We start from the raw sequence: 72,089 nt of genomic DNA, 5'->3' as shown, positions 1-72,089 counted from the left end.
AAATTAGTTTAGGCAACTGAGAATTTGGTTCAGAGAATGGGGTTTAGTGTTTTAGCAATTGTGAAAAACTGTAATAATTCATGCCATCTTGTAAATTCAGAATCACATGAAGGTAGACCTCTTCAAAAAAATTGCAATTCTGAGAGTTACCATGTTAAAAGAAACTTTATACACTTTGTTAACCGCTATCTGCAACAACTTATTTGTTCAGAAAGTTTTTAAAATGTTTTTATTTTTATTTGGTTTAATAATTGGCCTAAAAAGGGGAGGGCCACCTTATATTTGCAAGTACAACTGCACTCTTGCACTTTGCTGGCTTGTGAATTTGCAGATCTTGAACCCAGCCACCGCAAAGCTGTTTATGAGCTTTCAGAGATTCCTAAATCTTTAACTTATGCAAAGTCTATCCACTCAGTCCAAAAAGAAAGAAAGAAAGAAAGAAAGAAAGAAAGAAAGAAAGAAAGAAAGAAAGACAATTAACAATGTCCAGGTACCTGAGCAGGGGTAGTACACTGGGGTCTGATAACCGGTCTTGTGCAGCCAAGTCAGATAGATCAGTTAGGACCCATTGAAATTTTTAAAAATATTTTTTAGTGAGAAAATATTTTCTCACAAATATTTTTGTCTGTACTTGTGAGACAACATAGCAGCATAATTTAATTAAAGTCAGCTATGGAGTTCCGCAGGGTTCTGTGCTTGGACCAATTCTATTCACCTTATATATGCTTCCTTTAGGTAAGATTATCAGGAAGCACTCAATAAATTTTCATTGCTATGCAGATGATACCCAGCTATATTTATCAATGAAACCGGAAGAAACCAGTCAGTTAACTAGACTACAAGCATGTCTTCATGACATAAAGACCTGGATGACCTGCAATTTTCTGATGCTAAACTCGGACAAAACTGAAGTTATAGTAGTAGGCCCTAAACATCTTAGAAAGTCACTTTCTGATGACATAGCAGCTATGGATGGCATTGCGCTGGCCTCCAGCACCACTGTAAAGAATCTGGGAGTCATCTTTGACCAAGACATGTCCTTTCACTCCCATGTAAAACAAATTTCAAGGACTGCCTTTTTTCACCTACGTAATATTGCAAAAATCAGGCATATTTTGTCTCAAAATGATGCAGAAAAACTAGTCCATGCATTCGTAACTTCCAGGCTGGATTATTGCAATTCTTTACTATCAGGCTGCCCAAATTCGTTGCTGAATATTCTCCAGTTGCTCCAGAACGCTGCAGCACGTGTTCTGACAAAAACCAGGAAGCGAGATCATATTTCTCCAATACTCGCCACTTTGCACTGGCTCCCTGTAAAGTTTAGAATAGAGTTTAAAATTCTCCTCCTTACTTACACCTTACAAAGCCATAAAAGGCCAGGCACCTTCTTATCTTAAAGAGCTCATAGTACCTTATTGCCCTACTCGAACACTGCGTTCCCAGAATGCAGGTCTACTTATGGTTCCTAAAGTCTCAAAAAGCAGAACAGGAGTCAGAGCATTTAGCTATCAAGCTCCTCTCCTGTGGAACCATCTTCCAGTCTTTGTCCGGGAGGCAGACACTGTCTCTACATTTAAGAGTAGGCTTAAAACTTTCCTTTTTGATAAAGCTTATAGTTAGGGCTGGCTCAGGCTTGTCTTGGACCAGCCCCTAGTTATGCTGCTATAGGATTAGACTGTCGGGGGACATCCAAAGATACACCGAGCTCCTCTGTCCTTCTGTCCCTCTCCATCTGCACGCTATCATGTCCTACCACGGCGTGTTACTAACTTAACTCCTTCCCCGGAGTCTCTGTGCTTTGTCGTCTTGCAGGTTCCCATGGACAGTGGCTGAATCTGGATTGTGGATTTCAGCTGCATCTCCTGCCTTGGCCCTGCCTGACATCCACTGCAACTGCTACTGCTGTTATTACATCCACTGTCACTGTTACTGTGACTGCATGTCTGTCTCTCTGTCTCTGTCTCTGTCTCTGTCTCTCTCTCTCTCTCTCTCTCTCTCTGACTGTCTGTCTGTCTGTCTGTCTGTCTGTCTGTCTGTCTTGCTCTTCCTCTCTCACCCAACCGGTCGAGGCAGATGGCCGCCCACCCAGAGTCTGGTTCTGCTCGAGGTTTCTGCCTGTTAAAAGGAAGTTTTTCCTCGCCACTGTCGCCAAGTGCTTGCTCATGGGGGAATTGTTGGTTTCTTTGTAGATAAAAGAGCTTGGTCTGTACCAGCTCTATATGGAAAGTGTCCTGAGACAACTTCTGTTGTGATTTGGCGCTATACAAATAAATTGAATTGAATTGAACTGAGTGCCACTACATTTAGTCAAAAGACTAGCTAACCTGGCCTAAAGCTGCAGCATGCTAGGAGCCTGAGACTTGCTGCTTGGAGAAAAGGAGTGAGAGCTCAACCAAAGAAACTGATGAAGAATCGTCTCCTGAAGCAACTTCAACAGAAGGTATTGCAAAATCCTCACCTTTATCCACATGAATAAGGAGAAGAAATAAAAAAAAAATCTTGAAGCATGAGCCAGACTCACAGTGGATTGAAAAGTGAAATGCTAGTTGTGGACTTTTCTATGGAAGCTTATGTGTTGTGCCTCAAGTTAAGTGATGTGGAGGAAAACATTTGAGAAGTTGTTTGCATTCGTTTTATGAAGAAAAGTGACTTTGAGAGCAAAGTGCTTTAAGCTTTTGCATTCAACTGAAGCATTTACTCTGCAAATAAGATGGCTAATGTAAAGGAGCTAGGAGATCTTGAGGATACAATGGAGCGGAAAAGGTCACGTAAGCTGACAGAGAAAAGAAGAGAGGAGAAGCTGCAAAGGTGCATATCACTGAGACAAAACAAAATGAGAGCTCTTACACGTAAAGTCAAAGATGTGCAGGCAATGATGACAGAGGCTCAGAATTTGAGGCATGTGGAAGAGCTGATGGAAAATGATTTTGGACCTTCTTTAAACGAGTTTGCATATCTCAATGACGAAGTTGCCTGAAGATGAAAAAATATTTGATCAGGAGCTGTGGTTTGACTCCAAAATGGCATCCATATTAGGTTTCATGAAAGAAACTAAAAAATGGATTGCAGAAGTTCATGAGTCTGCACTGCAAAAAGAAAATGAGGATGAAATTGACCTGCAAGATGCTGTTAAAATAAGTGACAGTGTTTCACAGATTGGGGTCGGCAGTGCTCAGCGCATCCATACAAATGGATCTCAAGTTAGTTCAGCCGTATCGCGAGTCTCATCGGTACGCGTTAAACAAGAAGCTGAACATGCAGCCCTGCTTGAACGTGCGGCTGCACAGAAGAAAAGACAGGAGCTTGAAATTGAAATGGCCAGACTTAAGGTCGCAAAGGATGACCTTGAACTGAAAACTGCATTAGCGGAGAGCAGTGCAAAACTAAAGGTGCTCAAAGAATATGAGAAATCAGAACATGGTTCAAACAGCCACAGATCAGGCAATGAGCTACGTCATGAGAGGCAAGATGGATCCATTGTTTCACTTCTTCAACAAGACAACACAAACTCTCACACGCCACCACAAATGATGCAATCGGTGGCGCCGCATGATGATAATGCACAAACCAACAGAAATGACAAAATACTAAAAGTCATGCAAAATCAGAATGTAATCACAGAGCTCCTTGTAAAACAGCACCAGCAATCCCAATTACCTATGAAGGATGTCCCTGTCTTCAAGGGAGATGCATTGCAGTACAAGACCTTCATCAGAATGTTTGAGCATTCAATAGAACAAAAGACGGACAATGAGCAAGACAAATTGTACTTTCTGGAACAATTTACAGCCGGTGAACCCCAAGAGTTAGTTCGCAGCTGTGCTCAGATGCCACCGAGCAAAGGCTACTATGAGGCAAAGCAACTGCTTCATAAGCACTATGGGGACGAACTACATATTGTACTAAAAAGTACTAAGGTGGCCACAGATCAAGTCCGATGATGGGAATGCATTGAACACCTACGCAATGTTCTTGGTTGGATGTCGTAACACTATGGAAGACATAGACTTCCTAGAAGAAATGGACAACCCTACCAACCTACGGTCGGTGGTGTCAAAACTACCCTACAAAATGAAAGAATGTTGGCGTGCTGAAGCATATGACATCAAAGAGCGAAATGGCAGAAGGGCAAAGTTTGCAGATTTGGTGAGCTACATAGACCGCCAAGCTAAAATAATGATAGACCCTCTCTTTGGTAACATACCAGACACCCGCCCAAGCACAACTGTGAGAACTGATTACAAAGAAAGGCCTGGAAAGAGAGAGATTCGTGGAAGCAGTTTTGCAACCAATGTTTCAACTGAAAGACAACAGTCTACAGGAACATGTACCAAGTCAGCAAACCCAAGCAAAATTGGAACGGCCTTTGAGAAGCCATGTTTGTACTGCCAACAGTTTCATACCCTCGCTACATGCAACAAAATAAAAACACAGCCACATAAGGAACGCATGGAGTTCTTGAAGTCAAAAGGCTTATGTTTTGGGTGCTTAAACTACGGCCATCTCAGCAAGTTCTGTAAAAGGAGACTTGAGTGCAGAGAGTGTGCGTTAAAGCATCCAGACATTCTACACACAGTAAAAAAGGACATTTCTGTCTCTCCTGAGAAAAATGATGGAGCGCAACGAAACAAAGACGTTTCTGTCTCATCTGAGAAGGATTGTGGAGCTCACAGAGACCAAGTGTCATGTGCTCAGGTTTCTATCACGCAAGAGTCTTGTAGCCTTACGGGGGCCGGAGAACCTGAATGTGTGCTGTCAATTGTGCCGGTGACGATTAAGTCAAAAAAGAGAGACAAACTTGTGGAAACATTCGCTTTTATTGACCAGGGAAGTACAGCAACATTTTGCACCGGAGATCTGCAAGAGAAATTGAACGTTAAAGGGAAACCAACAAAATTGCTTCTCAGCACGATGGGTCAAAATGAACCAGGAGAACAGAGAGTTATTAACAGTTATGTGATATCGGATCTGGAAGTGTGTGGATTGGAAGACACTGAGTATATTGACTTACCCAAGGTGTATACTCACAGCAGCATACCTGTTCATACCAACAACATACCAAAACAATTAGATATTGAGGAGTGGCCTTACCTCAAACAGGTACGCTTGCCAGAGTTGAAAGCGGAAGTAGGCCTGCTCATCAGGGCAAACTGTCCAAAGGCCATAGAACCGTGGCACATCATTAACAGCAGAGATGGAGGTCCTTATGCGGTGAAGACTGCCATCGGCTGGATTGTCAGTGGGCCCACAAGAAAGGAATTGGTTGACAGAGAGAACAAATCACATCAGTGTTCAGTCAACAGGATCTCTGTGATGGAAATTGAAAAGATGTTGGTTCAACAATACAATACTGACTTCTCGGAGTGCAACTACAATGAAAAGGAAGAGTTGTCACAAGAAGACAAACTGTTCATGCAGTTTGTGCAGAACACAACAACTTTGGAGAACGGACATTACAGCATTGGATTGCCACTCAGAAACAAGAAGCTCCAAATGCCCAATAACCGTTGTGTGGCGGAACAGCGCATAGCCAGTTTGCACAGAAAAGTCAAGAAGAATCCTGTGTTTTTTGAAGAGTACAAGGTCTTCATGGATAACATCATTGGCAAAGGCTATGCTGTCCGAGTTCCAGCACATCAACTTAACCGTGACGACAAAAAGGTGTTCTACATACTGCACCACGGGGTGTATCACCCAAAGAAAAGAAAGTTAAGAGTGGTGTTTGACTGCACGGCGTCCTTTCAAGGCCGGTCACTGAACGGAGAGTTACTTCAGGGACCTGATCTGACCAACACGCTGGTTGGTGTCCTCTTAAGATTTCGGGAAGAGCCAATAGCCATGATGGCGGACATCGAGTCGATGTTCTACCAAGTCAATGTCCCAGAGGAAGATGCGGATCTTCTCCGCTTTCTTTGGTGGCCTAATGGCAAATTGGATGAGCCCTTGGAGGAATTTAGAATGACAGTGTTAGCTTTGAAGCTCGGTTCTTTGTTGGAAGCCCAAGAACAGTCTGGAGAAATCTTCAGTTCACAGTCAAAGTATTTATTTCAGGTCACAGGTAAAGTAATGCAGCGCTGGTCTCAGAGTGTCAGAGTTCCCTCAGGATCTCAGCCAGAATGAGTGCCGTTCACAGACAATCGTTCACATTTAAGGAGTTGGGATTGACCAGCCCAGTACATTAATCAGTTCAGGACATTCTAGACATCTTCAAGTTCTAACCGCTAAACATGTGATAAGTAAAACATATGTGTGTATGTGTGTTGTGTCCGGCGTGAGGATAATATTGCAGACATCGTAAATAAGGAGTAGAGGTGCCATGGACATCTTGTTTGCCACTACTGATTGTCTCTGGGGATATGATATTTATGACTCAGGGCTAAGAGTCAGGCCTTCTATCACAGTGACAAGATGTTTTCGTATGCCAGAGTACAAAACAAGATGTTAGAGTGTTCAAACAAGATGTTATCCGCAACAACAGTGCACCTCTTCGGTGCCACCTCGTCACCAAGTGTCGCATCATATGTGTTGCGCTGAGGACCACAAAGACACTGTATCACCAGAAGCTGTGCAGACAGTCTTACGCTGCTTTTACGTAGATGACTGCCTGACAAGCCTAGCTACAGAAAACGATGCAGTGACCTTTGCACTTTGTGTGCTAAAGGAGGTTTCACTTTAACGAAATGGATGAGTCACAGCAGGAAGGTGTTAATGTCCATCCCAGAAGCACTGCATGAAAAGTCACATTTCCGTCAATTTCCGTCACTGTAAATTGCCGTGGAAGTTCTCCCTCAGCCACTGTGACCATGAGGTGTTAAAATGCAAATGTAAATGCTGCAAAGCTATACAAATGCAAATTGGGATTTTGTGTTTGTGTGTGTGTGTGTGTGTGTGTGTGTGTGTGTGTGTGTGTGTGTGTGTGTGTGTGTTCTGTGCCTACAGAATACAAAGATTTTTTTTTTCATGAGGATTTAAAAGTGTGTTTAAATAATTTTATAGGTTACATACAGGATAAGTGTCCTGACTCTCAAAGGTCTTTAATTTTCCACTTAAATTGCTAAATTAAAATTGTGAAAATTAAAGCATCTACAGTTCTTGGACACTGGTCACAATTTTTCGCATTTTGCCACCACAACACCAGATGAACAATGCTTGTGTGATTAGCTTGCAAAATTCCAGCAGAGCAAGTCCACTGATGATTCTTTGAATAAAAAAGGGAATACACCAAAGTAACTTTTCTTTTTTTTTTTTATTTTTGATGATGTCACTTTAGAAAATCAATTTAGAAAATCAAAGTACCTAACAAAATCACAGCATGTTTTTCATTTACGCAACAAAAATGGTCTCGCGAGACACTCCGAGAACGCGACCTCGCATATGATTGGACGCCTCCTCTGACGCAATGACGTCGGCAGAAAACGACCTTGCCGCGTCTGTGAACGCGAATCGAGCTTGGATTAGAACAGTTACGTTTCGCGTCCTGCTAAACTTTAACTCTGTTCATACAATGGCCGGACATCATCTTCAGTTCATCCCAGAAGGCACTCCTCTGCGACGAGTGGACGGCCTGGCTGCGGAGCGAGTCCAAGCAAGTCCAAACAATTTAGAGAAGAAACTGCTCAGCGCCTTCAGTGGATTGTCTCGGCTGCTAATGCAGCTAATCGAGCAGTTGGCGAGGAGAATGACCGTGATAAAAGCCAGACTGCTCGCTCTGGAGGAGCAGCCCCGACCGAACTGCAGCTGCGGAGACGAAGTTGACGAATTTTATTTATTATCTGCATTGTTTTTGACAAACATGCTCACATATGTTATCATGTGTTATTGTTTCTTAGCAGTACTAATATTATATTAACACCTGTATTTACAGCTGCTGGAAGCAAGAAGGAGTGTCCTAGCTCTCCAAACTCTGCCAGACACTGCAAGATCGGCTGGAGAGCGACCCAAAGTATGTGGCGACACACCGCAAGAGGCTTCGCATCGAGTCCCCTTCAAAGCGACAGGCGCCAACTCAGTATGACCCAGAGGCAGCAAAGAAGCATTTCCAGAGGCCTTAGACTCTTTTTCATGCACCATGGACCAGCGGCATGGCCCAACCCAGAGACTCTTATCAGTGAACCCCTCTGCACATTTCCTTGCTTTTTTTCCCCCAGTAGTCACTGAATATCCTTGGTTGATCCTTGTTAATGTGTGTGTCACAATTTCATTAAAGACTTTTTTCAAAATGTTTCTGTCAACTGTGTTCTTTGTGTTCTACTGTGTGGTAGTGTAGAAGGTGGATCGCCAAATAAATCAATGAATCATCAATCAAATAAAATATATATGTCATTTATATTTTACATATACATAAATATAACAATATAATAACTATTTTAATATATTAATTTATTATATAATATATGAATTTAATATGGATTTATTATTATTATTATTATTTGTGGCGAACAGATGACCAATAGCAGCAGAGTTGTCATCCAATCACATGATCACTCACTCATGTGATTGGAGTTGCTATCCAATCACATGATGGTTTCCTTTTAAAATGCCTGTGGAATCATCCAATGGTTGTTTGTGAAGTCCGCAGGCCAGCCTGAGTAGATCAACGTCGGTAGCATTCATGTGCTAATTAGAGCTATTCGCACCTTCGCGAAGGCGCGATTAACCATGCCCTCCGCCGACAGATGGTTCGTTTCTGATGATTTTCGGAGCCCACGAAGTTCCCCGTAAACTTGCCGTAAATCGCCGAAAATCAACGAACTTCGCTGGGATTTACGGGTCGAAAACGTGGTTTTTCATGCAGTGAAGGCCACCGTGCTAGTGAAGCAAAAGACCTGGATCTAAGCCATGATGCTCTACCAGTCGAGAGAGCCCTTGGCATACAATGGGACACCGAAAAAGACACTTTCACCTACAGTATTAAAGTACAAGACAGACCAATGACAAGAAGGGGTATTTTATCCATTGTCTACTCCATCTACGACCCTCTTGGGTTCCTAGCCCCGGTCGTCTTGCCTGCTAAACTCTTGCTGAAAGAACTCTGTTAAGAACAACATGGTTGGGATGACAGCATTGATGAAAAACATGCTGAGGTTTGGGGAAAATGGAAAGAAGATGTTACCCACCTTTCCAACTTCCATGTAAACAGGTGTTTGAAACCTTCAGACTTCGGACGCACTGTCACAGCCCGTTTGCATCATTTCTCAGATGCCTCAGAGCATGCGTATGGCACTGTGTCCTATCTACTGCTGGAAAATGAACAAGGCAAGAAACATTGTTCTTTCCTGATGGGGAAAGCAAGGGTGACTCCACTCAAGCAGGTCACAATCCCCCGACTTGAGTTGACGGCAGCAGTTACTGCAGTGAAGATAGACAAGATGTTATGTCAAGAACTTCAAGTTCCACTGCAACCGTCTGTCTTCTGGACCGACAGCACAACCGTGCTTGGGTACATTGATAATGACACAACTCGATTCAAAACCTTTGTTGCGAATAGAGTCACACTGATCCGAGAAGCCAGTAAGCCTTCTCAGTGGAGTTATGTTGGAACAGAAGAAAATCCTGCAGATCAAGCTAGCAGGGGCCTGAAGGCCAAGAACTTGATAGAAGGAGGAACGTGGATTAACGGACCAGACTTCTTAACGAACGATGAACGTGATTGGCCGAAACAACCTGTGGAGAGGAAAGAAACTCTTCAAAACGATCCAGAGGTCAAAAACATGGTAACAGTCAACGCTATCAAAGTTGAGGATCACACCGAACCAATGAACAAGTTGCTCAACTACTACTCGGATTGGCACAAACTAAAAAGGTCCATTGCTTGGATTTTAAAGGCGAAGAAAACCTTGAGTCAACTGAGGGATGAAAGAAAGGAGTTCTCAAGAGCGATCAGTCAAACGTAAAAGGACCCAGAAAGGCAAAGGTTAAAGGTAGACCAGCACATGAAAAAATACAAAATGACAACAGAACGGAAATCACTTACTTTGGACGATCTGGACGTTGCAGAGTCAGAGATAATTCAGTTCAGCCAAAGACAACAGTTTCAAGAAGAAATCAAAGCTCTACGAAAGGGTGGACAAATCAGTTGCAACAATCAGCTATTCAAACTAGACCCGATTCTACAAGATGGCACCTTGAGAGTTGGTGGAAGACTCACCATGTCGGCCATGCCAGAAAGTATCAAACACCCGGTGATACTATCTAAGGATAGCAGAGTTGCCACGCTAATCCTAAGAGACATATACAAAAGAACAGGACACTCCGGACGGAGTTATGTCTTGGCACACCTGAGAAGCAGGTATTGGATCCCCCAAGCCAATTCCGCCATTCGAAAGCTAATCAGCAAATGCACAGTGTGCCACAGGGCAAGTGGAAGGGTTGGTGAACAAAAGATGGCAAACTTGCCTGAAGATCGCCTTGTGCCCGACAAACCTCCCTTTACACACACTGGCGTTGATTACTTTGGGCCGTTTGACGTTAAGAGGGGCCGGAGTACAATCAAGAGTACATCAAATATCTTGCAGACTTATTTTGGACCAGATGGACACGTGAGTATCTCCCAAATCTTCAAGAACGCCAGAAATGGTTGAGGCCTAGAAGGAACTTTGTGGTCGGAGATGTTGTTTTACTGGTGGACAGCTCTTCCCCCCGCAATTCCTGGCTCATGGGAAGAGTGGTTGAAACGCTGCCGGACTCCAGCGGGATGGTGCGAAGAGTGAGGATAAAGACCAAGACCAACATATTGGAAAGGCCTGTTAACAAACTATGTTTGTTGGAAGAAGCAGTGTCAGGAGAGAAGATTTAAGAAAAGGAAGAATCAAAGGACGCCAGTTTCAAGTTTGGGCAGTTCATGGACATTTTAAGTCTTCAATGTTTAATGTTTAAGTTTGTAATTGCTTAGTCCTCCTGCCTAACCAATTAGGGGCCGGGTAATGTAAGGGCCAAATAAGTTAATAATTTAATGTTAATAATTTCATTGAAAAACTGTTAAATTGATAATGATAATTTCATTGTAATTCATAAAAGGTTTAAAAGGTTTTACTCTGAAAAGTATAAGTTAATAATGTGTAGAAGATAAATGTGTTCTGTCTCTTTAAATTTTCTGCTATGATGTGATCAGGCAGTTGTAGCTGTTGCTAGTTTGAGTCAGATAATGGTGGAAGCAACACAGTCTTTTGAGCGTGCGTCAGACATTGTATTTTATTTTCAAGTTTTCAAGTAAAGACTATAAAATCAGAGGAAAGTCGTCATGTCTCATCGCTTGCGTGACAAAATGGTGTTTGTGGACTGACTCAACAAGTGGCACAACAAAGAGAAGCGGAACTGAGTGCCACTACACCAAAGCAACAACAAAAAACACAGGCCCTGACATTAACTATTAATTTTTATAATTACCTATTTTTCCCCTGTAGTTCAAATTTGAAAGACTTTTCGTATTGGAAATTAAACAGTTCTCTTCTAAGTCACAACTGTGTATGATCAGAATTAACGAAGCTGATTACATTTTATTGGAACAAGGCGTAAAAAGGCACAGGTGTTTTTGGTGCGAACTGGGAGCTCCTTAAATTTGAAATTGGGAAATATATGAGAAGGTATGGTAGCAAGCTGGCTGAATCAAGCTGAAACGTAACTGACTGAGAGAAATTAAAATTAACTGTGCTACAAAACAATCTAGATGACATGTATAGATTAAAGGCAGAAGGAGCCTTTGTAAGATCTAGACAGAAGTGGCTTGAACAAGGTGAACAGATGTCCTTTTAAATTACAAAAATCACAAGCCAGATACAACTCTGTATTCCAATTAAATATTGATGAAACAGTTACAGACAACAAGAAGAATATCTCTGCTTTTTGTCATAACTATTACTCTCTGTACGAATCTAAATTTGATAAACATGCCATGTTTGATATTTTTTTGTTGTTGTATTGATTCTGTTAATTCCATTAGTCAGGAAGAAAGGCTGTGATTTTTCAGTTATGCTGCAGGAGGTAGTAGATGCTGTAAATCACCCAAAAAACAAATAAGTCTCCCGGGAACGATGGAATCACCTCTGAGTTTTACAAGCATTTCTCTCAGTTATTGGCCCCTTTTCTCCTGAACTCATTTGCAGAGAGCATTGCTAAATCGCTGCCCACAAGCATGACCCAAAGTCTAATTTGTCTAATACCTAAACCAAAGAAAGATTTGCTGATGATTGACAATTGGAGGCCCATTAGTTTACTCAATAGTGATTATAAATTGTTTGCAGGTGTCTTTGCAATGAGGTTTAAACATGTTTTAAACTCAATTATCAATGAAAATCAGACTGGTTTTATGAGTAAGTGACAGTGGTGTGGGGGGGGGGGGGGGGGGTTGGATTTCTATAAAGCCTTTGACACGGTTGAACATCCCTTTATTTTTTATAACCTTGAAAAATTTGGCTTTGGAACCTACCTTTGTAATGCCATGAAAACTCTCTATGCAAATGGAAATAGTTCAGTTAAATGACAGTTTTTCCCCATTGCTTGAACACTTTTTGCAAAACTTGGCTCAGTGTGTCAAAACTCTACACGCAAGCAAACAAAGACGCAACACTGGGAAATAAAGTATTCACACCTGGCATTCACACCTCACATGTCAAACTGAAACTCTGTAATCAAAACCTAACAATCCTTTGTCAAAATGTCACTTCCATCATACGAATACACTTTCAGATTAGCAGCAGCACACTAGTATACTTTCTATAAAACACTGCAGTCGTTCATTTTCACTGTTTTTATTCAGTTTCTCAGAGCATTCTGTGAAGCTCAATGCAACATTGTTACACAGTTTTTGTTATGTTTTTTTTTCCAACAAAGGTTTTCACAACAACCAAAAATGAAAACTACTGTTATACAGTTACTGTAAGGTTACAAATTACATCAACTCAATACTGTCCATTACAGTACCATACTTTACAGTACAGTACATGCAGTACTGAGTATCAGTGCAGTGTCTGAGTATTTCCAATTACCCAATGTGTTTTGTATTTTGAATGGATGTGTTTTCCCAATGGTACCCTGAGATTTGATTTATGAACGAAATGTCTTATGTATGAAATAGTGTGCAGTGTGTTGCATAAAGGAGCAAGTGTCTTGCAACTAAAGTGCAAAGCAGCACTTTTATTTAGGGCATTGTTACACTGTGTTTAAGGTAAAGTAACAAAAACTTCTAGTTTTGTTACTTTGGTCTAAGCATGTGTCAATAGTGTTCAAGCAGTGGGCAAAAACTGTAAGCAATGGTACCACACAAAGATTTCGTTTAGAAAGAGGCATAAGACAAGGTTGTCCAGTATCTGTTTATTTGTTTCTTGTTGCTGTACAAATGTTCTGTCACTATATAAAGGCAAGTGAGTCAACTAGCAGATGACACTTGTAGTCCAGATGGGGAAAAGACAGATTAGATGAGACCAGTGATAAAAGAAGAAAGAGAATACTTATTTTCTTCATTTTATTTGTTTACATCAGCAAAGTGTTAAATGTCCCATTGCAGTTGAATGCACCGCTCACTTCACCCCATGTGGGGGGTGCCTAGCCTCAGCAGCCAATCAGAGTCTACGCAGGTCATGCTCAGCCTGTCGGCTCGGAGGTGTGCAGGCGCGTTTTTCTGATCTCAGCCACGGGAGAGAAGGTAGCTGCTGCTAAGAGAACAAAAACACAGAGAGAGGACGAGAAAAGAGAAGCCAGCACACTTACTTATTGGAGGTCCGGAGCCGAGTGACTGAACGGAGGAGAGGAGTAACGTCGGTAAGACGAGTCATTTATTGGACGGAAAAGAGTTTGCTGACGGTTACCGTCGTCATCCATGCTAACGCTAGATCGGTCGCTCACAGGCTAACCACTTACCTTCCATCCGGAGAGCCGCTACAGCTCCGACATCGGTGTGTTCGGCTTAGATACTCATATGTTAAAGGGGAAGTTGTTTTGTTTCCTGTTGCCAATTTAAAGATGGATAATTTGATAAATCGTATGATGAGTCAAATAATATTTTACTTTGTAAAATGCACATTGTTGAAGGAACTTAATTCATTTCAACATTGAGTTTGATGTAAACTAGAGGGTAATTTTTGGTGCAGTCTCTCTCTCATGAATAGGCCTATAGTGTAAGAACAGATTAAGCACACTTCTTTGATACCTCTAAAACAAACTCAGTATTTACTGCTGTTTTAGTTGCACATGGTTTTGATATGGTTATATGTGATATTTTGAATGTTAACGGTTACTTACCATGAGTATTATTGAGTTACTGTTAAGAACAGAGAAATAAGTGAGCACTTGAATGTTTAGTTCTCATATTGGATGCACTTGAAAATTGAATGTTGTGCAACTAAAAACTGAAGATTTGAGATTTGATAAGATTAATATTTGAGGCTTGAAGTCTTTTTTTTTTGACATTTAAACCTTGAGGGATGCATCTGAGAGTAGAGAGTAAATTATATGACCTTGTTTATAGGTCAGGTTTTTGAGAGGATGGGAAAATCCGAGGACCAGGACGAGATTCCGGTCGTGACAGATGGCGAGCCAACCACTTTGAGGAAGAATCACCACAAAGGAGTTACCCACGTACACGCTCACACACATACATTCACACCACACTTCCCTGGACCTTTAAAATCAGGTGCACCTACAGCAACAACTCTTAGTTTTAAAGGGCCCCAACGGACACTTTTATTTGTGTTTATTAGTGTGCACACTACTTATTTTCATTTCTGGTAATTTGGGTCATTATTTTATATTTTTTTATACAAGTTGGATATTTTCTTTATCTACTGTAACAATACAAGAGTGGCTACTCAACAGTTATTCCTGTGTTTCATTCATTATTGCTGCTCAACACTTTGGCTCCTTATGAATTTGGTGTCTTCTGATTCTGGCCAGGGTTTTATTACAAGTCCAATCTGTTATTACATTGTAATTCACTTTTATATCACTAAAATTGGTTACACACTGCATTATTTTTAAGAAATGCTCTGCAAGTAAAACCTGCAATCAATGCTATTGAAGTATTTTCTAAAGCTTCAGGTCTCTGTCTGAACTTAAACAAGGGTTAGGGTTAGTTAGAGTTATTTGCCTTAAAAAAAACTGCGATAACGTCCATCGATGACATACCTTTAATCTATGGTTACAGAGAGATCTGTCATTAAAGGGGTGGGTTCTTTTATTGAAAGCTGAGGGGATATCGAGGCTCATTTATACTGCATCCTGTCCATCTCTTTAGAGTAAAGCTTTTTCAACTTTTAGCCTTTATTCAACTGGAGAAATGGATTACATTATATTAGAAAATCTGTTGCAGTTAATTCTGGTAAAAATGGGGGCCTTGATTTTTTGGATATTTCCTCTTTGAACTATGTATTTAAAATTAACTGGTTAAAGCGTTTGGGGGACTACCTTTCCTGCTGGTTTGTAATTATAAAATAGATAAGTTAACACTGATATTAGCTGACTTTCATAAACAGGTGTTATTGGCTTGGAACTTACTTTACAAACACAACTTCTCACCACAATGGTATTATATGGAATAATGGTGATATTTTATGTAAGAATAAGAGTCTTTTTCTAAAGAATTGGTTTGACAACAAATATTTTTGTTCTTTTAATTTTTAATTTTATATAATTAAGTCAGCTGCTAACTCCTGAAGGTCACTCAATGTGTCATGAGGAATTCTGTCATAAATGTAACTTTCCTGTGTCACTTAAAGAATTTATTCAGGTTGTACGATCTGTTCCAGATGGCTGTTTGTTTGTGTAGAGGTGTTTCTGCTCATGACTGTTACAAACCCTGTTAACACCCCTTGTGGGAAAATTTGCTTCTCATCCTCTAGTAAGAATAATAATTTTACCATTTGTTTATTGTTTCAGAGCGAGTTTACGAAGCCATATGTTATTACTAGTGCTGTCAAAAATATTGCGTTATTAAGGCATTAACACAAATCAATTTTAACGGCGTCATTTTTTTTTTTCGCACGATTAATGTTCTTTGTGACCTAGTGAACTTGTAGTTTTTTTTGTAGAACTTGTAGGAGCATTATTGTCTGACTGCTTGTATGTTCAGAGAATACTTAAGAAAGGAAAGTTTAAGCCATGGTTTAACTGCACTATAGCCTGAGTCCTAGTTTACAATGATGTGCACTTTGTAACTTCATCTTGGATCACCCTGTTTTGATCCCTTAGAAAGGGTTGTTATTTTTTGTCATCTGTTTATTGACAGTGTTAAATTGTGTGAAATTTGATTCATTCAAATGTGAATGACTGCTCAAAGTGAGAATGTTAGTGTGAAATATAACACTACACGTTGTTTTCAATAAAAAACATTTGCACAAAGCAAGCCTACCCACTTTTCCATGTTGATAAGAGTATTAAAATGATAATTAACGGGACATTTAGAATAGATAAAAATGTGCGATTAATTTGCGATTAATCACGAGTTAACTATGACTATGCGATTAATCGCGATTAAATATTTTAATCGATTGACAGCACTAGTTATTACTTATTGGAATTCTCTCCACAAAAATACACCTTTTTGTTTGGTTATTAAGTATTTGATTACCAACAAAATTAAAGAGATGTCCTTTAAAATTCTACACAAAATTTATCCTACACAGTATTTGTTGAAAAAGTTTAGAGCTGATCTTGATACCAATTGTTCGTTTTGTTCAGCTCACCCTGAAACTGTGCCACATCTTTTCTGGCACTGTGATTTCACTATACGAAACTATGGAAGGATGTAGCAAGATTTATCTGTGACAAACTTTATGCAAAATTGTATTGTTTTATGAGCATGTTATTTTTGGTCTTTTTGTAAAAAAAAGAAAGATGACAATCCATGTTATAAATCTTCTAATTGTTTTAGCTAAGTTTTTCATTCCTAATGTAGTTTATGGATCAAAAACCTCTTTTTTCAGTCTTTTACAAGGATTTTGAATAATACCTACAATCAATCAGTGCCTGTAAAAATAAGAAGGCCACAAAGACTTTGAATGCATGTGTGAATTGTAACTTAAACCTAGACATGTAGAATGTAGCATGTTTGTTTTTCTTCTCTGGTCTATTATTTCTTTCCTTGTCCTAACACTATGTCTCCAAGCAACTCTGTTCGTGTTCTTATTTTGCACTACTGAAACACCGCTCATTCTGTCAAATGTGCAATATGTTTAATAAAGCTTATTAAAAAAAAAAGGGCACGTTCTTCACAAGATGGCGGCCACGTCCAAAACATGCCCACACGACGCGTGTCACTGATTGTCGCATTGCATTCTGGTACTTGTAGTCTGCTTCTGCTCCGCCACTATTGTTGCTGCTCGACTACTCCGCCACTGTGATGTCTGCGAACAACACAGTCTCACAGGCAGCTGAAAATGGAAACGGAGGTTTGTTTAGTTGCAAACATTGCAGACGGATACCATATGTGCTCAACGACACTAAGTTAGCCATGTGACTAAACTAACCAGTGAGCTAAATTATCTAGCACGCCAACCAGCTCGAGTTCCGTCGTTGTTAATGACGTTATTTTCATCATTGCTGTCACATAACAAAATAGTTCAATACAATGCATTTAATAAAATCTTGTTCGTTCATTTTTAGGAAACAAGAGGATAACTTGTCCATTGCACGGCTGTAAACGGGTGTACACAGAGGTGAACGCTCTGGAAAGCCACGTCAAGGACCATGAGATCTCATCTCAGTCTCTTCCTGGTGAGCTCCCCAGTCTGGAAGTGGGTCGCCACAATAGAAATTTCACCAGATATTGGCCAGTTGTAATGTAGCGTTAACTATACTGCCTAAGATACGGATCCTTTGTATTGAGAAAAGAAAGAGCCATGTCTACACAAGATAGGTTTACAAATCCATGTGCTTGGATTCATAACCGTAGGCTACAAGGGATTTGCATTTTGTTTGACTGATTTCCATTGGGTCGACGTCAGTACCGACTCATGTCTGGCCAGGGGTGGGCCATATGACGGTTTTTTTTAACGGTGATGGTATTATAGGTTTTTGCAGAAATAAAAGGGATACTCCAAATAAATAAAATGGATGTATTTATTGGGTCCAAATAGGAATGAAAATGAGGTATAGGCCTTACGTTACATGTGTTTGGAAGGAATAGCTGGCCCTATAATGTAGGTTAATTAGTAAATATAATATAAATTGTCAGAGTTAGAAAAGGAGTAGGATTAGGCATCTCAACAGCATGTCAATGTCTCTCAAGTACATTATAAACAGCAGCAACAGATCAGCGCAGCACAGGGGGCTTTCCTGTAACAACAAAACCAACTGAGCTTGCATTGCAGTTAGGGATGTCAGTGGGTAAGCACTGATGATATTGTTTGATGCACTGTTGATGGTCTGAGGCCATCACCCAGTCATTGTGCTGTGTGATTGAGACCCATATGCTGTCAGTCAATGTGGTATATGAAGAGGGATTCAAAGCTTGAGTATGTTATCTAATCAAGAGCTGCTGTAGCTAAATGCATTGAAAAACACTTTGAGGAGAGGAAGGATGAGCCAAAAGTCAAGATAGCCAGAGCAGACAAGCCCTGACCACCAATTGCTGGATAGCTCTCACAAATTAAAGCTACTTCACAACAACCTGTTACTTCAACAGTGCTGACAGGGATCAGGGTTTCCGTTTTCTGGTAATTACTTGCGCACTGCTAACTGTTTGTTAGCAAGGAAATCTGTTAAAGTGTGGTATATTAAAATGTCTCTAGTCATAATGTCTGGTGAAAATAATTCCTGGCTTCTGGCTTTACATACTGTTTTCCCCAGACTGCCTCTCTGATGTCTGCCCTCTCTCTTCCCTCTCAATTCTGTGAATTAAGGGTTTATTTCAACCATACCAGATTTTGTGGTTGTTGGGACAGTGTAAGGATAAACTAAGAAGGTTTTGCTTAATTTGATTTTGTTATTTTGAATGTGAGTTTGACAGTGATAAAATGATTGTTTCTGTAAGTGGAGTGTGGTGGCGAAAGTATAGTAGCAGCTGTTTCTGTTTTCACAAAAAGAATCGCACTCTTTAACAAAACGGCTATCTCTGTAGGAACCTTTCCATAATGTTGTCAGAAACTTAGAATAACAATCTGAGTTTCTCATTGGCAAAAACAAATACTCATAGTGGGTATACTTTGATGTGTGTGGTGGGTGTGCAATTGTCCGGAGGGATTCGATGACAGCCCATTTTGTGGCTGCAGCACTCTCACTCAGTACAGGATTTCAAAAATTGTTGTCACCATTAATTACTTGGACACAAAAACATGGGAATATAGGGTACATAAACACAGCTAATATTTGACCAGAATTTCTCCCATTTGTGTGGGACATTGAAATATTCCAGGACACCACTGACAGGGAGATGCAGTCCAGTGGGCACCTTAGCAAAAAATTAACTGTTTAGTCACCGATTAAAAGCTGTCCGGCTATTGAAAGCAAAATGAGCCGAAAGCAGTCCAGTGTGCACCTTAGCAAAAAAGTTACCACTTAGTCACCGATTAAAAGCTGTCGAGCTATTGAAAGCAAAATGAGCCGAAACCATCATCTCCAATTGCAGTATGAACCTTTGGAGATAATGTTAGGTCTCGTGACCTAAAAGCTAAGTGAAAAAACTGTTTTCCCATATTCACTTACTAATCTGCTTGTTCAGTTGGCTTCAAATGAGGTTTAAAGTTCACACAGTTTAACTTGACTGTCCATCAATATTAAATACACTAACATTGCTCCAGCGTGTGGGTCTACAATAGATGCCATTAGACAAATTAGCCGTGGAAAAATCTGATGCCAAATTCAACACACTAACCCATAAAGTCAACAGAAAGCAACATAAAAAGGGTCAAATGTACATATTCTAAATTTGCAGTCGGTATCAGTCCATCCTTGAGATTCAGTTTTGATGCAAATCCTGCTTTGTATTGTCCCTGAAAGGAGTCTGAAGTAAAATGATTAGCACACAGGTAGTACGTGATGTAGCCAGGACAGCAAATCTACATATCCACATATTAGGATATGTTATATTGGACACATATTAGGGATGCACCGAAATGAAAATGTTATATAATAAATATAACAGAAATATTAATATTGCTGTTATTGCCGATAACCAATATTTACTGATATCGACTAAACTTAAAAAAAGTTTCTGAGATGATAACATTTTGTACAGACGGAAAATCATGCAAACTTTTCTATGTCTTCCTTATTTTCAAAACATGCAGGGCTACCATAAAACACAAGTAACCAACAGTGTTACTTTTAGGAAGCTTTACCACTTGCAGCAAGTGTTATTGTAAATTTAAGTACAGTTTAACTCCTTCAACTTATAAAACTCCTGTAAGAAAGTTTGGATCATAAATTACAATAAGGATCATAAATAAAAATAATATCCTAACAAAGTTACCTTATCAAACTCGCTAGTATTCATGGCAACCAGGCATTTATTAAATTGCAAAACATGTTTTAAGCCCATGTCCAGTCCATTTAAACTCAAATCTGTGAAAAAGGTAAAGCAAAAATATCAAAAACATGTCCTGACTGTCAGTGCACATTTTTCCAAATTGCACTGTAATTTTCAAGAAAATGTCCCAACACTGAAACAATGTTTCCACCAAGCAAACATAAAAAACACTACACAAGTGCAAATCAGTGCAAGTCAATTTCAAGTCCCATCTATAAAAATGGTAAATCAAAATATTAGAACTGACATAACTGTAACTCAAAAGACATGGTAGTCTTTGTACATTTTCCAACTTAAAGCAGCCACAATGTACTCAATGTCCCAAACACTAAAACAATTGCATGGCGTGTACAGTTTCCTCCTCAACTATGCATGTTGTGTGTAATTGATGAATAAAGGAATTCTTAACTTAAAATAGTGTTTCCACCTGACACTGTAGGTTATATTCTTGGCCTAGTTCATCAGCAAAGGTAGGTTTTTTTTGTTTGTTTGTTTTACAAAGAGAAGCATTCCTGCTTTCTCGCACTGGTTCCTGTTTCTCTTTCCATCAACAATGTGCGATGCAGCAGAGAAGAGACGCTCACTGTCCACTCTTGTACATGGAGCTGAAAGGTACTTGCATGCTGCTTTGGCCAGGGCAGGAAAGTGAGACATGTTGCTTTTCCAATACTGCAGTGGGCTCTCATTTCTGGGGATGGGGGGCTCACTCAGATAGCCATGCACCTACAGGAATAGACAAGTGTATTACTATGTATGTCTGATAAATTACCAGCCATCTGGACATTACAACATTGCCCCCCCCTCCACCTAAGAGCTTTGTTGAACTTTGCCCTGAGTAGATGGCCAGTGCTAAAGGTCAACCTCAATAGGACAGAGAAGCATTACTAGATAAGGTTTTTTATAACAATTAGTTTTTTCATTTAAGTATATCTATTATTTTATTAACTCAATAGAATGTACAGCACATCAATAAAAAAAATAAAAATCATTGCACAAAGGATTTTAACAGGCTTTCTTATTTTGATAAAAAAAATAGGGTCTGATAATACTATACCTGCAAACTTGTGTGGCTTGTCAGGCCTGCCTGCTGTTCCATGATCGAATTTTCCTCCAGAATTTCATCATGCATGTCAAGCAGTGTCTTTCCACCCATGTCGCTTGTTCTTATCTTCTTCTCTTGCGGTTCTTCTGTGTCTGGTGTCTCTGTGTCTTTGTACCTAGGGCCAAGGATTGTTGCCAAGTAGTAAAGCGGCTCAGAGAACGTGCTTCCAAACTGCTTGTTCACAGCTTCCAGTAGAGTGTTTTTAGCTGTGCGGACCCCCCTGTCTGTGTCGGCTGCCTTGCTCAGCAAACGTTTCAGTGCCACAACAAAGGGAATCACGTCTGCAGTAGTAGCCAAATGTGAGCTGATCTCCCTCGTTAATTGTTCAAATGGAGTGAGAAGCGTGGTCATGTTTTCAACAAGGCCCCACTGAAACTAGCAGGCAGCTCATGATCTGCTCCATACACACCAAGTGCATGTTTCTGGTCCAGTAGACCTTTCATCATATAAAAAGTACTATTCCATCTGGTTGTGACATCTTGAGTTGAGAGTGGCGAAAATGTCCTACTATTTTCCTTCCAATACCCACACAGTCAGAGATGCTTCACTGGCTTAACACTCCATCATGCACTGCTAACTGCAGCGTATGAGCCATGCAGCCCAGGCTTTTGATGTTGCACTCATCCATTGCCTTCTGCATATTCCGTGTATTTTCACGAAGCACAACATGCACATTGTCTTTTTTAATTTTCCACTGAGCTAACATGCAGTCAAATGCGCTAGCAGTAGCAGCCCCCGTATGCGATCCTGCAAACTCTTGTGCATGCAGAACAGCTCTCTTCATTTCAAAGTTGTCATCAATCCACTGAGCAGTAAGGCTCAGCATACTCATTTGACTTGCGTCCGAACTCCATATCTGTAGTGAAGCTGTCAGTCACATTGTCCAACAATTTGTGGATATACGTGGCCACGACTTTGTGCAAAGCAGGGAGGGAGACGTCGGAAAAGTAGCGCCAACTTGGCAGGCTATAGTGGGGTTCAATATGCTCTATCAACCGCCCAAATCCTTGGTCTTCCACTATGGAAAATGGCTCATCAAGAGCAATCATTTCCATTAGCTTGTTCGTTATTGACCTGGCTTTTGCGCTGTCCTTGGCAAATTTCTTGGTTTGGTCGAGTACTACAGCTGGGAGTACTGTATTGGGCTCCCAGCTGCGACTGCTGCTGCTTTCGTTTTTGCCTGCTGGCTAACGTTAACAGCGTTAGCTTCCCGCCATTGTTTGTGAACTTCTGGATGCCGGTTTTTCAAATGACATATTACATTTGTGGTGTTGAATAACTTGACGCGGCATCCTCCTCGCAATACCTCAACTTTGCAGGTGTTGCATACTGCTTTTCGAATATCTTCTTGTGACACCATGAAAAACAACCACACCGCTGACATTTTTTCTCCTCTTCAGTTTAACACCCCACAATCCACTGACACTGTCACGTGCCCAAACAAATAGCGCATGGCCAAATCCCCCTCCCCCTCCCCCTCTCCCGACACACATACACAAACAGCAATTACACGGATATAAACATCGGTTGTCAATATCGGCCCATTTTTACTGATTGGACCGATGCCGATATATTAAAAAATCACGAATATCGGCCGATACTGATATTAATGCCGATATATTGTACATCCCTAGCACATATTATGAGTCTGAGAGCATGGTTTTATAAGCAGAGAGTACAGATTTACACATGGATCTTCTTTTTTCTCATGTGAAACCAGGGAGGTTCCGTAGCAAACTGTTGGAACACCGACCATCATGTTCCCCAGACAGTAAGAAAAATTGGTCTGATTTCGTGATTTATCAAAGACAACAGAAGCCAGAACATCCTGATAATTTTTAGGGCAGGTTTGGATTTTTTTCAAATTACTAATAGAGGTCAGGGTTACAACAATCGTTTCTCTGGTCCATACTGATGCTCTGGAATCACTGCACTTTTTTTTTTTTTGTTGTACACAGAGCGGCACTGAATAACAGGCAGGCTATAAACTTTGAAAGAAAATAGATTTTCTCTACAAAACTAACTGTGGTGGAAACAGAGAGTGGTGGGAGAAACTGGGTGCCATGTGAAGCAGTGCAGTATGACTACATGCTGTTCACTGCTCCAACACTCATGTGCTGAATGTAGTCAAGTGTCCAAACTACTTTTGAGACGCAGTGTGTCCTCCCCTTAGGAAAGGTCTTGCTTTGCTCTACCGTTGGCTGCAGTGGTTCCTTCCCCAACATGCAGAAACTGATGGAACATATGAGGCATCATCACAAACCCAACATATTCTTCCTGTGAGTTGCTCTTTTTTTACTGTTCCTGCACTCTTAGCTGAGATACTGTGTATTCATTAGTAAAAATGTTTTGACTACTGTAATGTTGCCTCTTTTTCTGAAGGTGTGAGAGCTGTCGCACAAAGTTGCGATCCTACCGTGGTCTCCTGACACACCTGCACACCTGTTCTAAAGTGCCACGGGGCAAGACAAAATTGACTGAACCTATTCCCCCTCCACCTGCTGCTGTGACCAACCCAAACATGACCCCCATGGACACTGACCAGGAACCCCCACAGCTGGACTCGGTGTCTACATCCCAGGAACTACCCTTTCAAATACAAAACCCAGACCTTTCCTTCCCAGCTGTTGTGCCTCAGCCAGACTCTGCTGCCCCCCCTCTCCTCGCCCCGCACTTCTTGACTAAACCTGAGACCTCCTCTGTCCAGCTTGCCCCTCAGCAGCTTGCAGAGACCACTCCCCAGTCTCAGCTCAGGAACAAAGCTTGTGATCTGCCGCAATCTCTGAATCTGGTCAGTTCAATAGCAGCTCCTGACCCCCCTGATTCCCAAGCTCAGCAACAGACACAGGTCAGGTCTCCTGGATCAGTTCCTCACTCTCCTCCTGGGTCCTCAGCTGTCTGGAAGAAAAATCAAGGTAATGGTCTCCTCACCCCAAAGCACACAGCTGTAACCTGCCAGATGTGGGTACATGTTTATTTCCATGTCCCATTATGAAATCATTCAAGGTGGTAAATTGATCATCTAAACTACATAAAGCTGGAGACTCAAACAACCCATATCCGTTCACATTCTTCAGCAGCAGATAGAGTTTGTTCTCTCCATTCACTGATGAAAGGAGAGCGGGTTCCATGATATGTTGGTGGCTGATATACTGGAAAATGTAATTATTGTTCTAATAATGGAATATCAGTTGATGATTATGTCCGATAATGCAGATCCTTGAGGACACCACTCTACAGAAGTTGTCTTAGGACACTTTTCATATCAAGCTGGTACAGACTATACTCTTAGTCTTTATCTACAGAGACCCAACAGTTCCCTCATGAGCAAACACTTGGCGACAGTGGCGGGGAAAAACTTCCTTTTAACAGGCAGAAATCTCAGGCAGAACCAGGCTCTGGGTGGACGGCTTTGACTGGTAGAGAGAGGGAGAGAGAGAGAACCATTAACCATTTAACTACGAAGCCTACTTACCCATGGTGGAAGCACACTAATCAAGGGAAAATGACCAAATAAACACGGTCTGAGCAAGTTAACAAAGCAGACATGCAAAACACTCTGCTTCTGAAATGCAACTGGTGGCAATCAGAGACACATGGAGGACGGAGCAAGGATATGCATCTGTTGCGTTATCTCACGTTATGTCACAGAATTGAGTAATAAAACTGATACATCGCTCAAAACATGACGCTCACATTTCACTCTATTGGCATTATAAAGGAATATAGCTTAAGAAACAATGATTTAACAAAAATGATTCCAGGACACAGACTAGGACCGATTGGAAACTGCACACTCCACTGTCTTTGATTGAAAAGTTAATGTATGTCAAGCTGAAATGGGCGAATAATTCAATACAGGTCATTATTTTGTTTCTTCAGTAATGTGTGGTTATGTACAGTACCAGTTAAAAATTTGGACACACCTTCCCATTCAATGGTTTTTCTCTATTTTTTCAATTTTCTTCATTAAACCTGAAGACATCCAAACTTTTCCAACAGTCTTGAAGGAGTTCCCAGAGGTGCTGAGCACTTCTTGGCTGCTTTGCTTCACTCTGTGGTCCAACTCATTCCAAACCCTCTCAGTTGGGTTGAGGTTAAGTGATTGTGGAGGCCAAGTCATCTGACGCAGTACTCCATCTCTCTCTTTCTTGGTCAAATAGCCCTTACATAGCCTGGAGGTGTGTTTGGGGTCATTGTCCTGTTGAAAAACAAATGATGTCTCCACTAAGTGCAAACTAGATGGGATGGCATGTCACCGTAGAATGCTGTGGTATCCATGCTGGTTCAAGTGTGCATTGTATTTTGAATAAATCACCAACAGTGTCACCAGCAAGGCACCCCCACACAAGCACACCTCCTACTGTACCTGCTTCACGGCGGGAACCATACATGTAGAAACCACCTGCTCACCTTTTCTGTGTCTCACAAAGGCATAGCAGGTGGAGCCAAAAATCTCAAATTACGACTCAACAGACCAAAGGACAGTTTTCCACTGGTGTAATGTCTAATCCTTGTGTTTCTTGGCCTAAGCTTCTGTTGTTCTTCCTCAGAAGTGGCTTCTTTGCAGCAATTCGACCATGAAGGCCTGATTCACCCAGTCTCCTCTCAATAGTTGATGTTGAGATGTGTCTGCTGCTTGAACTCTGTGTAGCAATTATGTGGGCTCTAATATGTGGTGCTGTTAATTTTCAGTTTCCGAGGCTGGTGATTCTGCAGCAGAGGTAATTCTTGGTCGTCTTTTTCTGTGGCAGTCCTCATGAGAGCCAGTTTCATCATAGAGTTTGATGGTCTTTGCGACTGCACTTTAGGATACATTTAGAGTTCTTGAAATTTTCCGATTGACTGACCCTCATGTCATAAAGCAGGGGTGCTCAATACGTCGATCGTGATCTACCGGTCGATCGCAAAGGTAGTGTGGGTAGATCGCATGGCATTAAAAAAATAGACGTCAGCCTATCATCCATCCTCACAGTGAAATTTGTCACTAGATTGACATACTGGGCAGCCAGTCTGACATCTGACCTTTTCTGGCACATGGGTCACTGCACATGTGCATGCAACGGTGCTAACGGTGCTGCAAAACTCTAGCAAGATAGCGAGTTGCCAAGTTAGCCTCCAATTTATTTCTTCTAAACTTAAGAAAGGGTATAAAAAATTCCATACAGATTAGGAGGAGGACTTTTCACTGTCATTTTCGAAGTGCGTTTGCCTCATCTGCCATCCTACCATCGCTATACTGAAGAAGGGAAAAGTGGTTACTGTCCGTCAGTTATTGTCCGGACTATGCATCTCTGGCTGATTCCATTCAGTGCAAGTCATCAGAGTAAGGTAATGACAACAAACGTCCAGAGTTTTATAATGCAGTATGGGTTTGTGCAGTTATGCAAGGTACACCAGCATATATTGTACATATGAAGAATTCTTAATATATTTATAAATAAATGCATGTTTTGCATTTTTATAGTTGGTAGATCACTTTGACTTGGTCATTTTCTAAGTAGCTCGCATGCTGAAAAAGTGTGTGCACCCCTGTCATAAAGTAATGATGGATTGTCGTTTCTCTTTACTTAGTTTAGAGGTTCTTGCCATAATAGTATTCACTGTATAGACCTTTGAACCAACCCTACCTTTGTACAAAACAACTGATGGTCTCAAACACATTAAGAAGGCAAGAAATTGCAGACATTAACTCTTGACAAGGCCCACATGTTAATTTAAAACCTGATGAAGATGATTGAAAGAATGCCAAGAGTGTGCAAAGCTGTCATCAAAGCAAATGGTGGCTACTTTGAAGAATCTAAAATTTAAAACATATTCTGGTTTGTTTACTAAATAATTCCATATGTGTTCTTTCATAGTTTGGATGTCTTAGGATTTTCATCTTAAAAACTGCTTCCAGGACACTCTACACTTCTTGTTTGTGTATTTCCACTGCACTTCCACTGGACCTCCAGCTGGCAGCCAGAATAGAATAGTTAGTTAGTCCTTTGCGCTCTAATACAAAAGAATCAAGTCACATTTTTCCAGCTAAATTCTCTCCAGAGGGGGGAGCTTGTCATTAACCATTGCTGTGTGTAGTTTGTATCCCATTCTTCCAGTGTTTTGTGAAATAACCCTCAGTTTTTCATCTTGCATTAATCTACAGAGCATGGTCTCTTTTTAACTTTTGAAGAGCAGAATATAATTTAAATATTACTTTTTGATGAAGTGTTTTTACAAGATTTTTGAAAAATATCAACCATGTTCTTTTCCATTGTCGTCATTTCTTTCCAACATAATCTGATTTGTAAATACCAAATTCCTGGTAGAGCCGAGAGCTACCTTGACTGAAGAGTGTACATCATAACAGCATTTCCAATCCAGCTTCTAAACCTTCTGGCCATGAAATCCGGGTCATAGGCAAACCATTTAAGGAATTCCGTCCTACCTTTCAGTTGGTGCCTATTAATTATTTCATTCCATATCTCTAGGGAGCTAGTTATCCAAGGATTATTGGTGTCAGAAAGATGATTAGTTAATGGTAATTGGCACAATAATCTTAACATTGTGCAGTGTGTGATGTGCAGTGATTTTCAAATCTTGCAGTGTGTGCATGTTGAGATTAGAGAACAGAACATCTGTACTGTTTCATTATGTGTGCCACATGGAACCAGATTTCAAAACTGGTTTTAAAACACAAGGCACAGGGTTGTTGTATAGACCTGCACCTTTTCTAAAGAGAGAAGTCCAGGGGTGTTCAGTAAACATGAATCACTCCAGCTGTGTGTTAAGTTATTCTAATGGTTTTTGTAGCCAATACATACCAGTCAATAAGAAAACATGGCATGATATTAATTTAAGGTTCATTTTCATTGTCATTCTATGCAACACAAGAAAACCTTTTTTTTAATGGTGGAGTGCAGAAGATGACTTGAGGAGTCTCACTGCCTGAAGAACGAAGCTACTCTGTGGTCTGGTGGTACGGCAGTGGATACTGCTGTATTGCTTGCCAGACAGCAGCAGGGTGGACAGTATTTAAAGTATTCAAGCATTAAGAATTGACCTTAAAGTTGTTTTGGAATGTGATGTCTATAGCCAAGGGTGTTGGGGTGATGTGAATCTTTGCTGGCAGTGTTTTGATTATGAGTCATTTTGGTCAGTGAGAAACAATATTTAGAATTTGAACATATGTAGTTCCTTTGCTCAAACATTACTTTGTCTGTTCATCTATTAGGTATGGCCTGCAACAGACGCATCCTCTGGGAGCATACTAAAGGGCGCTACACATGTGTGCAGTGTGGCCACTCTGTAACCAACCGTAAGGAAATGACTCAACACATCAACAGTCAACACAGCAGTAACAAACCTGCAGAAGACACAGGAAGCTCTGCCACTAACAGATAGTGTGGAAGCAGCAGGACTCATCTACTGTATCAGATATGTTTTGGAAGCAAATGTTACCTATTGTGTTAATTATACAAACGGAAAAAGATGTATGGCATAAAAGATCAGTTCCATGTATTTACTCATTTTAAGTCTTCTTAACTATCAAACTCAAATTCTCAATAAATTAATATTAAAGAACTCACTTGTATGTGTACTTAACGAACATAAGGAAACAGGTGTGGTTTCTCCCGTAGGATCTTTTGTCTCTCGAGAGCACTGATTCAGAGGCAATTCACCTGTGTCACGCTGACTCAGTCATTGCGCCTCCCAGTGCTTAACAGGGTCATAGTAGACACGGAAGATGAATGTCACTGCATTGCATTTTTCTTGAAAATAGCTATCACACAATAGTGTGAGGTTCTTAGTTGTTTTGTTTTATTTTTTTTTCTTACCAGCAAAAAGAAGGTAATTCCACTGTTAAAGAAACTGGAACACAGCTGCACAGATTAACTCAAGAGCAGTGGAGACGCGTTGTCTGGAATGACGAATTGCGCTTTACCATCTGGCGATCTGATGGATGGAGTCTGGGTGTTGCGGTTGCCTGCATTGTGCCAAGTATTAAGTTTGGTGGAGGGGGGATTAAGGTGTAGGGTTGTTTTTCAGGAGCTGGGCTTTGCCCCTTAATTCCAGTGAAAGGAACTCTGAATGCGTCAAGATCGAAGACATTTTGGACAATTCCATGCTCCCAACTTTGTGAAAACAGTTTGGGGATGGCCCCTTCCTATTCCAACGTGACTGTGGACCAGTGCACAAAGCAAGGTCCATAAAGACATGGATGAAAGAGTTTGGTGTGGATGAACTTGACTGGCCTGCACAGAGTCCTGACCAGAGCAGAGACTGAGAGCCAGGCCTTCTTGTCCAACATCAGTGTGTGACCTCACAAATGCACTTCTGGAAGAAGGTCAAAAATTCCCATAAACACAGTCCTAAACATTGTGGAAAGCCTGACCAGAAGAGTTGAAGCTGTTTTCGCTGCAAAAGGTGGACCGACGTCATTTTAAACCCTACGGATTAAGAATGGGATGTCACTTGAGTTCATATGCGGGTCAAGGCACGTGAGCCAATGCTTTTGGCAATATAGTGTACCTTTACAGGTACTGAAATTATTTGGGAAATGTGAGTGTTCTACTTATGTTTAGGAGGATAGCGTGGAGGGGATCTGGGTGTGGCTGTTGTACTTTTGGACGTTTCTAGTGTAGGTCCTACGGTGTCCTCGCCACGTGGTCCCTCTGTCTCTCCTCCCTCAAACTGCAGGGCTGCTGCAGAGAAAAACAAGCACCCCTAATTCCCAGGCACGCACGCACACACACACACACACACACACACACACACACACACACACACACACACACACACACACACACACACACACACACACACACACACACACACACACACACACACACAAGTTCGGTCAGGTTGGTCACTTCCCTCTACTAAGCTGTTTGTAGGCATTGAACCAAGTCTTTGTCTGCCTCCTGTCTGGCTCATCCATGGCTGTCTGTCCGGTATCTCGTCGCAGGTCTTACTTCTGTTCCATAGCCCCTGTCTATCGTCTGCAGCCGACGCCAGTGGAACAGCCACTTAATCACAGCTGTTTGGCACTTTTGTGTTGGCTTAATTTATCAACCCCAGAGGTAGCTGCTTGTTGAAGATGAGATGGATGCATATGGATTGTACAGTTGTTAAAACTGTTGCTTTTCCATTCAGGTGCTTTACTTTGGTAACCTTGTCTATGGTTTTCAGCTTGTGTACTGTGCCAAGTAGTGTTGGTGTTATTCTGGATTTTTCTAACAACAAATCAATGAAAAGACCGCAACAACCTGTCTGTGGCTCTCAGCCCAAGCCCAGTGGTTACTATGGTAAGTCTTCAAAAGCACCTCACAAATATACAGACCCATTTTTATAATGGGATCAGTAATTTCCTTAAACAGCTGGCCACTGTAGTTTTATCATATAGGACAAAATGCATTTATTGGGGACTATTTTCAGTATTGAGTATTTGGGGCAGGAGTATATGTGGGACTCAGTCAAAACAAAAACTACAGTGTCAGTGCCTTCATAATAATGAAGTAGCATATCTAAGTGCAACAGTGTGGTTCATTGGTGTTTTTGCTAGTTTTTGAACAATGCTCTATGACATAGAGAAAAAAAAAGATATCAGGCGTTGATACACACAGTACTTGTTGGAATACATTCACTGTTGGTTTGATCTTTGCGGACACTGCCTTAATACCATTGCCACCAGAGCCAGCCCCATCTATGAATTCAACCTCTGTGTCTGAGCAGCTCTTAGATGCCATGTCTTGCTTGTGTGCAGGATCCTTTTTCCTTTTGTTGGGGTTTCTTGGTTTTTCACATACTTCTCAGAGTCTGTATACTTACAAGAAAGACAAGATCAAACAAAAAGCAGTTTTTATTTTGGTCAGTCAGATTGAGTTGATACAAGCACTTGACCGCTCATAGTGCCAAGAGATTTCAGATCAGGCTACCCGCCATGCCTTAGTACACCCATACAAGCTCCTGAATAACCACCATCTCTGACTATTTTCCCTCCTTTTCATTAACATTACATGCCTGCCAGGCAGTGAGGTTTACAATAATTAACACATCAAGACAATACCACATGACAAGAGGTCCCACTTGATCATTAACGTATTATTACACATTAGCTCATGCAGACTTAAGTTCTGAGTGTGTGTGTACACACACACACACACACACACACACACACACACACACACACACACACACACACACACACACACACACACACACACACACACACACACACACACACACACACACACACACAATTGTCTTACAACCCTGCAGTTTCAATCTGCACATTTCTGTTAATTAAACAAAACCTGGTGGAAATTAACTGGAAACTAATGCGTTTTTATTTCACATGATTCAAGTGTTAACAAGTGCATACAAAAAAGATTAAGTGCTGACTGTCCAACTCCCAGATCAGGCAATGATTTTTTTATTTATTTATTTTTTCCTTTATTATCACAACTTTGTTCAGTTCAGTACTCTTGAGGCTTTAAAAAAATCTTTTCTGGTCAATTGCGTACATCTTTCCTGCTGGAAGCTTCCGGAAAAATAAACTGTTGCCTCTGCTCATGTTACCCTGGAATGAAGAGAGGAAATAAGTGTTAAGTAGTGGCTGGTGTTACAGTATACGTATAATCAAAATGCAATTTTCAGAATTGTCCATTTGAATTGTAAAGTGAAAATAATTGCTTGATGCTCAAGGCATATGAACAGATAACTGGTCTGTCACCACCAGATTTGGACAACTAATGCAAAATGAAATGACAGGACAGCAACTGTATTGTCTGGGTACTTGCTATAACTGTGGGTCTTTCCACAAACAAATCACAATGAACTATAATGTGGCCTGTGTTAAAGCTGGTTTTGAATTAACACTTTAGAAATCTCAAAAGACTGATACTATACTGGACAGTGTAAGGTTCTAACCACTTGCAATTCAAATTATTTCATCTGGGAGGAGATGTGAGTTAATGTCCAATGCTGCAGTTTTGGGTGGTATGAGAAAATGTAAATTCTTACCAAAAAAAAAGAAAAAGAAAATGCAATTAAATTAATAGACATAGAAGTAAATATTTTCTAATCATAAGGATGCTTAAAGCTGACACACACGTTAACCAGCACTGTGGTAATTTAATACTTCATTGACAGAAATGAGAGGTTCTATGTTTTTATCTTCTGGTCTGATTTGATGAGCTTTCATTTCAGACTTCAAAACAATAAATGGTAAATAAATAATTAGGGGGAGCATGATGTCATGGTGACTGGTGACTAAATTGCCAATAGTAAACCTCTTAATCCTTCCACTGCAGTGCCTATTGTGACATCTGCATTTATCCAGTGTTTGTCATGCAGGTGTTTAGTATTTGCTGCATTTACCTCTTGGCTTAGGTGCCTCCAGCAGTCCACCCAGGTGGGATATACTGATGCATAGGGTGGCAGGCCCCCAGCGAGTCTGCAGATTTAGTGGAAATATGAGGCTGCTTGGTCTGACACTTATGAGGATTCACAACAGCAAATAACACTCCAACTTACCCGCAGTTGTTGACAGCCATGAGGTTTGACACCAAAACAAAAGGGTATGTGAGCATACTGGCAAAGAACTGGAAGAAAAGAAGAAAGGAGAAACATGACCAAACTACAAATTGGACACAGATTGGCACACTGATGATGTAGATGACCATGTTTGTTAGACTCACCCCTGTCACAGCCTGAGAGCAGTTCTTGATTTCTCCCATGTGACTCATCTGTATAGAAGAACACATCAACGGTATCAATTCTGTATTTGACCCTGGACTGAAGACTATTCAACTCAAACCCTCAGAATGAATCATGCAGTATGTCAGGTCCAAGTAGTTTGGAGCCTATCGTACTCCTGGAATGGTCCAGAGATAGTTTTGGTGTGGTCCCTCTTCATGTTTGCATCCGTTTGCAACCATGTTGCAAATAGTCTAATATAAAAAAAAATAATAATTAATGTGACTACCGTCTTGTCTTGTTTTTGACCTGTGTGGGCATGATGTAGTTCATCTGGTGTGGTAGGAAGTAGATCTTGGGTGTGTGCGTGTCTGTGTGTGTCTGTGTGTGTATGTGTGTGTGTGAGTTAAGAATACCTGCATGTTACTGCAGCCAATGTAAAGTATATGCTGCAGGGATTGAGTTATAATCATCAGTGTAAGTGTCCAGATAAGCTCAAGTCGCAGCCTAATAGTTTTAGAAGGCTGCGTGTTACCTGCTGCAGAGTAAATACAATTCCTGTTTATGAATACTACCACATCTTGCTACCATCCTTCATCAGACCACTATCACTAGGTCTTCTCTCACCTCTGACTGGTAACTAGGAGCCAGGCTAAATTAGTGTGAAGAAACAGTGCACTCCCAACTACGGTCAGACAGGTAAAGCTAACTGCTAGGATATCACAAGTCCACAACAATTACGCACAATATTTTTTTTTTAGAAAATCCTGCATAATCCTGCAAGATAAAATGTCTTTGCCTGAACTTCACACTGAACTTCACACTGGAGCTGTGTGAAGTTCCCTCATGCTTCAAATGCTCCATTATAACTCTGCTGCAAAAAAAAAATCCTCCATCACAAAATGTCACCCTGATGTCTGTGAAATTCAACTAGTCAACTGTTGACTCAGCAGAAAGACATCACATGCCTCCTTCCGGACCCCCTGCAATTTTCCTGGTGGTGGAGAATGCGTCAAGGTTTGAACCATATTGTGCAACACCTTGACCACCCTGGGACATATTCAAGGATCCTGTTTGTGGATTTCGGCTTGGCACTCAACACTATCATCCCAGAATACTCCAATCTAAACTCACCCAGCTCACTGTGCCAGCTTCCACCTGTCAGTGGACAACAAATTTTCAGGCAGGCAAGAAGTAGCAGTTGAGGCCAGGGATTATCACATCCAGCACTGGTAAGTCAAAGTCAAAGTCTTTATTGTCAGTTTCTTCACACATACCAGACATACAAAGGAATTGAAATTACGTTTCCCACTATCCCACTAAGTGCACAGGCACAAAGAATAAAGACAGACGTGTCCTAACAACTACAGTAAACAATAAACTGAAAATAAACACGAAAAATAAACAACAGAGAATAAGAGTTCACTGTGTAAATGTACAAGTAGCAGCAAAAAGTTTAAGTTCGAGGAAAAATCAGGTAAAATCAGACTGGAGCCCCTCAGGGATATGTGCTCTCCCACTTGCTCTTCCGCCTCTATTCCAACAACTACCTTCAGGAGACAGTGTTTCCTCTAGGATTTTTTCCAGCAGTGGGGGGGGGCTCTCCAGGAGCCGTGGCAGTGTAAACAAATGACACTTGATTGCAGATTTTACTTTTACAACCTATTTATTGAATGGCCAGTTGAAAATTGCTTTTTAAAAGCTGAATGTGTGTATGTGTGTGTGCGCACGCATGCGCTGTGTCTGTAACCCCTGCTCCTCCCCCTCCTGCTCAGTGCGTATACACTAAAGCCACCACACATCACGTAGTTGACCAATCACCGATCGCTCACTTCAAAGAGCGGCTCTAAGAACCATTTCGTTCACGACCAACACGTCACTACTGACTAGCGTCTCTTCTTAGAGAAATATTTGAACAAGCTCCTCTGAAAATGCAGTCAGCAGTTACATCATGGCGTGCAGATATTAGCTTAATGCTATCAATTAGTTTACTCACTGAGTTGGCACCGGGCCCAATTAACTTAAGCTGAACGTAGCTGGCCATCAATATTTTGCAAATGTCTATTTAACTTGTAAAATCTATTAGGAGTTAGGAGATAAGTCGCTGCCCTATTTTCCAAGACGATACTCCTGACTCTCTGGCGTGGTGCCTGGGTGCTTGACGTGACGTCACTTTCAAGGCCACGCTCTCACGAGTAATTAACGTCGGACCCTGCTGTGAAGGCGGAGACATGCGGCGGTGGTGTATTTGCGACAAAAAAAACAACAAAAAAAACCCAACAAAAACTGGGAGACCTGTCTGTTAAACTCCTGAAATTCGCAGATGACACAGCGGTTTTGGCCCTCCACAGGAACCTATGCTAGGATCCTGTTTGTGGATTTCAGCTCTGCCTTTAACACCATCATCCCAACTCTGTGACTCCACTATTTGTGCTGTGGAGTCTTTCCACTTCCTGAGCACTATCATCTCCCAGGACCTCAAGTGGGAGTCGAACATCAGCTCCCTTATCAAGAAAGCACAGCAGAGGATGTACTTCCTACGGCAGCTGAAGAAATTCAATCTGCCAAAGACAATGATGGTGCACTTCTACACAGCCATCATTGACTGCCTTTACATGCAGTCAAGTAACCCTTTCACAACCGGAATATCAGCAATAACCCAGTTGCGCACAGCCATGTAAACACCAATAACCCTTTTGAAAACCCGGAATATGCTCATATTCCAGTTTTTAAAAACCCGAATATGACCCCTGGGTTACTCCTTTTCGAAACCGAATATTTGGTCATGTATACGCTTATCGGAATATCCCCATCAATCGGAATATTAATTTGTGTTCTGCGCATGTTCTATTCGCAAGGAATCTTGGTCTTTTGAGTGCAGGTAGCATGGATATGGATGGCCCAGCTCCGGCTCCATTTCCTATTTCTTCACGTTCTCGCCTTCCATTAATGAAGAAAGTGAGAATAGTATCAAGTACTGGTGGTGGGTCAGTACCAGCACCAAAGCGTAAACGAAGGTGACTGCTATTGGCCCCAGGCTGTTCAATATCCGCTGTGCTGCTGTTGTTGTTTTTGGATACAGGAAGAAGAAGCTGAAATGACGCGCAATGCGTCATGACGTCCGTGCATCGACATGTTGTCTGTGCATCGCTGTTTTGATCGGGATATCCCAATTGATTACAATTACCATGTATACAAGAATAACCCCGTTTGCTCACGCATGTAAACAGGTTATTCCGAATGTTTCAGAGACCGGAATATTGACCATAACCCGGATATTGAGTGCATGTAAGTTTAGTCATTGAGTCATAGTCATAGTCATTCCCACAAGCCATTACCCTGATGGGTGAAGCTGACCTTTGACCTTTTGGATCTAAAATCACTTAATTTTATCCTATGAGACATTTATGTGGAAATTTGTCTGAAACAGCGAATGAATTATTGAGTTATAGCCAAAAATGTGTTTTGTGAGGTCATATTGACCTTGACCACCAAAATCTAATTAGTTTGTTTGAGTCCGAGTGAATGTTTGTGCCAAATTTGAGGAAATTCCCCTCAAGGGTAAGGGATGGGTTTGTTTTTTTCGTTTGTACACCCATCCATCCATTTTCTATACCGCCTATCCCTTTCAGGGTTGCGGGGGGGCTGGAGCCTATCCCAGCTGTCAACGGGCGAGAGGCGGGGTACACCCTGGACCAGTCGCCAGTCGATCGCAGGGCAACACACAAGACAAGTGACCCCAGTTTGAGCTCACTCACTGGTGTTAAATACTGTATATGTAAATGCTATTTCAGAATTTCAGAGGTAGGTAAACAGCATTTCAGTACATTTACCCTCCACTACAGCCATGCACACAATCGTTAGGTGTATTGACAGGTGTATTTCAGGGCAATTCTGACTGAACTGAACCATTATATCCCAGATGCACAACCCTTAACTTGACTGAGCAGTTTAAAACAAGTGGCATACCGAGTCATCAATGGCATACGTATTGATGAGGTGAGCCAGTAGGTTACAAATCCACAGAGACAGGACATCACCGAGCAGGCGAGGGATCAAACCACTGAAAAACAAACAAACAAACAAACAAAAAGAATTTACTTCTGATTGAAACATCTTCAATATGAGGAAAAATAAACGGCAGACAGCGTATAACATCACACCACAAAGAACAAGTAGCACTGCAAGTTAAGGTTATAGTCAAGTTCAAGTTCGCACACCGCTTCCCATTCTCAGACCATGTACAGTACTGCATGTCTTAGCTGTTGCAAGTAATGGAGCCACACCTGTCTTGTAAAAACAATACAGCCTAATCCATTTGTAAACACTCATCTGTGCACTCAGATTGTTTTGCCTTTAGGTTTTCCCAATTTTGCAGCACAGTGGCAGAAATATTACAGGCAGTTTAAATGTAATGTAATCCAAGTACTTTCAATCAACCTCTTTGACCAATTTTTTTGGGCTTATAAGCCATCAAATAAACCAGGGATTTTCAAAAGTAGACACTATGATGTTCCACACATTGACATCTAATTTTTATAGAGTGTTAATACTATTCATCAACATACCCAACCAAGGCAAACAATGTACTGGGACATTTTGCCTCTAAGTGATGACAAAACAGACACCAACATTAGTCAAAGCTGACCATCAAGGCAATACACCAGAACCTATTAAAGAGAAAAAGACAAACTTACGCAAAAAAGCCTAGTATGCCTTCTTCTCGGTAGACTGTGATGATGGAGTCAAACACCCCACTGAGAACAAAAAAACATTTTTCTTTTAAAGTTTTTAACAATTTTCATTAATTCAATGCTCATTGAGGTTTCAGACTAAAACATTAAAACTTTACCTGTATTTTGTTTCTCTCCCAATAAACTGGACCATACATCGCAAAGTAATCACTGAAAAACAAGTTGAGGAAAACATAGTTGACATGCAGTCTAGCGTCTTTCCACACTGACCTGGCCAAATCCAACCAAAAAACTCAAATGCATAACAACTGAAACCACTTCTAACTTCTAATACAGCCTCTTAATGTATCACACATGTAGTGTGTTGGTTAGCCATTCAAACCCATCTAAAAGAGTTGAACAGTTGCAGATATTCATGAAGTACCATGAAAGGGATGTGTGACAATGGTGGCACAGGAACGAGCTATCATCTCTTTGGTTGTCTGTGGAAAAGACAAAGCAGTCAACTGAGATTAGATTTAGGATAGATGATACAAGTGTATTTGCTGCACAATTTGTTTTGGGTACAGTATTTTATACTCTGCAGCACAAAACAAATAGACAATAGTAGAAAATCCACATATTATTACAACAGAACAGTCAACATATCATCATAGAAACAGTGCACACATCCATAAACAGTGCATACGCACAGTACTCAGACCCAGAGTGCCCGGAGAGAACCCACGCATGAAGACGGGAAGAACATGCAAACTTCACACAGAAAGGCCCCGCCCGACCCGGGGATCAAACCGGCGACCTTCTTGCTGTGAGGCATGCGCACTACCTGCTGCCCCACCGTGCCCCCCGAGTATGTCATTATAAGTGTATATGTCTTACCTCGTTGACAACATGCTGTAGGGAGCCCTCCACAGCCTTCTGCTGACTGCCCAGTACCTGGACAACAGAGACAACCCTCAACATCATCTTTCTTTAATGACGATTTTGGCCTTTTTTTTTTCTCTTTTTTTTTTAAAAGAACTTACTTTTTATTTGTTTTTATCACAAACAGTACTTCAAACATTTTAGCCACACACTTTCTTCTTTTACGACTCTAAGTGTCACACACCGGGTATTGAACAAAACAAATCAAAAACAACAACAACAAAAACACATACAGAAACAGAGCTTAATATTTTTAATATTTCCACTCAGAGATAGTTAATAACAAAAGGATGAAAGTAAAATAAGAGGATTCAGAGGTGTACAAAAATATATATAAAATAAACATAGCAGGCCTGTAAGAATAAAAGTTAGTGTCCCCTTCAGACAGCAATAGTGTAAGAGTCTCAATGCAACCTTCTCAATGACACGAGAGAAAAGGTGACAGGTGTATCAGTTAAGTATTCCAGGGTTCACTGTATCAATATAGACAGCACAGGGCTTCATTGTTTATTAAAAGTAGGCTTTTGAATCCTTAGTGAATATGTGATTTGCTCCATCTAATACAGGGCCCAGATTTTTTGAATCCAGATGTTATAAGTGGGAGGGTCCAGTCTGAGCCATTTCTTTGTTATGCACTTTAAAGGCTGTGGCAAACAAAATATTTAAAAGACATTTCCTGATCTGATCTGAAAACTGTCTTCAACTGTTCAGAAGCAGCTGATATAGGTAAGTCAGTCTGTGTTCCAACCTTTTCCTAAAATACAATTTTTGCCATTTTATGACAAGACAGATGTATACTGATGCCCTGAAATAAGGGGAAAGAGAGATAGGGACAACATGCAGCAAAGCTCCGCAGCCAGACATGAATCAGGGGCACTGCAGTTCATGGCCGGTACTTTAAATGATAGGCCACCAGGCCACTGATAGATAGATAGATAGATAGATAGATAGATAGATAGATAGATAGATAGATAGATAGATAGATAGATAGATAGATAGATAGATAGATAGATAGATCAGGAGTTACACTCAGTCAGGCTGTCAGTGAATGTTCTAAATTTGAATATACATTGGAATCAGCACTGCTGTGGCAGTTGCACTGAATACACCGCATGAAAGATAGGAGTCACAAAACCAAAGCCTCTGTTCTCCAGTAATTAACTTTTTATTTAACTGGGAAAATCTGTTGAAGTCCAACATATTTTAGTCTTTCCAGTCATAATGTCCTGTGAAAATAATTCCAGAGTTAAATGCAAAAATATCACAGCTCTACACGCCGTTTCCGCTTACTGCTTCTCCCATGTCCAACCTCTCATTCCTCTCCCGATCTGGTGAATTAAGAGTTTATTTCGTCCAGACCAAAGTTGGTGGTGACTGTTAAAACAATGCAAGAAGAACCAAGAAGATTTTATTGAGTTTCATTTTGTTTTTGTGGAGCTTGAATGAATTTTGTTTTACAATAATAAAATTACTGTCTGGTGGCTTTGGCAAGAGCAATATAGCAGCTGCTTCTGGTATTGGTTTGGCCTACTGTAGCAGAACTGGCCTCTAACTGACTTTCTCTTACCCTCTCTGCAATACTCAAGAGAAATGGAGTTGTAAACCAGTCTAACTGGTTGAGTTATAGACCACCTGGTTTGCTTACAAGGAAGGTGTTAATTTCAGAGACAAGATGTCTGGCCAAGAGGCATCTCCTCCATGTTTTCTTTTCGGGGAATCCAGAGACACAGACACCTCAACATCAAAGGTTGCCATCTCCTCACCTTCTCCTCACTATGTTTCTCATGGCAACGCTAATTCTTTCCTGATATCCCCATGAGAGATCGGCACAATAAAACTGTCCGAATGAATGGTGCCAGGCTCCAGAGGAACCTCCAAAAATCAGATAATGCTGACGGGTTGTAAATTAGACATTCCTGAAGCAAACTGTGCCATATGTTTGTGTGCTTTTTCCTAATACTCCAGGATAACCAAACTTCTATGTTGAACTTAACTTTTGATGTTTTCACCTTACAGGACCCACAATATGTATAATATTGATGTTTTTCCAGTTTTTCTAACTTGAAGAATGACAAAGTTGTGATTTTAACTGTTTTATAAAGTTCGTCTGAATTTTTATCATGGAACCATACTGCCATCTAGAGGTTCATAACAGTCAAGTTGAATACGCTTGACGTGATACATTTATTAATAAGTAACCGTAATAATGATAATCATTTTGGGCAAATATAGTCTGCCTTTCTTTATTTCTTTATTTTGTGTTAGTTATACCTTGAGTCATCATACATATTAGGATGAAATTGCTCCATGAGGCGAGATTACATCGCGTGGCACAAACCGTCCTACGTGAGCGACGGCCTGCCCCTTAGACACGCCCTGGAGCGAGATTTAAATGTCTGCAGCCGCAGCATGAATTTAGTGCACGTTACTCAGTCTTGTTTTAAGTTAGTTTAAGTTATGTTTTAGTTTTGTTTGTTAGTTCTTAGTTGTCTTAGTCTTGTACGGTCGTTTTGCTCTTTAAGTTTTTCCCGTCTTCGAGCTACTCAAAAGCCATACCTAGTACCTTGATTTATTTTTCAGATGACGTGTTTCTATAGTTTTGCCGTAAACTTTCATTTTTCTAAGTCACACATTTTGTTTTAGTATCTGTAAATTTTAGTCAAATAATAATAATTTTGTAGACCTTTTTCGACCGGCCATCGAAGAGACTATCAATTTTGTTACTATCAGTCTAAAATAATCCTTCACGGACTCAACCGAACCAAGCTGTTGATCCTTGGTCTGGGTTAACAACCATCCGGAGCCGTCTCTTATCTGTAACCGACACCGTAGAGCCCAGTTCGAGAGACATCACCGTCCAACATCAGCTCTTTACCTTGGTGTGCCTGGGCCTTCCACCGGACCACTGAGCAGGTCGAGCCACGGACGAGCACCTGGGCATCTTCGAGTTAGTTCGGAGCAGAATTTACCGGGACGTCACCAACCAAGTAGGCATGCTAAGCGGGTTTTAACAAGAGTTGGTCCGTGAGGTTTAGATACTGCTAATTTATCCAAATTCTCTCAACTACTCGTTTAATCCCTTAACTTTACATTAACTACTTCTCACTATCACCAAACTTGTTCTGCCATTGCGTTGCCATAAGTTTCTTTTGTGTTAAGTCATATCACCTCATATCTTGTGTCGTACCATTCTTGATACATTATTCATTACCCATAATTGTGCTTAATAAATGAGATTTTGATTTAAGTCCTGGTTAGATGGTGTCCTTTTGAGCTGAATATATACGATCCCTGTATCCAGAGTTTACACTTCAGATTATCAGACTGGTTTACCGTTAGTTCATTCGTTAGTATTTTATCAGCGTTATAGCAGTTTCTGCAGTCCTTCTTAGCTGAGGAAGGTGGTGCCCCATCATGTTATCAACGAATGCAACGTCAAATTAAGTTAGTTCCCCTACACTAGTATGAACATGTGCAATAATAGATATATGAATGGTTTGAACCTATGCTTTTTTAGAGGGAATAATCAAATGTAATTTTTTTGAGAATTTTGACAGCCCTAACACGCAGTAACAACTATTTTCCATGCCACAATGCTGGCTCTGGTAAATCAAATCAAATCAAATCAACTTTATTTATATAGCACTTTTCATACATAAAATTGTAGCACAAAGTGCTTCACACAGAAGAAGAAAACAAAACAGGACAAATAAAAGCAAGAACCCCACCCTCCCGCCCCCATATGTCCCTCCCACCCCCACCCACTGACACAGACCCACACATCCACACACACACACACACACACACACACACACACACACACACACACACACACACACACACACACACACACACACACACACACACACACACACACACACACACACACACAGCTTTTAACATGGCCTGGTACTGAGGATCCTGGTGAGTAAAATCGCATAAAGGGGCCATCCACACCAAGAGGCACCACTGTCCGCAGACATCAGGAGCACCGCCATGGTGTGGAGGACCCTCATGAGGAGACACTGGAGCTACTAAAAGAATAAAACGTAGTCTAACAGTAATGTCTAAAAGCAATAAGAGCTGAGATAATTCAAGGAAATAAAATGCACAAAGACTTAAAATAAGTGAATTGAATGAATGGAAATCAGTTAAAAACATTGGGGAGTAGTAAAAGAGTCAAATAAATTAGGCTGGTGAATAAATATGTCAATAAAATAAGAATAAAGTAAATAGATAAATGAACAAATGAAATAAATAGATAAATGAACAAATAAAATCAATTAAACACCAGACTAAAAAGGTGTGTCTTGAGCCTCCTTTTAAAAATATCAACGGTCTCTGCGGCCCTGAGGCTCTCTGGCAGGCTGTTCCACCAATAAGGGCCATAATGGCTGAATGCAGCCTCACCATGGGTTTTTGTCTTAATTCGTGGAATGGTTAAAAGGCCAGTACCAGAGGACCTCAGGGTCCGCGAGGGCTGATATGATAAAAGCAGGTCAGATAAATAAGATGGCCCAAGACCCTTAAGACATTTAAAAACCAATAAAAGAATCTTAAAATCAATCCTGAAGCGGACGGGGAGCCAATGCAGCGATTCTAAAACTGGTGTAATATGCTCCCGCCTTCTGGTCCTCGTCAGCACTCGAGCGGCTGAGTTCTGTGGTAATTGTAGGCTATTGATATTCTTTTTAGGAAGACCAGAGAGCAGGGCATTACAATAATCTAAACGACTCGAGATAAAAGCATGCATTAGCAGCTCCGTACTGGCCTGAGAGAGAAACAGGCGGACTCTGGCTATATTCTTAAGATGGTAAAAACCTATCTTCGTAATATTCTTTATGTGGGGAATAAAAGTGAGCTCAGAGTCAAAAATAATGCCCAGGTTCTTTACACATTGTGAGGGTTTAAAATCTTGTAATTTTGCAAAGAGTTTCTCTCTCTGGCCTTCAGGACCGATGACTAAAACCTCTGTTTTATCCTGGTTGAGCTGGAGGAAATTATCTGCCATCCATGACTTTATATCTAAAATGCAGTTCAGAAGGGCATCAAGTGGCCTTGTGTCATCAGGAGACACGGCGATGTACAGCTGCATATCATCAGCGTAACTGTGGAAATTGATGCCGTGTCTCCTGATGACGTCCCCCAAGGGAAGCATGTAGAGATTAAAAAGAAGTGGGCCTAAAATTGACCCTTGGGGGACCCTACATGTAATTTCATGTGTTCTGGAGGAACATGTATCCATACTTACAAAGAAAGATCGATCCGTGAGATAGGAGCGGAACCAGTTAAAAACAGTACCAGAGAGGCCAACCAGGTGCTTTAGTCTGTTTAATAAAATGTGATGGTCTACTGTATCAAAGGCAGCGCTAAGATCCAGTAAGACCAAGACTGTCAGTTTCTGGTTATCTAAATTGCACCTGGTGTCATTTAAAATCTTCAAAAGTGCTGTCTCAGTACTGTGGTTCATCCTAAAACCAGATTGAAATTTCTCAAAAATATTGTTTCTCAATAAAAAATAATTTATTTGGTTAAAAACAGCTTTTTCTAAAATTTTACTTAAAAATGGTAAGTTGGATACAGGTCTGTAGTTGTTAAAAATGTTGTGGTCTAGACTGCTCTTCTTCAGAGGGGGCTTCACCACTGCCGTTTTATAGGCAGTGGGGAAGACACCCGTCTGAAGAGAGGAATTGACTATATTTAAAATCTGTTCCTCAAAGAATTCATAAAATGTCTTTAAGAGTGATGTGGGAATTGGGTCTAAGAAGCAGGTTGTTGGGTTTACTTGGGAGAAAGCTCGACCAAGGGCCCTTGCATCAACCAGGTTAAAACTCTCCAGTGTTTCCTCAGGTAAAAGCAGTGATCCAGGTGTATTAAGAACAGCATTCTGATGGGATAAAAGACTGGATCTGATGTTATCAATCTTACTTCTGAAGTGGTCTGCAAACTCCTCACAGAGGGTCTCAGTTGGTATCAAGGAGGATTTATTAAGATTAGTTCTGGTTAAAAGATGTGGAAGATAACATTATGAACAACAGGTTCATTTTCTCTGCTGTTGGCTCCAAGAACCAAAACAGAAGCCGTCATCTACTCCAACCATGCAAGGAAGTGAAGACCCAGTGGATTAACTGGATGGAAAAGTCTGAGGGCCAATATGAACACACTGAAGCTAAATCAAGGTAGTGCTGCACGATTAATTGAATTGCAATCGCAATACCACGCTGTGTGATTACATAACCACATAAAAGACTGCGATTTAATAAACAAATATGCACGTGAGTGCCTGTGACTATTTCTCCTGTGGTGTGTGGAGTGTGGTGTCGTCACATCCACACGCAGCCGCAGGTACGTCACATGACTATCAGGCTTTCAGCAGACAGCACCGACATGGACACTGAAGAGGAAAACGAGGAGGGACGAGCGGAGTTGGTGGCGAAAAAAAATGCAACGTCTGTTGTATGTCAATACTTTGGGTTCAGGTACGATGACACTGAACAGCAAGACGTGCTCTGTAAAACATGCAAAGCTAAAGTTGCCACATCCCGAGGCAATACGACCAATCTATCAACATTTTAAACAACACAGAGAAAAATATGACGAATGCATGCAAATCAAAGCCCAACCAAGAAAAGTGAGAAACAGAACTGGAAACCACCAGAAACAACCACAACGCACAATTAAAGATACATTTGCAAGTGTCACGCCATACGTACCATACGTAAAGACCTCAAAAAGACACTAGGGGCTCTATTTTCGACTCCGCCACCGGCGCGTTCTATATTTTGTGGTATATGTTGTTTATATATATTCTCAATATAAATATTTTGTTTTTATATTTACTTTATATATAGTTCTTTCTCTTCTCTTTCTTTTCTAATTTTATTCTAATTCTTACCTTGAAAGGAGCACTGCAACAAAAACAATGTCCCCTCGGGGATAAATAAAAGATTTCCGATTCTGGTTCTGATCTAAATAAGTCTAAATATGAGGTCCTTAGATGGTAAATCCTCGGCCTCCTCCTCATCCTGCTCAAAGCAATCATGTACTCCATCTTTGTAGATAACTTTAAGCATTACAATGATAACATTTGTATTTGGAATGAAATGATGTGGGTAATGGCGGACAATGATCATCACTTAAGTTTTTTCCATGTGTCTGTCTCTCTGTCTCTTAAGTGCTCTGAGATAGATGCAGTATATGCTCTGTAGGATGCCACGGTTGTTTCTGGTTGGCACAGCGACGTTAACCGATTAGTTCGCATCCCTGTTTCACCTGTGTACATTCGGTCAGGGTGAGTGACCATTACGCGTGCCGAACGCGCTTGCGATGTCGTCAGATGAGATGCGGATCAAAATATAGGTCTGACTGTATGTGCTGACTCAGACAGGTGCATTGAATCATGGCTGTTGCTAATAATTGATCACAGTGAAATGCCAGACACCGACTCTGCTGGTTTACGAAAATCCACTTGCGCTGCTGGCACACAGAGTTGACCAGGTCTGGGGTGGCAAGCTTTCAGTGCACTTTTACGCCACCGGCGCAGACCGAAATGGTCGAAAATTCCATTATTCATTATGCCGACACCTCCCTCCTACTGCACCGCAACGCCCATCCTGGCGCACCTCTGTACGCCTCAGTTTACCAAAATACCAAGTGCACCGTGCGCCTGCCTGCACCGCTCGAAAATACTACTGCGCCGCGCCAGAGTCGAAATTAGAGCCCAAGGAAATAACTGACTCCATTACAAACTATTTGGCACGAGACATGGTGCTGATTTATACAGTTAATAAGGAGGGGTTTAAAAAAACGATCCGCACACTGGACAGGAGATATCAGCTCCCCACGCGGAACTTTTTCTTTTTTCAGTACAGGTTTACATAAATGCCAGTAGAAAGGCAACTTTTATTTATATTTTGATATTAGGTTATTTGGAAAAAAACAGTACTGTAAACTTTTTATAGGTTTTATATTTTTTTGTGCCATATTTGTATGTTTTGAGTTATACAAAATATAAAAACCATCATTACTCTCCGTGTTGTCCTTCAAATTCAAGCAAGTAGACTCATGACACAATTCATTTATAATATCACAATTGCAATATTGTCCACAATAATCACAATTGCACATTTTCCTGATATCGTGCAGCACTAAATCAAGGATTGATCGATACCAACTTCAAACTTCTAAGAACCTCTAAGTTTAAGAGCATTTAATATTAACACACATCCAAGGGAAACTGTATTGACATGATGCCTCATTTACCGCCAATTAAATAACTGGAGAGGAGAGCTGGATGTGTGTTTTTTAATGTTGCTTTTTATGCAGTCTCATAACTCACAACACAACACAAGCTCAGCTGGTTTTGTCATTAAAGGAAAGCCCACTCTGCTGAAAACATCTGAAAACAATAATGTGACATCTACTTTTTGGATTTCAACTTCATTAGCATCAAACTGAGATAACTGAAACTGAACACAAATGCATTAGAACACACAAATGCATTATAAAGGTGCTAGGAAATTGGCTATAGCTCAATTTGAGAGCAATCCTGATGAAGGTCAGTGAATACATCCTGCCCTATATCCAGAAGGTATAGATCAAGTTTTGTTCACGTACAATGAAGGGGTGGCAAATAGAAGTATTCTCAGTGTACAGTTATTAAAGCGCTGCAGTGATAATGCAGTATTTAGTCGTACTCCTTCAAAAGAATTTAACTAACCAAAGTGACTTTGCACAGCTTTGTGAAGACTAAAACCTGCTCATTGTTGCTTGCAGCTTTGACTTTGGGTTATTAGAACTGCTTAGTTCAGCTGGCCACAAAACAGCCAGAAGCTGGAATCACTACTTGCAGCTGTATTTTTTATTTTTTTTTGGCTTATTTGTATACCGAAACAATTAAGAGATTAAGTTTTGTCTCTGACTGGCTTACTCTTTACAACCCACTCTTTCTCAATTTATCTAGCCTTTTCCTAGACTAGTGAGGAAGCAGGAGACAATAATATTATGCAATAATAATAAGAAGAATAACTAGACAAATTCCCCTCGGCGGGAAATTTGGAGAGTGATACAGTGCGCAAACGCCGGACCGTGTGCGTGGCTATTAGCACGGCAAGCCGATATCAAAAGTCAAACCCGTTCATTGGACCCAATTTCAGCATCGGCGACAATGCTAAGCTGACATTAGCATGTCAAAAAACACATTGAGAAGGTCTCAAACATCACTAGAATGCCTTTACCAATCATTTTAACGTATGTTAGCATGTTAGCATTAGCATGCTAACATTAGCATGTCAAATAACACATTAAAAATATCTGAACCATCATTAGAATGCCTTTAACAATCATTTTAGCCTAAGTTAGCATATTAGCATTAGCATGCTAAAATTAGCATGTTAGCACAACAACCGGACATCAATAGTCAAACCTCCACGCACCAACAAGTTCATAGGAACTCATGTTAGCATTAGCATGTTAGCATTGTGGCTAATGCTAACAGGCCAACAACACTCATTACATCACTAACATATACAACTCACCAGTAGTAGGCTTGGCTGTGGCTGGTTAGCATGACACTACAAAGCTTAATGAAGAGCTGATCATTTGACTGCACTGCACAGCTACAGCTGAAGCTACGTGTGTGTGGGAGAGGCACTGAGGCTCAGGGGCTGCCATGGCAACTTGAGATCAGGCCACCCGTGGGTCTGAGAGAGTCTGAGAAACGTCTGAATTTGGCCTCTGCGCACCCCTCGAACAGATGCTTCTCACGCGAAGACCGAAACTCCGAATTGGCGAAATTTCTTCACCATCAGAGTCACAAGGCTTTGCTCTACAAGCTGATCACTTCGCTGGGCTCAAAAATGCAGATTTTACAGCGAGTTAAAAAACGGCTGGTTTCTGTCTCTCCTGTTTTTCATTTGTATTGGACCTTATGGGTGAGATCAGAGGCGCTCTCCTCACTCAGAGGCTGAGAACTCAAAAACCGTATGTCCTATCGCTTAGCCAGGCACATCATGAGAATCAGCGCAAGCAGCACTACAACTGTGGAAATTTTCACGTGCGTAGAGTGAAATTTTTGCTTTGGAGGAGCGTGGAAAGAAAAAGTTTCAGACAATTTTCAGAGCTTCTCTCCACTCTGGCAGTTAATCCCCCCCACTCTAGCGCGAACATTCCATGCAATACACACCCATCATAAACTCACAATTTCTCCCAAAACGCTCATGGTCATTGAACGGCGACTGCTCAAAAACTATACGACCTATCAAAACGAGAATTACTACATCAATAGACGAGACTTGTGTCTATGTTTTAAAGTTGGAATGGCATCTCTAGGCAAAAGTATGCCGGAGCAGTAGTCCGTTAAAAAAGGGGAGATTTTTTCACATTTTTCGGCTCGTCCTATTCATTTCCTATGGGATTTTTCGTGCGTTTTTCACGTAGAAAAAAATAATAGCAGACCGAGTCCGATCGAGCCACACGTTTTGATATATAATTCGCCTGGATGCTCGCTATCGTTTTTGACTAGTAGCGAACCGAAAAAAGTACGGAAGAGGAATAATAATTTTAAGAAGAAGAAGAAGAAACACGCAGAAGAACAATAGTGGTTCAGGGCAAAAGCACTGTATCACTAATAATAACACAAATCTTCCTTCAGGGTTAGGGTTAAGGATAAGTTTAACGTGGAGTTAAAATGTCAGGAAGGTTCATGAGTTCCTAAAATGGATGACACTTCACACAGTGTACTCAACAGCTCAGTTGTATGGAAGTGAGAAAGTAAGCAGTGTTTGAACTTTTCTCTCAGCTCTCCTTTTTCACTCTTCATACAACTATTTGTCACTTTTTATGTGAACAGCTGAAGTCAACACAGAATGTCCTCTAGCAGAGACTGTCTGAAAATGTGCTGTGTTACCTCCACAGTTAAGCAATATCACATCTCCCCCTTCACTATGATGATTGATGTTTCACTCCACATTTTCACTCCAGTATACCGGCGTGCACGTTATTCTTGAAATCACCATCGAAACGTGGCAGTGCAATATCAAATTTCACTCACGTTAACAGATAAACTGAAAGATGTTGTTGATACGTGACCCTCGCATTGATGTATTTGTACAGAGAAATGATTGTGCTCCTCTGTGGTAACTTGAACCATTGTTGATGAGGACTCAATGCCTTGTAGGCAGCCTGGTGTTGTCTGCTTTTGATTTGATGCTCATACAGTTGTGTGTTTATAGGCTGTTTTGCTGTTTGACCTATTCGTGTTTTATTGGTGTCAATAAAGTAGGATATAGTACATTTGCACATCAGTGCAGAGTAAGTTATAATGTGCCCTGCTATTACTCTGTACTAACAGAGGAAAAATAAGAACAATCCCAGGTTTCTCTTCAACACTGAAGCCAGGCTGACAGAGAGCCATAATTCTTTTGAACCATATATTCCTTTAGCTCTGAACAGTAATAACTTCACGAGCTTCTTTAATGATAAAATCTTACTATTAGAGACAGAATTCATCAGCCATCAACAGGTACTGATTTATTTTAAAACACAGAAACCATAGAAACTGTTATTAAAGTCGCAGTTTTAGACTTTTTTTCAACTGTCGACCTTCACCAACTAATTTCAGTCATTTTAGCATCAAAATCATCAACCTGTATTCTAGACCCCATCGCAAGTAAGCTGCTTAAAGAAGTTTCACCTTTAATTTTCTCTTCCTAATTAGACATTAGACAATCTGTCTGTATCAACAGGCTTTGACCATGGTATCCTATTGCAGAAACTGGAACACTTTATTGGCATTAAGGGAACTGCGCTAAGATGGTTTCACAGTCAGTTTGTACACATTAATGACGACCCCTCTGTGCTCACTAAAGTCAGCTATGGAGTCCCACAGGGTTTTGTGCTTGGTCCAATTCTATTCACCTTATATGCTTCACCACCTGACCAATGGTGATGACAAAAGGAACTGGTCCCCGGGCACTGGTCGGCTGGTAGCCCACCGCTCCTGGTTTGCCGCGGAGGAAGGACTGACCAGGATGGGTTAAAGGCGGAGAAAAAATTTCACATATGCATGGTGTGTGTAGTTTCCCCTCTCTAACTTCGCATGTTGTGTTAAATTGTGACTAATAAAGGGATTTCTTTCTTTCTTTCCTTTAGGAAACATTATCAAGCACACAATAAAGCGGAGAAATAATTTCACAAGCACGGCGTGTGCATGTCTGCATGCAACATTGTTGTGATGTAATAAATAAAGTGCGTCTCTTCTCTTCTCTTCTCTCTTCTTCTTCTCTTCTTCAGGACAAAAAGACCTGGATGACCCTAAACAGGCCCTTAACACCTTAGAAACTCACTTTCTCATGACATAGCAGTTATGGATGGCATTGCGCTGGCCACGATAAGGAATCTGGGAGTTATCTTTGACCAGGACATGTCCTTTCACTCCCATGTAAAACAAATTTCAAGGACTGGCTTTTTCACCCAGTCCATGCATTCGTAACTTCCAGTTTGGATTATTGCAATTCTTTACTATCAGACTGCCCAAATTCATTGCTGAATATTCTCCAGTTGCTCTAGAACGCTGCAGCACGTGTTCTGACAAAAACGAGGAAGAGAGATCATATTTCTCCAATACTAGCCACTCTGCACTGGCTCCCTGTAAAGTTTAGAATAGAGTTTAAAATTCTCCCCCTTACCAACAAAGCCTTAAATGATCAGGCACCATCTGGGGCTCATTTTCGACTCCGCCGCTGGCGCGGCGCAAAGTCAGGTCCGCTGCGCCGATGGGGCGTGGTGGCACAGACTTTGGTATTTTCGTGAGCTGCGCCGCCGGCACATCTCCTCCTCCTTCTCATTTCAGTCCCACCCAGCGGCGCAACTCAGAAAGAGGGAGGGGACAAGGCGTGGAGTGGGTTTGGCACAGCCGAGTCAAATCTTCACCAATCACAGCAGCTCCTCGCCTCACCTTTAAGAACGCAGCTGGCGAGGCGCATGACAAGGAGACTGACGTCACTCATGTCTCCTGACATCCCTTTGTATTACTTTGCACAACCTTTTGTATATACTGTTTAATTTTTCTCAGTATATATATATATGTATATATTGTTTTATATTGTGTTCTATATTTTGTGGTATATTTTGTTTATATATTTATATTTTCAATATAAATATTTTGTTTTTATATTTGCTTTTTATATATATAGTTCTCTTTCTTTTCTTTCTTCTCTAATTTTATTCTAATTCTATTCTTGTAAGGAGCACTGCAACAAAAACAATTTCCCCTCGGAGATAAATAAAGAATTTCTGATTCTGATTCTGATTCCTCCTCCTTGAACTGCCACCTTATCGTGGTGGAGGAGTTTGAGTACCTGAATGATCCTAGAGGCTATGTTGTCCGGGGCTTAATGTCCCTGGTAGGGTCTCCCAAGGCAAACAGGTTCTAGGTGACGGGTCAGACTAAGAGCAGTTCAAAAAGCCCCTATGAAAGAAATCAAATCAAGGAAGCGTACGTCGCCTGGATTGGCGTCACCGGGGCCCCGCCCTGGAGCCAGGCCCGGGGTTGGGGCTCGCAGGCGAGCGCCTGGTGGCCGAGTCTTTGCCCACGGGACCTGGCCGGGCACAGCCCGAAGGAGCGACGTGGGCCCGCCTTCCCGTAGGCCCACCACCCGCAGGAAGGATCAGAAGGGGCTGGTGCTATGTGGAGTGGGTAGCAGTCGTGGGCGGGGGCCCCGACGACCCAAACCCTGGACAACGACTCTGGCTATGGGGACATGGAATGTCACCTCACTGTGGGGGAAAGAGCCTGAGCTAGTGCGGGAGGTTGAGCGGTACCGGCTAGAGATAGTCGGGCTCACCTCCACGCACAGTCTGGGCTCTGGAACCCAACTCCTTGAGAGAGGCTGGACTCTCTTCTACTCTGGAGTTGCCCGCGGTGAGAGGCGGCGAGCTGGTGTGGGCTTGCTTATAGCCCCCCAGCTCAGCCGCCATGTGTTGGAGTTCTCCCCGCTGAGCGAGAGGGTCGCTTCCCTGCGCCTTCGGGTTGGGGATAGGTCTCTCACTATTGTTTCGGCCTACGGGCCGAACAGTAGCGTAGAGTACCCGGCCTTCTTGGAGTCCCTGGGAGGGGTACTGGAAAGTGCCCCTCCCAGGGAACTCCATTGTTCTGCTGGGAGACTTCAATGCTCACGTGGGCAGCGACAGTGACACCTGGAGGGGAGTGATTGGGAGGAACAGCCTCCCCGATCTGAACCCGAGTGGTATTCTGTTCTGTGCTAGTCACAGTTTGTCCATAATGAACACCATGTTCAAGCATAAGGGTGTCCATCAGTGCACGTGGCACCAGGACACCCTTATGCTTGAACATGGTGTTTTAGGCCGGAGGTCAATGATCAACTTTGTAGTCGTATCATCTGACCTTCGGTGGTATGTCTTGGACACTCGGGTAAAGAGAGGGGCTGAGCTGTCAACTGATCACCATCTGGTGGCAAGTTGGATTCGCTGGCAGGGGAAGGAGCGGGACAGACTTGGCAGACCCAAACGTACCGTGAGGGTCTGTTGGGAACGTCTGGCGGAACCCGCTGTCAGAGAAGTTTTCAACTCCCACCTCCGGGAGAGCTTCAACCAGATCCCGAGGGAGGTTGGAGACATTGAGTCCGAATGGACCATGTTCTCCACTTCCATTGTTGATGCAGCCGTCCGTAGCTGTGGCCGTAAAGTCGGCGGTGCCTGTCGTGGCAGCAACCCCAAACCTGGTGGTGGACACCGGAAGTAAGGGATGCTGTCAAGCTGAAGAAGGAGTCCTATCGGGCCTGGTTGGCTCATGGGACTCCTGGGGCAGCTGATGGGTACCGGCAGGCCAAGCGTGCGGCAGCTCGGGCGGTTGTAGAAGCAAAAACTTGGGTCTGGGAGGAGTTCGGGGAGGCCATGGAGGAGGACTACCAGTCGGCCTCGAGGAAATTCTGGCAAACCGTTTGGTGCCTCAGGAGGGGGAAGCAGCTTTCTGTCAACACTGTTTACAGTGGAGGTGGGGAGCTGTTGACCTCGACTGGGGATATTGTCGGACGGTGGAAGGAATACTTCGAGGATCTCCTCAATCCCTCTGTCATGTCACTGGGGACTTGGAGGTCGATTCATTCATCACCGGGGCTGAAGTCACTGAGGCAGTTCGCAAGCTCCTCGGTGGCAAAGTGCCGGGGGTGGATGAGATCCGCCCTGAGTACCTGAAGTCTCTGGATGTTGTAGGACTGTCTTGGTTGACACGCCTCTGCAGCATCGCGTGGCAGACGGGGACAGTGCCTCTGGACTGGCAGACTGGGGTGGTGGTCCCTCTTTTTAAAAAGGGGGACCGGAGAGTGTGTTCCAACTATCGGGGGATCACACTCCTCAGCCTCCCTGGTAAAGTCTATTCCAGGGTACTGAAGAGGAGAATCCGGCCGATAGTCGAACCCCGGATTCAAGAGGAACAATGCGGTTTTCGTCCTGGCCGTGGAACACTGGACCAGCTCTATACCCTCCACAGGGTGCTTGAGGGTTCATGGGAGTTTGCCCAACCAGTCCACATGTGTTTCGTGGACTTGGAGAAGGCATTCGACCGTGTCCCTCGCGTCATTCTGTGGGAGGTGCTCCAGGAGTATGGGGTTGGAGGCCCTCTGTTGAGGGCTGTACAGTCCCTGTACAACCAGAGCAGGAGCTTGGTCCGGTCCTGTTCCCGGTGCATGTTGGACTCCGGCAGGGCTGCCACCGGTTTGTCACCGGTTCTGTTCATCATTTTTATGGACAGGATTTCTAGGCGCAGCCAGGGGCCGGAGGGGGTTCGGTTCGGGGGCCGGCAGATTTCGTCTCTGCTTTTCGCGGATGATGTTGTCTTGTTGGCTACCTCGAGCCAGGACCTTCAGCATGCGCTGGGGCGGTTCGCAGCCGAGTGTGAAGCAGCTGGGATGAGAGTCAGCACCTCCAAGTCTGAGGCCATGGTTCTCGACCAGAAAAAGGTGGCTTGCTCCCTTCAGGTTGGGGGAGAGTTCCTGCCTCAAGTGGAGGAGTTTAAGTATCTTGGGATCCTGTTCACGAGTGAGGGAAGGATGGAACGTGAGATTGACAGGCGGATCGGTGCAGGGCTGCAGTAATGCGGTCGCTGTATCAGTCTGTCGTGGTAAAGAAGGAGCTGAGCCGAAAGGCGAAGCTCTCGATTTACCGGTCAATCTACGTTCCTACCCTCACCTATGGTCATGAACTTTGGGTCATGACCGAAAGAACGACGTCCCGGATACAAGCGGCTGAAATGAGTTTCCTCCGCAGGGTGGCGGGGCGCTCCCTTAGAGATAGGGTGAGGAGCTCTGTCACCCGGGGGGAGCTCAGAGTAGAGTCGCTGCTCCTCCGCATCGAGAGGAGTCAGCTGAGGTGGCTCGGGCATCTCTATCGGATGCCCCCTGGACGCCTCCCTAGGGAGGTGTTCCAGGCATGTCCCACCGGGAGGAGGCCCCGGGGAAGACCCAGGACACGCTGGGGTGACTATGTCACTTGGCTGGCCTGGGAACGCCTCAGGATCCCCCCGGAAGAGCTGGAGGAAGTGTCCGGGGAGAGGGAAGTCTGGGCGTCCCTGCTCAGACTGCTCCCCCCGCAACCCGGCCCCGGATAAGTGGAAGACAATGGATGGATGGATGGATTCTGATGTCTAAATATGAGGTCCTTAGATGGTAAATCCTCTGCCTCCTCTTCATCCTCCTCAAAGCAATGATGTACTCCATTGTTGCAGATAACGTTAAGCATTACAATGATAACATTTGTATTTGGAATGAAATGTCGTGGGTAATAGCGGACAATGATCATCACTTACTTACTTTTTCATGTGTCTGTCTCTCTCTGTCTCTCGAGTGCTCTGAGATAGATGCAGTATATATGCTCTGTAGGATGCCACGGCTGTTTCTGGTTAGCACAGAGACGTTAACCGATTAGTTCACATCCCTGTTTCACCTGTGTACATTCGGTCAGGGTGAGTGACCATTACACGTGCCGAACGCGCTTGTATGTGCTGACTCAGACAGTTACACTGAATCGTCGCTGTTGCTAATTATTGATCGCAGTGTGCGTTCGATGACTGACCGAGCACTGCTGAAAACACCGTTAAAACCACGCTGCCGTCTTGTTGACGGTGTGATATATGGCGTCATCACCTTTTCAGTGGATAGCTGTTATTACCTAGCAGCCACACATCCAGAGAGGTGTCCCCCTGAAAGACTGTAGGGATGCTAGAATTCGCTGGATGAACGAGTCATGTGCCGACCTGGGGAAAGTGGAATACACATTCGTCACTAGGCAATTTGAGTCACAGATCACCAGACATCCCTGTTTCACCTGTGTACATTCAGTCAGGTTGAGTGACCATTACGCGTGCCAAACGCGCTTTCGATGTGGTCAGATGAGATACGGATCAAAATATATAAATTTAGGTCTGACTGTATGTGCTGACTCAGATAGTTGCATTGAATCGCGGCTGTTGCTAATAATTGATCGCAGTGAAATGCCAGACACTGTGGAAACCTGCCTGTGAGGTATTGGTGACGTGACAACTCCGTTGGTTTACAAAAATCCTGGCGCACAGAGTTGACCAGGTCTGAGGTGGCGAGCTTTCAGCGCACTTTTACGCCGCTGGCGCAGACCAAAATGGTTGAAAATTCCAATGCGCAGGCTCATTATGCCGACACCTCCCCCCTACTGCGCCACAACGCCCATCCTGGCGCACCTCTGTACGCCTCGGTCTACCAAAATACCAAATGCGCCGTGCGCCTGCCTGCGCCACTCAAAAATACCACTGCGCCGGTGGCGGAGTTGAAAATAGAGCCCCTTATCTTAAAGAACTCATAGTATCTTATTACCCCACTCAAACACTGTGTCTCCAGAAAGTCTCAAAAAGCAGAACAGGAGCCAGAGCCTTTAGCCATCAAGCTCCTCTCCTGTGGAACCATCTTCCAGTCTTTGTCCAGGAGGCAGACACTGTCTCTACATTTAAGAGTAGGCTTAAAACTTTCCTTTTTGATAAATCTTATAGTTAAGGCTGGCTCAGGCTTGTCCTGGACCAGCCCCTAGTTATGCTGCTATAGCATTAGACTGGGTCAGGGGACCTCCAAAGATACACCGAGCTCCTCTGTCCTTCTCTCCCTCTCCATTTGCACGCTTTCATGTCCTACCACGGCGTGTTACAGATGCAGCAGCCTCGAAATTCCCCTCCAAACCAGAGGCCATCCAGCTCCCAGCCGGCTGCCAGCCAGCTAACAGTCCCCCCCTCCTCTTGGGGGTGTGCCCAGAATCCACTATAAACACGGCTCTTCATTCAATTGCAGGGCGTCACCAGGAGATGGCGTGTCCCTCACAGGAACACATCTCAAGGGCAAAGATTTTTACTCCACTACATTCATCTGCTTTAGTAGGCTTATTTGTAGTTAGGCAGTCACAGTTACTCAACTATTTTACGTTGATTATTTAAATCAACTCAGAAAAATATTTCTCGCACAAAGTCTTAAAAAAGTCATAAATGTGTGTTTCCATCAGCCTGTTTTAATGCATATTAAAATACAATATACTGTATGAATTTTTTTGTGATTGTTGCAATCAAAAAAAAACAAACTCATGTAAAAAAGTTGTATATAATCACTTCCTATATGATAATAACCATACTTCACATTACAGAACCAGTCGAAAAGATTCAGTTCAAAAAAAACAAACAAACAAAAAAAACAGTTTTAACTTGAGAATGAGAAGCATCAGCTCAAAATTACGAAATCATGTGGCGGAGATTTGGCGCAGTTGGTAGAGCTTCCGCCCCATGTATGAAGTTCTCTGCAGCGGCTACGGGTTCAATTCCGGCTTTCAGCTCTTTGCTGCATATTATCTTCTTCTTCTTCTTCTTCAAAAAAGTTACAAAATCATTCCTGAGTCATAAAAGTGAAGTAGCTTTACAAAACAGCCTGTAACTCCAAGAATAAACAGGCTCCATCTGTTCACATAGAGTTTGCTTTTGATAATTATCAACAAAAATGATGACCTAATTTTACTTTACATGCGCTGGAACAGAGACAGAGCTGCAGGAACAGAGACAGAGCTGCAGGAGCAGAGCGCGTCATCTGGAGATTCCAGGGCTGCCTATGTTTTCCACAACAGGCGCACGGCTCTCGGCAAAAATAGACCAGGAAGCGGCCAGTAGACAGTCATATTAGTATTGGTTGAATATGCGCTAATTTTTGCGATCGCAAGATTTCCTGGTCGGACTGATAATATAAATTTTGATGCATGAGGGAAGTGGGAAAGTTGGCTTATCCATAAATGTAATTAAGTGTAATGGAAACATTTAGTGAAGTCTATAAAGTAGCCAGCGACACAATATTAATATCTGTGGCACAAATTGATTTTTAATTACTGGAGGTACACGCTCCCCTCAGCCCTCCACCTATTTTACTGGCCATAGCTAGTCTGTGGGACAGTGGGGGCTGGGAGCCTGTTTGGCTGGCGACCATCCATTGAGTTAGAACAAAGGATACACTGTAATGCAAATTATGACTTTTCAGCCAACAACGCGGCCGGCTCGACACTACACATGCCTGACAGTGTGACAGACAGGAGAACATCATGACGCCCGTGGTGATGATGCGCGATGTGTCAGTGAAACTACAGGTTTACTCAGATCTGAAATGTGCCAGGAGTTAATCGCTTCAAATGCACAAATGCAGTGAAGTTCACAAACCACCAACAGTTTATAGAATAGGATGGACTGTCTATCAGTGGCCATTAGAGCAGCTCTCTAATAATTAAAATAGATGTCACACTGTGCGGAAGAGCTTAATAAGTTAACAAGAGATTTGGCCACGACAGCTGAAACAATGAAACAATTGGATTTATACTTTATCCAAAATCGGGGTGAAATATTGCATGCCACGGATTAGATAGATACAGAAATCATCATCTGAGAAATACTCATGATACTGATTTCACTGTTTATTGGCCGTTTTCATGTGTGTGTGTTAACTGATTGGCCAATAAAAACAAGTAGATTGGCCCATCTACATCGGCCCATTGGCCCTTTATGCCCCACAACATTGTTTTTTTTCGTTGGTCTGATTGGCCCATTAGGATTATTCAGGATTGAATGTAGGTGTCCGGCGGGGGATGAGGTTTGCTGGCTGCGGAGGGAGAGTTGATGTTGTAGTAAGAACCTGTCTGCCTGGTCTAACATGATGAAGTCATGTTGAACATTTCCGTTTCCCAAAAAAACATTTATTTGAGGTGCAACAGCACAATATATCAAACACGCGTGCACAACGCCTGACGTAAAAAATGCATTCTTGGTGTGCTTCTGAGTACTATGTTTACCCGCGACTTTTTTCAGTTCAGTGATAATTAACTACAGTATATTAAGCCTATGATGTTGAACATCGCAGTGCGCAGTGCGAGCCGTCTGCGGCGCTCCGCAGCCGCCTGTGAAGGCGAACGAAATCTGGAACCTTTCAGCTCAATGACATGACTTTGAAAGCACCAAGTGTCTTGTTTTAACGAATTTCGTTAGATTAAAATATGTAGAACTGTAAAATATCACTTCCATGAGGCTGCTCAGTCAGACATTAACAGATCACAGGCTGAAATTGGCATTTCATCCTCCCGTCCCTCCCTCTTCAGCGCACTGTAAATGATTTCTGTCCAGTAATATACTGTACACACACATACAGGACTCTGCGTATTGCTGGTCACCGCATCAAATAGCGACCCGCAAATCTAAAATGCGCTACAAACAGGAAACCCACCAACTGAAAAGCAGAGTGGCTCCGAGAATCAGGCAGAGTATTAAACATTTAACTGTTTAGCAGTTCAGAATGCTAGAAAAACGCGACGCACAACTTCTGTTATTCATGATTAATTTTCTGGGCACAAATCACTCGGCACGCGGAGATGCGCTGGGAACCTCTCCAAAGAGATGTGGAGGAAAAGGCAGGATGGGCAGATGAGCAAATCCAAGAAGTTTGTGAACGAGCACTACAATAATGTGGATGATTAAGCATAATTATATTTAAAAAAAACTGCACAGGGTGCTCTACTAGACAAGCAGTTTTTCTTACAGCAGTGGAGGCTAGGTGCAGATCTAATGAACGACTCAGCAAAGCTGACACGGTAATAATGACTGCTCCTCCTGGTGGACTGATCGAGCGAGTGCAGGTAGTTTCCGCAAATGGAGTTTAGGGGCGTTACGAGTTGGCCCCGCGTCGATGACGTCATTGCGGGGGATCTCATTACAGTCACGAACCCGCCTACTGCAGAGCAGGGACCGGTCACGGACCCGCCAGGGCCCCAGCATGACATTAGGGGAATTTCGAGGCCGCTACATCTGTACTAACTTAGCTCCTTCCCCGGAGTGTCTGTGCTTGAGTGTCGCGCAGGTTCCCATGGACAGTGGCTGAATGTGGATTGCGGATTACAGTTACGTCTCCTGCCTTGGCCCTGCCTGACATCCACTGCAACTGCTACTACTGTAATTACACTCACTCACTCACTCACTCACTCACTCACTCACTCACTCACTCACTCACTCACTCACTCACTCACTCACTCACTCACTCACTCACTCTCTCTCACACCCAAGCAGTCGAGGCAGATGGCTGCCCACCCAGAGCCTGGTTCTGCCTGAGGTTTCTGCCTTTTAAACGGACGTTTTTCCTCGCCACTGTCGCCAAGTGCTTGCTCATGAGGGAATTGTTGGGCCTCTGTAGATAAAAGAGCTCAGCCTGTACCTGCTCTATATGAAAAGTGTCCTGAGACAACATCTGTTGTGATTTGGCGCTATACAAATAAAACTCAATTGAACTGAATTGAACTAATTTGAATGCTGGTCAAGCATGACCTGGCCAGTTACCCAAGATTCCACTGGCGCTTCTCTGTGACATTGCATCTGCAACACGTTTTGGTTCCCTCCTCCAAACAGCTGCAAACTCCATCGGCCATATTTCAATGGCAGTGTTTTGCCTGCCTGATTTGTTGACTTGCTCAGATTTTGCTGATTTGGTCATTTGTCCTTGATATTTGTGATTCTGCTATGGGTAAGTAGGCTTTGTAGTTAAATGGCTTCCTTTTTTTTTGGTCTGTTTTAATTGTGTTTTCTGTTGATGTATGCACGGGGTGTTTTATTTCAAAAATTTACTGGATTCTCTACATCGTTCCTGTGTCTGACTTCCTCTGTGATCAGTTTTGTCAGACATGTTGTGGATGAGATGCAGACGTTATGCACCCAGAGGAATTTAGGTGTTACTCTCACATGCATACGCATTTCAATAGAGAGTATCAGACAGAGGCATCCTGCTATATACTGCACTTTGGAAATGACAAATGTAGTGTGACAATGTACATAACATCTAATTTATAAAAGTAGAAACAATAAATAACAGAGAACTCTTACCTGAGGTGTGCCTTGTTCCTGACATTTCTGGATGAAAGTAGAGGTTAACAATTATGAAATGGCCCATGTGAATAAAGACTTGGTGAATAACATTTACATCCTGGTTGGCAATATGTATAATATAACCCATTTACACCAGGCAATAATATGCTCCCAGATTATGAGTCATCTGTTTGTGCTTAACCACATATAAATCCACATGTGAAGGCACCCAAAACAAACCTGAGTGTTAAGTGCAAACATCAAGCAACATACACAGTCTAAGTTGATAATTGTTTCAGTCATTTTTGACCAAAAATGCTGAGCACACTAGCTTGCTGTCCTTAGTTTCATCATGTAAATGTAATTTCTTTGGTTTTGGACTGTTAGTCAGGCAAAACAAGACGTTTGATTAAGCTACTTTTAATTATACCAGGCACTCCGACACTTTATAAAGTAAATGATTAACAGAGACAATAATCAAAGTACTGATGGATAATGATGGACAAAACCACAATTAGTTGCAGCCCTTATTCTAGAGTTTTGAAAAGTCTGAATGATATAATTTCTTTAATTTGCTATTCCACAAAAAGACATAATATCAACATTTTCAATAAGGTTGTGACCTATATATTTTCTGAATGGGAGATTTAAAAAAAAAAAATCAACTCATTACTGCTCCTTGCTGATAAACTGTGTAATAGGGACAATCTTTCTAAATCATGTTAGACTTAGACTTCCTTTATTGTCATTGCACAAAAAAACACAGCAGTGAGATTTTGGCAACGAAATGTCGTTGCTTGGCTTCCGGTTTACAACAGAGATGGAATTGTGGGGCAGTTTAAAAATTAAAAATCTAGTTTATATAACTAAAAAAGAAAACAAGAGTTAAATAATAATGAGTGCAATAGAGAATAAATAGATAAACAGAATGTAAACAACAGAATAAATAGTGCAAAACAGAATAACCAGTATTATAAACACATCTTTGGCATTTCAATACTGGCACTTAATTATCATGCAACAGAAACACTAATACTTGTATATTTGTGATCAGCTAAACCTAAAAACCCCCACAAAAATCAGCATTTCCAGTATTTGTCACTTCTATTATTTTTTTTTTTTTACTACAGGCAGAAAAATGCAAGTACATCTTCATTTGACAGCTTAAGTCACAATCTAGAAACCTAGTTAACGTCTCGACACAAGTTGTATATTAGAGCCAGACATAAACTTGTAGAAATTTGAGAATGAAAGTCCAGAGGTTACTTGTTTTGTTATATACTGTGTGTCCATGCAATTGGTGGAAGAGCACAACAAAAGGATCAGTTTTTCAGTACATATAAATAGTTACAAAAACACGGCCAGATTTATTTTAAGTGTTTTCATATCTAATTCTCTGCTATTGTGGAAAAGAAACTGGTTGTTGTAGTTGTCTGGAAATGAATTGTGTAACAAGACACAATCTGTCTTCAGTTATACAGCTATATATATGATTAATATGATACCAAAACAGCACTTATACAATATACATTCTTAGATTTTCATATGGCTTTTTGGAAATACATTTTCCCAGCATTTCTTCATGCACAACTGTGCCCAACAACAAGAAAAATGGATTTACACAATGAAAGGCAATGAAATTGCACTATACCTCTATTCAAGTATATCATTAGATCCTTACTTTCATCTCAAGAACAAGCTAGATGTGTGATTATATCCTTTTACAGCACGCTTGATTTATTCAGGCCTACCTGCACAACTTTGCTGTGCACGACGGTCCCGATGGTGCCAGCACAGAGTCTTGGACCAAGCCCTTTAAAGAGACCCACTTTGCCATCAATCTTGATGATGTGTTTTGCTGAAACATTCACACAATACAAGGCAGCACAAGTTATAAAATAGATGCCATAATAGAAACCATAATCATGCCATTCAAAATATTTAAGCACACAATCAACTTAAAGCAACATTATGCAACTATTTTAGCTTAAAATAACTTAAATCACTCTGACGGTGCCTCTTTAATCCCCACTCTATGCACCAAATGCTTGTTCTTGCACTACATAATCTGGATTGAGTGGGTACATTCTCCTGTGAAAAGTACATGACACTGCTGCTACATCACTCACATTTACTTTATTACATCTCACCACCAACTATCACTGATTTTGGTGAAACTGGATCATATCTTATGGACAAAATGTTTTCCGTTTTCCCTCTGAGGTCCTCCAGCTGTTCTGACACAACTCTCTGTGATTTACGGAGTTTCCCAGTGGACATATAGCTTTATTTGTTGCTTAAGTACTGCATTTTCTTAAATACTGACTGTGGAATTTATTTACTGCAACTGCAGATGGCAACAGGTCTTTATTCAGGTTTATATCATGGGCAGGCCTTTATATCTTATTCCCTTTTTGAAAAGTATAATTGGTTATATTATACTATGAAGCCTTGTTTTGACCCACCATCATTTGCCCTGTTAAAATTAATGGATTATGTTGTAAATACAAATTTAACCCTTCCTGTATCCATTTCAAATTAAAAGCCCTCTTGCATGGAAAGAAATCATTTTTTCACGAGGCTGTCATTGTGAAACATTTACAGCAACATGTTGTGGAACGGTGAATTGAATTGCACTACACATGTCTTTAAGAAGATCTACACATTACAAAATTAGCAAATAAAATAATGTCCTATACTGTGTTGTTGAATTACTTCTTTGTATTAGCTTGAACTACATTTTCAATCAATGAAAGTGATGTGTGAAAAGTTTCCAATTAGTGCCAGTCCACATGTCCGAGAATATTTCAATGTCCCAGACAAACAAGAGAAATGCCAGTCAAATATTAGCTGATTATGGACCCTGTTTTCTTTGTATATGTACATATACATGTTTTTGTGTAACTAACGGGGACACAACCTTTAAAGTCTTTCCAGTATTTAGTGAAAGCGCTGCAACTGGCAGCAATAAAACAGGCTACAATGTAATCCCTCTAGGCATTTGCGAATACATTTGGGAATACATTTGTCAATGTATGTCCACTAAAAGTGTTTATTTTAGCCACTGACAGGCTCAGATTCTTATTCTAAGTGTCTGACAATATTATGGAAAGGATCCCTACAGTGAAACCGTTTTGTAAAAGTGTAAGATTGGTTTTGTTTAACCAGAAACAGTTGTTATATCATTCTTGCCAAAGCCACCAGACTCCACAGAAACAGTACTTTTATCATTGTAAAACACACTTTGTTGAAATGCAACAAAACAAAATAAAACTCACCAAAACCTTCTTGGTTAATCTTTTCATTGTCCCAACAATCATCACTAACGTCACATAATAAACTCTTAATTCACCGAATCAGGAGAGGATCAAGAGAGAGGGCGAGCAGGCATCAGAGAATCAGCAAAAACAGTATGTAGAGCAAGAATATTTTCACACCAAACTCAGGAACTATTGTCATCGGACATTGTGACTATATTTGCATATATCATGCAGTCCATTCAGTGCAGTCACTGTGGTGGTGCTGAGTTTTTCCACACAATTATTGATTTTCACAGTTGACTGTGGATTTTTTTTTTTCTACAATTCAAATATAAATTAAAATTTTGAATATTTGTTGCCAGTCCTAGTAAGTGCATAGTAAAGTTTTCAGTAAACTGACAAAGTTGCCTATCCTTCCTAGTTACAATGCTTTCATCAAAAACAGTGTACTTCACAGAACAGAATTTGTCAAATCAGAACCACTAATGGGTGAGACATCTGTGCCAGAATGTATATCTCTCCTATGGAAATTAGGAATTAGACAATAAAAGATGATTTATGAGCAAAATCATAATGGCCGTGAATGTGTTTTGGCAAGCACTGGCTAAGTTTTAAGTTGGGTGTACCACCTGATTTGATTTAAAAAAAATTAAACAATTTGTCAAGATATTGAAAAAGCTAAATTGTGGTGGCACGGTTTAGAAACTATAGTCCTATTGAAGGAAAATCAGAGGTGGCATCTGACAGCCCTCTGCATAAAGTTCAAATTCTGGAAAAAGAAACCAACTCAAGCAGCTTTTGGACATGTACCTCATTTAGTAAATGTATTGCCAATTGTACAAGTTGTTCTCATGTTTGAATAAACCCGACAAGTCACTTTTTATTAAAGTCAAGGTCCAACCTGGCAAACCCAGACCTCATTACATTTCCACAACACTGCCAACACATTATAAGTCAGAGTTGTTAGATTAAAGTAAAAGCTACAGCAGCACAAGGTTAAATACCCATAACGAGAAATTAAAAGTATATCTCTTTCTGCCTTGTTAAGGAGCACTGTAATCAATATCACTGATTCCATTTCTGAAAAGGGCTTCATCCGAAGAGTCAGACTCACCATAAGCGAACAGTCCAGGAAGCTGGTACACTTGTCTGCCGAAAAGGTTCCTGCCCAGAGTGGGAGGCAGGGGTTCATGTCCTACCTAATGGTACACAAAACAACCATAGCAAAGTGATAAGTAATATGCACCTTAACTGCTCTGTGAATGCACTTTCATTATGTCTGAGAAGCTAAAACTGAGACTTTCTCAAACTTTCTGGTTTCTTTTGATGCATTTAATGAACATGTTGCCCTTTTTGCCTCAAGATTTTGCTGACGTTGTCAGTTACGATACACATTTTAGTCTTCATGTGATGTAAATGTTCCTGTGTGGGCGCGAAATCTGTCTTTACAACAACTTTGATTTTAAAGCAGCAAGAAGAAGGCTAAATGCCAACGATAACGTTAGCTTTAGCAAGTTAGCAACCACTAGTGCTAGCTTAAAAGCTATCTTAGTGGGCCAAAGGGCACCGGTCAGTGAATAACACAGGCTCACGAATACTGTGGGTCAATAATAGTAATAAATATAGTATTCAAGATACACGACAATAGTGAGCGAGCATCATCATCTGTGGTATAAACAGCATGTTAACGCCAAGAAATGTTAAGATGCTCGTCCCCGGGCGCTTCCTCTCACATATGTCAACAAAACTATTGTGCGTTAATCTTCTACGACTGGAAAATACACTAAAATAAAGCAACACAGTGTGTAACGGTAACATCAGACAACTGCACAGAGCTGGTCGGCTTACTGCTATCAGGCTGTTATGTCTATAGCAATTCAATGTATTGCAACTACATACGTAGTAGCTTGTTTGAAAACTTAAGGTTAAGTGTGTGGGAATATCGTTAGGTCACGTGGTTTGCTCTGTATATATAAAATTAAGAAAGCAACTCTACGTATGCATACAGCATAATTTTTAAGAATTGGCTCACGCACCTCGCTTTCACCCATTACGGAGTATTTTGGAAACAGAAGGTCAAAGGGACAACAGACTGACCAATAATGTGGCTGATATTTTTTTCGTAATGTTTAATGGTATGTGTATGAGTTTCTTGCTGAATCTGAGTCCATTATAGTTAGTCTAGGTACAGCACATTCATTTACTCATAAGTGATGCAACGTTAAACTGCACTATCTTCCATTGAGCTTGACAGTTTCTCCTCCAGGCTACAACCTAGTACAGTTACTTTATAAAGCGAGCAAACCGTGAATAAAGAAGCTCCTGGAGCAGTAACGTCTTCCCAGCGTCTGCAAAAACACTTCCCCTCTTACCTGGATCAGGACTTTGATGTACATCAGAGGGTGGGAGAGGACAGTAAGCCCTGAACCCAGCAATACTTGGCCACACGTGTCCGCCATTTTTGGAGAGACAGGGGAGACAGGAAGTTCTTCTCTTTGGTCTTGCGTCATTAGAGCCGATAGCGTCTATATTTTATGTCGTTATATTGGTACCGCCATCTAGTGTTTACAGACGGCATGGACAAAATCAAAACACAAAATCAGTGCAACATAAAAGTGCAATTAAAGACTATTTTATTTAGTTTTATGATTGTCGTAAAGAGACACAACACATATTAAAATAAAAACAATATGCCTCGAACACTACATTGTTCATAGAATTTTGCCCAAAATTACAGACTAACTACCAAAAGGTACCAAAAACTTTTGCTAATTAGCACGATATGTGAATGTAACTTCCCATGAATATACTGTGTTTGACTGAATTATTTAATAAAGACTTTCCTATGTTACACTCGTAAAACAAGACATCTGATGGGGTATTTTATAGTTTATAAAGGAAGCCAGAAAGAGAAGTAGACACCGAGAGACAGCTGTCTCTCCAGGAGTTAGGGACATTTATAGAGTGAACCAAATTCTGCTCCTCATTGTTAGAAAATAAAGTCTGATGGAATGTTAACTTTACATATGTTTAGTAATTTGTATGTGTTGCATCGATAATATTCATGCATTGCCTTGTAATTTCTTTAACTTTATTTGATGATAAAAATTCCCCAGGAAAAATACATTAGGAGGACTGTTTTTATCATCAGTAACTACTTTCTGTATGTATTATTAAGGTTTCATCTTGAATAGATTCTATTTCTAATTGTGAGGCTTGGTATGATAGAGGTGTAAAAGAGAGGTCCCTTTCAGTAAGTGAATGAATTCAGGAGGTTTTGTTTTATTATCATTTTCTAATATCTTTCTGAGATGCCATTATATTGATTGGTGGTTTCTTTAAAAATTGAAAGTTCATTTTAGGTAATATATAAATCCTAAATAAACTCAATCCCTTTTTTTCAAATTATTGGTATGATTTAGAGTTGCCCGCTCTGCCTGTTGATAATCCAGCCTTGTTACCAGCTGGATACAACTGTTTTTTTTTTCTGAGAAATGCACTCCCCTACATGTTATCCCAGTTTTTATTCATTCTGTTTAGTTCAGTTGATGATGTGTGTGATTAAGAGGAATACATTATAGAAGCAGTTGCTGCTGATGTACATTTAATTCAAGTCACTCTAAGCTCCTCTCAATATTTAGTCTATAATTCAATGACACTGTAGTGTCATGGATACACTTGACATGATGCAAGAAAAGCAAACGGCTACTTGTTATGAATAAATAAACAATTGAACGAATATGCCTTGATAACGAAGACATGATGAAAGAGTAAATAAATGCTGTTTTTCATTAAGAGTAACTTTATTGTTTGCTCAGTGACTGTTGGGGTCTGCAGCATCTGGTGTTCAGTGAGCATCGGAAAACAATCTTCCTTTGGACCTTTGATCTGAACAGCCTTCTTCTGTAACAACAGCACAGAGGTGGATCAGGTAAGATATGACTATAATAGTAGAGTGCTGAATACAAAATGCAGACAGGCAGTGTGTACAGGTGCTGGTCATAAAATTAGAATATCATGGAAAAGTTGATTTTTTTCAGTAATTCAATTCAAAAAGTGAAACTTGTATAATGTATACATTCATTTCACACAGATCGACATATTTCAAGTATTTACTTCTTTTAATATTGATGATTATATCTGACAACTAATGAAAACCACCAATTGAGTATCTCAGAAAATTAGAATATTGTGGAAAAGGTCAATATTGAAGATATCTGGTGCCACACTCTAATCAGCTAATTAACTCAAAACACCTGCAAAGGCCTTTAAATGGTCTCTCAGTCTAGTTCTGTAAGCTACACAATCATGGGGAAGACTGCTGACCTGACAGTTGTCCAAAAGACGATCATTGACACCTTGCACAAGGAGGGCAAGTCCCAAAAGGTCATTGCTAAAGAGGCTGGATGTTCACAGAGCTCTGTGTCCAAGCACATTAGTAGAAAGGCAAAGGGAAGGAAAAGATGTGGTAGAAAAAAGTGTACAAGCAATGGGGATGACCGCACCCTGGAGAGGATAGTGAGACAAAACCCATTCAAAACTGCGGGGGAGATTCACAAAGAGTGGACTGCAGCTGGAGTCAGTGCTTCAAGAACCACCACTCACAGACGTATGCAAGACATGGGTTTCAGCTGTCGCATTCCTTGTGTCAAGCCACTCTTGAACAAGAGACAGCGTCAGAAGCGTCTCACCTGGGCTAAAGACAAAAAGGACTGGACTGCTGCTGAGTGGTCCAAAGTCATGTTCTCGGATGAAAGTAAATTTTACATGTCCTTTGGTAATCAAGGTCCCAGAGTCTGGAGGAAGAGAGGAGAGGCACAGAATCCACGTTACCTGAGGTCGAGTGTCAAGTTTCCACAGTCAGTGATGGTTTGGGGTGCCATGTGGTGTTGGTGTTGGTCCACTGTGTTTCCTTAGGTCCAAGGTCAATGCAGCTGTCTATCAGGAAGTTTTGGAGCACTTGCTTCCTGCTGCTGACCAACTTTATGGAGATGCAGATTTCATTTTTCAACAGGACTTGGCACCTGCTCACAGTGCCAAAGCTACCAGTACCTGGTTTAAGGACCATGGTATCCCTGTTCTTGATTGGCCAGCAAACTCCCCTGACCTTAACCCCATAGAAAATCTATGGGGTATTGTGAAGAGGAAGATGCGAGATGCCAGACTCAACAACGCAGAAGAGCTGAAGGCCACCATCAAAGCAACCTGGGCTCTCATAACACCTGAGCAGTGCCACAGCCTGATCGACTCCATGCCACGCCGCACTGCTGCAGTAATTCAGGTAAAAGGAGTCCCAACTAAGTATTGAGTGCTGTACATGCTCATACTTTTCATGTTTATACTTTTCAGTTGGACAACATTTTTAGAAATCCTTTTTTTGTATCAGTCTTAAGTGATATTCTAGTTTTCTGAGATACTGAAATTTGGATTTTCATTAGTTGTTAGTTTAAAATCATCAAAATTAAAGAACTAAACATTTGAAATATATCAGTCTGTGTGTAATGAATGAATATAATATACAAGTTTCACTTTTTGAATGGAATTACTAAAATAAATCAACTTTTCCATGATATTCTAATTTTATGACCAGCACCTGTATATGCCAGTGGGTGTATATATATTCATAATGTGCTCATGTGAAAGTCACAGCACTTGTAGAGTGTGTTGAGCCTGGAAATGTCATTGCGACTCATCTCCTTAGCATTGTCAATTGTCAATTGTTGGTTTCTTTGTAGATAAAAGAGCTTGGTCTGTACCAGCTCTATATGGAAAGTGTCCTGAGACAACTTCTGTTGTGATTTGGCGCTATACAAATAAAATTGAATTGAATTGAATTGAATTGCCAAAGGACACTTTAGTGTTAGGGATGGGGACCATTGTGGCTTGGTTGGTCTTGGAGAAGGCATAACTACAAAAGGACACAAAGCAGTGAAACAGAACCACAGCTCATCCTGCACACTCAGCTCACAAATATATGATGACACACTGCAAAGGCTCAAGTGAAGCCACATGTTCTCACTTGTGGTACTGCATGACAGAGTTGTAGTCATAGGGACTGCCCTGATTGAGGGTGGCAATCTTCCTGAAGTTGTGTTCCATTCCTAAAAAAAACAACAAGGATAACATTAACATTGGTTTGGTTCTAATCTATTTTTAGCTCTGGACAGAAAGGACTCCAGCTGCTGGAGAAATGGTTTGGTTTTACAGATGTTTTATATTCCAGCAGTCAGACACAGCAGTCATATAATGAACTTGTGAGCATGTTTAATGCAGGATCAGTTTGGCCAAATTTGTATCCCTTAATCCAATGTGCTCTCCCTGGCAATGTGATGAAAGAGCTGTTTTCTTCATGAGGAGACACCATAGAGGCACTATACAGAAAGCCTTTTTATCCTCTTGAGTATTCATTTTTTCAGTGAAGCTTTCAATATTCCTTTATTCGTCCCAGGAGGGGAAACTCATTGACAGTCATTGTGAGACAGAAAATTTGGGAAACATGACCTTGGAAAAAGGCTAAAGATTTTCAACATGGGTTTAAACATTTTGGGCTCTATTTTCGACTCCACCGCGCCGCCGGCGCAGTAGTATTTTCAACCGGCGCAGGCAGGCGCACGGCGCACTTGGTATTTTGGTAAACCAAGGCGTACAGAGGTGCGCCAGGATGGGCGTTGCGGCGCAGTAGGGGGGAGGTGTCGGCATAATGAGCATAATGAGAATTTTCGACCATTTCGGTCTGCGCCGGCGGCATAAAAGTGCGCTGAAAGCTCGCCACCTCAGACCTGGTCAACTCTGTGCGCCGGTGGCGCAAGTGGATTTTTGTAAACAGGTGGAGTCGTGGGCTCACATCACCAACACCTCACAGGCAGGTTTCCACAGTGTCTGGCATTTCACTGCGATCAAAAATTAGCAACAGCCGCAATACCACTATCTTAGTCAGCACATACAGTCAGACCTAAATTTATATATTTTGATCCGTATCTCATCTGACCACATCGAAAGCGCGTTCGGCACGCGTAATGGTCACTCAACCTGACCGAATGTACACAGGTGAAACAGGGATGTCTGGTGATCTGTAACTCAAATTGCCTGGTGACAAACGTATATGCCACTTTCCCCGGGTCGGCACATGACTCATTGATCCTGGCGAATTCTAGCATCCCTACAGTCTTTCAGGGGGACACCCCTCTGAATGGGTGGCTGCTAGGTAATAACGGCTATCCACTGAAAACGTGATGACGCCATATATCACACCGTAAACAAGACGGCAGCGTGGTTTTAACGGTGTTTTCAGCAGTACTCGGTCAGTCATCGAACGCACACTGCGATCAATAATTAGCAACAGCGACGATTCAATGCAACTATCTGAGTCAGCACATGCAGTCAGACCTAAATTTATATATTTTGATCAGCATCTCATCTGACGACATCGCAAGCGCGTTCGGCACGCGTAATGGTCACTCACCCTGACTGAATGTACACAGGTGAAACAGGGATGCGAACTAATCAATTGACGTCGCTGTGCCAACCAGAAACAGCCGTGGCATCCTACAGAGCATATATACTGCAT

General features: G+C 41.6%; 2 protein-coding genes and 1 pseudogene across 2 annotated transcripts; 1 reads left to right on the top strand and 2 right to left on the bottom strand.

The window, feature by feature from the left end:
- Positions 1–17,273: 17,273 nt before the first annotated feature.
- On the top strand, positions 17,274–29,126 carry znf414 (zinc finger protein 414). Its single transcript, XM_070962325.1, has 5 exons — positions 17,274–17,381; positions 17,596–17,706; positions 23,734–23,839; positions 23,943–24,475; positions 28,777–29,126. The coding sequence occupies exons 1-5, from the start codon at positions 17,333–17,335 to the stop codon at positions 28,944–28,946; spliced, it is 969 nt and encodes a 322-aa protein (XP_070818426.1). The 5' UTR covers positions 17,274–17,332; the 3' UTR covers positions 28,947–29,126.
- Positions 29,127–31,386: 2,260 nt separating this feature from the next.
- mtch2 (mitochondrial carrier homolog 2) lies at positions 31,387–67,032 on the bottom strand. Its single transcript, XM_070964543.1, has 13 exons — positions 66,895–67,032; positions 65,637–65,721; positions 63,014–63,120; positions 61,281–61,307; positions 38,816–38,872; positions 38,361–38,418; positions 38,095–38,146; positions 37,940–37,999; positions 37,212–37,305; positions 33,245–33,292; positions 33,081–33,148; positions 32,925–33,000; positions 31,387–32,124 (listed from the first exon to the last, which is right to left on the bottom strand). The coding sequence occupies exons 1-13, from the start codon at positions 67,030–67,032 to the stop codon at positions 32,038–32,040; spliced, it is 957 nt and encodes a 318-aa protein (XP_070820644.1). The 3' UTR covers positions 31,387–32,037.
- Positions 67,033–70,143: 3,111 nt separating this feature from the next.
- LOC139330842 (hatching enzyme 1.2-like) overlaps positions 70,144–72,089 on the bottom strand; it is a 5,624-nt pseudogene continuing 3,678 nt past the window's right edge.

Source organism: Chaetodon trifascialis, chromosome 1, assembly GCF_039877785.1.
Source record: "Chaetodon trifascialis isolate fChaTrf1 chromosome 1, fChaTrf1.hap1, whole genome shotgun sequence".
NCBI classification, from domain to species: Eukaryota; Metazoa; Chordata; class Actinopteri; order Chaetodontiformes; family Chaetodontidae; genus Chaetodon; species Chaetodon trifascialis.
This window is presented reverse-complemented; position numbering and strand designations above follow the sequence as displayed.

Coding starts and splice junctions, on each gene's coding strand:
- mtch2 (XM_070964543.1), bottom strand. CDS start 67,032: ATGACGCAAGACCAAAGAGAAGAACTTCCTGTCTCCCCTGTCTCTCCA. Junction 33,293..37,211: donor CGTATGCCATTGATGACTCG/GTATGCCACTTG, acceptor TCTTCTATACAG/ATGAGTCACATGGGAGAAAT. Junction 33,149..33,244: donor GCTCTCAGGCTGTGACAGGG/GTGAGTCTAACA, acceptor CTTTTCTTCCAG/TTCTTTGCCAGTATGCTCAC.
- znf414 (XM_070962325.1), top strand. CDS start 17,333: ATGTCTGCGAACAACACAGTCTCACAGGCAGCTGAAAATGGAAACGGA. Junction 17,707..23,733: donor CTCATCTCAGTCTCTTCCTG/GTGAGCTCCCCA, acceptor TCCTCCCCTTAG/GAAAGGTCTTGCTTTGCTCT. Junction 24,476..28,776: donor TGTCTGGAAGAAAAATCAAG/GTAATGGTCTCC, acceptor TTCATCTATTAG/GTATGGCCTGCAACAGACGC.